Source organism: Alnus glutinosa, chromosome 9 (assembly GCF_958979055.1).
Source record: "Alnus glutinosa chromosome 9, dhAlnGlut1.1, whole genome shotgun sequence".
NCBI classification, from domain to species: domain Eukaryota; kingdom Viridiplantae; phylum Streptophyta; class Magnoliopsida; order Fagales; family Betulaceae; genus Alnus; species Alnus glutinosa.
In genome coordinates this window covers 11,479,440-11,551,528 of record NC_084894.1, presented here as the reverse complement: position 1 = coordinate 11,551,528, position 72,089 = coordinate 11,479,440, and the positions used below count along the sequence as shown (strand labels likewise).

The 72,089-nt window shown below is 36.0% G+C and overlaps 5 protein-coding genes, 1 long non-coding RNA gene and 1 pseudogene across 7 annotated transcripts in view; 5 read left to right on the top strand and 2 right to left on the bottom strand.

Moving 5' to 3' along the window:
- The window catches only part of LOC133876666 (uncharacterized), an 18,188-nt gene extending 2,172 nt beyond the window's left edge, over positions 1-16,016 (top strand). For both annotated transcript variants that reach the window (XM_062314923.1, XM_062314922.1), the window contains exons 7-12: positions 86-178; positions 2,959-2,999; positions 7,712-7,765; positions 7,900-8,063; positions 14,251-14,320; positions 15,343-16,016. In XM_062314923.1, coding sequence (XP_062170907.1) covers positions 86-178; positions 2,959-2,999; positions 7,712-7,765; positions 7,900-8,063; positions 14,251-14,320; positions 15,343-15,516 — 596 coding nt within the window. In that variant the 3' untranslated portion in view covers positions 15,517-16,016. The remainder of the gene's footprint in view (positions 1-85; positions 179-2,958; positions 3,000-7,711; positions 7,766-7,899; positions 8,064-14,250; positions 14,321-15,342) is intronic.
- Positions 16,017-19,792: 3,776 nt separating this feature from the next.
- Positions 19,793-26,717, bottom strand: LOC133878393 ((+)-neomenthol dehydrogenase-like). The gene is made up of 5 exons (XM_062316944.1): positions 26,557-26,717; positions 26,222-26,465; positions 21,614-21,691; positions 21,345-21,530; positions 19,793-20,366 (listed from the first exon to the last, which is right to left on the bottom strand). Exons 1-5 carry the CDS (start codon positions 26,586-26,588, stop codon positions 19,989-19,991), a joined length of 918 nt encoding a protein of 305 aa, XP_062172928.1. The 5' UTR covers positions 26,589-26,717; the 3' UTR covers positions 19,793-19,988.
- Positions 22,655-24,407, top strand: LOC133878392 (uncharacterized). The gene is made up of 2 exons (XM_062316943.1): positions 22,655-24,019; positions 24,116-24,407. Exons 1-2 carry the CDS (start codon positions 22,894-22,896, stop codon positions 24,379-24,381), a joined length of 1,392 nt encoding a protein of 463 aa, XP_062172927.1. The 5' UTR covers positions 22,655-22,893; the 3' UTR covers positions 24,382-24,407.
- Positions 26,718-31,525: 4,808 nt separating the features above from the next.
- Positions 31,526-33,423, top strand: LOC133877073 (uncharacterized). The gene is made up of 3 exons (XR_009901649.1): positions 31,526-31,892; positions 32,316-32,346; positions 33,042-33,423. It is a non-coding gene; the product is annotated as an uncharacterized LOC133877073 (long non-coding RNA).
- Positions 33,424-40,119: 6,696 nt separating this feature from the next.
- On the top strand, positions 40,120-41,402 carry LOC133876763 (mitogen-activated protein kinase kinase 9-like; annotated as a pseudogene).
- Positions 41,403-56,915: 15,513 nt separating this feature from the next.
- LOC133878083 (non-specific lipid transfer protein GPI-anchored 2-like) lies at positions 56,916-61,416 on the top strand. Its single transcript, XM_062316575.1, has 3 exons — positions 56,916-57,505; positions 60,762-60,815; positions 61,149-61,416. The coding sequence occupies exons 1-3, from the start codon at positions 57,019-57,021 to the stop codon at positions 61,271-61,273; spliced, it is 666 nt and encodes a 221-aa protein (XP_062172559.1). The 5' UTR covers positions 56,916-57,018; the 3' UTR covers positions 61,274-61,416.
- A 1,518-nt stretch (positions 61,417-62,934) lies between these two features.
- Positions 62,935-64,080, bottom strand: LOC133877008 (uncharacterized). The gene has a single exon (XM_062315240.1). The coding sequence runs from the start codon at positions 64,055-64,057 to the stop codon at positions 63,008-63,010; it is 1,050 nt and encodes a 349-aa protein (XP_062171224.1). The 5' UTR covers positions 64,058-64,080; the 3' UTR covers positions 62,935-63,007.
- Between the last annotated feature and the right edge of the window lie 8,009 nt (positions 64,081-72,089).

Below are 72,089 nucleotides of genomic sequence, written 5' to 3'. Positions count from 1 at the left end.
AATGTCTGTTGGAGGATTCCTTGCAGTTGTATGAAGCAGATCATACGAAAGCAAATAATGTTTCTTATCTCTCATATTGTTGTAGGTACATTGGGGTATGTAATGAGTGAGTTAGAAGATGGAAAGCCATTGAGCCAAGTTGTTAAAGCTGCTAAAAGCCTGGGGTTCACTGAACCAGGTTCATATGATATTTTTTTGCTTTGCTGTAAATCACATTCATGGTCTATGAATTTTATGGCATATTTGGAGTTTGCAATCTATGAATAAATACGTTCACTGATAGTTTCTACTAATATAATGTTTTAATTTTCATTTGGGATGTGCTTGGTTTTTCTTTGTTGTTTTGTTTGTCTTAATACCCACATTCAATGTATATATTATCAGTTTCTTTTCAAAATATTTGCACTTTGTATTATCATTTAAAATTCATTCTCTACACCAAGGCCACGTTAGAAAACTGTATAAAGAGCAGATTGAATTGGATCTAAAGATATTCCATTCTGTGTTTGGAACATACTTGGATTGGATTGAATTATTAAAAGAGATGGTGGTTAGGCATAAGCTTGAGACCTGACCTCAATGTGACTGGGCGGCTGACAAGGAACCCATGTAATCCCCACTGCCCATATATAATAATATTACTTCCCCCATGGTATTGCTATATACGCAATATGGAGGATTAAAAGATCAGAACAAATTATTTGTATCCAAACCAATGGTCGTGCCAAACATTGGATATTGTTGATTTTATCCAATCCAGTCCTAAATATAGAAAATGCGGCCCAAGTGTTTAAGTTAATGAAGGTTATGCACATTATCTTTAATGAATATTTTGTAATAATTTTATCCAATGTGATGACCTCAGTGTGACCAATTATAGTCTTTAGGCAGCTGAAAGGAACCCAATGTAATCCCCACTGATTGTATATAATAATAGCTCCCCCAAGGTATTGGCTATATCTGTCGTAACCCAACCTCTACATCTTTCATTGTCTATTTATTTCCAATCCAATACTCGTGTCAAATGTTAGAGATGGATAATTTTATCCAATCCAACCTCTATATACAGCGCGCCAAATGCGGTCCAAGGGTTTATGTCAATGAAAGTTACACACATTATCTTTAATGGACATTTGTATAGAGGTAATCCCATCATCCCACTAATTTGTGAGATTTGAAGTTGTAGTTTAATTACCTTTTCTTGCTCCATGAGTTCTTCATTTCTTCTCTCTATATCTTCTCTCTCTATTTCTTTTTTTCTTTTTTCTTTTATTTATTTATTTATTTATTTTTTATGGTTGTATATTTCTTCATTACCCATCGATTCAGGAGAAATAGAATAGAATTTTGGCCACTGATATTTTGTCACTCTTGGCCAAATCTGCAAGCTGAAATGGATTATAATTGCATAAATCTGCATCCCAAAAGATTACTATTTTTTCTTTTCATGAGCTCAAAATAAAGTTTCTTTGAAAGTGGCTTTCTTTGCTTGGACGGCAGCGCATGGGAAGATCCTTACTTTGGACAATCTCAGGAAGAAGCGGGTCATAGTGATTGATAGATGTTGCATGTGCAAAATGAATGGGGAGTCAGTGGGTCATCTTCTTCTCCATTGTGAGGTTGCTCGCGCTTTGTGGAACGCCATCTTTAGTCACTTCAGTTTGTCTTGTTTGTCTTGGGTTATGCCTCTTCGGGTGGTAGATTTATTCGCTTGTTGGTGGACGGGTGGCCGCTCCCGGAGTGCAGTCGTGTGGAAGATGGTCCCTTGTTGCCTTATGTGGTGCTTATGGAGGGAACGCAATGATAGGCAGTTTGAGGACAAAGAAAAAACTACTGAGGATCTCATTTCCTTTTTCTTTCATTCTTTGTACTCTTGGTTGGCTGCGTTCCTCGCACCCTTATCGTTTAGCTTTAATGATTTCCTTGTATTGTTTTCTACTTCCACTTAGATGCCTTTCTTGTATACTTCCTGTGTACTTGATCGCGCATTGCGCTTTTTAATGATATTTCTCTTACTTATAAAAAAAAAAAAAAAAAAAATGTGGAAAATATATTTTCTGCTTTAGGTATATACCTAAAACTTTTGAATTTCAAATGAATAGTTAATTTCTAGTTCCATTAACATTTTTAATCCATTTCAATTGGCATTCCTTTTTCCATTGCCTATTTAGGACTTGGTCTGTTCTTGGGCTTTCCTGAATATGTGGGTGTCTAAATTTTGTCCATATTTTGCGTGTGTTATCTTTCTCTTGAAATATCATTTTAATGATAATGAAGTACTGCAAAAGTAATTTAATTCTTGTTATAATAAATCCTCAAAGGGTTCCAACTAGAATGTAAAAAGTGGTTTCAGTTATGAGGCCTTAGCCTTAAGTATTGGCTTCTGACTGTTTCTTGCCTTAATTCTATTTATGAAATGTTTTGGGGCCCTAGTATTGAACTGTCCATGTGTATGTGAGTACTTGATGCATGAGATTTCCATAATAAGAATTGAGATTGTGTTCCTCATTTAGACGTTAGAGTTTGCTACTTTATGGAGGAAGTGAGGGTTTAAATTGTGTTATGTACTTCTTGAGTTTTATTTGGTTATTTGGAGTAATTGAAATTTAAAAAAACCCTTTCTTTGTATATTAGTGCTGTTTTTCTCTATACTCGGATGATAACACATTTGTCCCCATGATGTTTTCAGTTGTGTTAGTAGGTTGTTTATTAATCCAAGTGTGCTTGCCTATATTCTCCATGATGTTTCTTTGATTAGTAAAATTCTCGAATTATTTATAAGAAAACACATGGATGTAGGTACCTTTAGGAAATCCACTTAATTGAATTACTATGTTTCATCTTGTTATATTTCATGAGACTTGTAAAAGTTCTGTCTCCTGAAGTTGATGTGTTGCAATAAAATGGTAGGTCTTGGAAATTAAATATGATGTCTCTGACTTGATATCCTTGTTGCAGATCCACGTGATGACCTCAGTGGGATGGATGTTGCAAGAAAGGTTTGAACATGGTTTATTACACTTGTGCCCTATATTATTGTTTTATTTTTCTACTTATTCTAAAATCTCTAGGCTTCTTTCTTTGATGTGATTAACATTAGAAGCGTACTGCCTCCTAGATAGACCTTGAACATGGTTGAGAGTGCATAATGGATTCATTTTAATTTTGAGACTCCTACTATTTTTTTTTTTTTGATAAATAATGTATATTAAAAAAAGCGTAGAAGGGCGCAACCCAAGTACACAGGATGTATACAGGAAATCCCCTAATCCATAGAGAAAGAAGAACATAACTCTAAAAAATCAAAAAACGTAGAAACAGACAAAGTGTTCCTCGTCACTCTCCACGTATACAATGTTTGTAACACCAACTTCTTCAAATTTTGAGCAAGTCATTCTCACAGTTGTCAAAGCTGTGTGCATTCCGTTCCCTCCATAGACACCATATCAAACACAGTGGAACCATCCTCCATAACTGCAACGTCATGTGGTTGCCCATTTTTCCCCTCCAACTTCCTGACAACTCACTCACCCTTCGAGGCATAACCTATACAACACCAAAAAGATGCAAAAGCGCACTCCACAACTCTGTAGCAACCTCACAATGAAGGAATAAGTGATCGATTGGACTCTCCACAAGTCTTACACATACAACACCACTCCATCACTATAATATTCCTCTTACGTAAGTTATCCAAAGTTAAGATTTTTCCAAGAGATGTCGTCCACACAAAGAATGCCACTCTCGAGAAGTCGAGGGAACCTTAACTTTCCTAATACTCTTCCAAGGAAAAGTGGATTGTACAGGAATAGACAAAACTTGAAGAATGCCGTTGCCTAGAGGAGGACGAAAAGGTTCGAAAGATTGATATGTCGAAAGAATTGGAGAAGACTCTTTTTTTTGAGGAAATGAGTTGGAGACAGAAATCTAGAGCTTTGTGGTTGAGGGAGGGGGACAAGAACACAGTTTTTTCAAAGAGTGGCCAACTCGCATTGTAAATTCAATCAAATAGACTCTTTGACTATAAATGGTGCAATTTCTAGGAACTCTGTGGAGATAAAGGAGCATATAGTCCAATATTACAACAATCTGTATTTTGAGAATTGTTCTTGGTGGCCTAGGGTGGAGGGCTTATCTTTTTTATCCATTGATGCGGAGGAGAGCATTTGGCTAGAAAGAGCGTTTGAGGAGAAGGAGGTGTGGGATGTGATCAGGGATTTGAATGGAGATAAGGCGCCGGGTCCTGATGGCTTTACTATGGCTTTCTTTCAGAAGTGTTGGGATATTTTAAAAACTGATGTTATGGATGTTTTTGCAGAATTCACACTCGAGGCAAGTTTGAGAAGAGCTTTAATGCTACTTTCGTCTCTCTGATTCCAAAGAAGGCTGGTGCCATGGATGTGAGAGATTTTCGCCCTATTAGTTTGGTAGGGAGGATTTACAAGATTATTTCCAAGGTCCTCGTGAACAGGTTTAAATCAGTTTTGGGCAAGATTATCTCCAACACTTAGAATGCGTTTATAGGTGGTCCACAAATCTTGTATTCAGTGCTTATTGCCAATGAATGTGTGGATAGTCAAATTCGATCAGGGGAACCTGGGCTGCTATGTAAGTTGGATCTGGAGAAGGCTTATAATCATGTGAATTGGGATTTCTTGCTATATTTGTTGCATCGTTGTGGTTTTGGGGGAAAAATAGAGGGCTTGGATTCAGTTTTGTATTTCTACGGTGAGATTTTCTATTCTTGTGAGTGGAACCCCGTCGGGTTTCTTTAACAGTTCTCAGGGTTTGTGGCAAGGAGATCATTTTTCTCCTTTTTTGTTTGTGGTGGTTATGGAGGCTTTGAGCCGGATGCTGAGTGCTGCATTGGATCAAGGCAACTTGACTGGGTTTTCAGTGGGATCTAGGGAGCCTGAGGCCTTAGTTGTGAATCATTTAATGTTTGTTGATGACACATTGATTTTTAGTGGGGCGCAAGAGGAACAAATTCGCCATCTGAGGTGTATCTTCCTTTGCTTTGAGGCAGCTTCGGGTTTAAGGATTAACTTAGGAAAATCAGAAATTGTTCCTATTGGTGCGGTAGAGGATGTCGAAAGATTGGCTCACTTACTTGGATGTCGGGTCGCTTCTTTGCCTATGACATACTTGGGTTTGCCATTGGGTGCTTCTTACAAGTCCGTGTCTATTTGGAATGGTGTTATTGAGAAAATGGAAAGGAGGTTGGCTGGATGGAAGTTTATGTATTTGTCAAAGGGTGGGCAGCTGACTCTTCTTAAAAGTACGCTTTCCAACCTTCCTACTTATCTCTTGTCGTTGTTTCCTATTCTAGTGAGGGTGGCTAATCGTCTTGATAATATTCGAAAGGCTTTTCTTTGGGGTGGCATTGGGGATGAGGCCAAATTTCATTTAGTGAAATGGAATAGGATTTGTACTCCATTGCACTTAGATGGGTTGGGAGTTCACAATTTCATCCAATTTAATCGAGCACTTCTGGGAAAATGATTGTGGAGATATGGTAGGAAGAGAGAGGCTTTATGGCGATTGGTGATTGACGCAAAATTTGAGAGCCTCAAGGGTGGTTAGTGTTCGAAAGAGGTGTCAGGTTCCTTTGGAGTGGGTGTGTGGAAACATATTAGGAAGGGGTGGGAGAAGTTTCACAATTTTGTTCGTTTTGAGGTGGGGAATGGGACACATTAGTTTTTGGCATGATTGGTGGTGTGGGGATAGATCCTTGAAGCAATGCTTTCCAGCTCTTTTTAGTATAGTGAGGAACAAAGATGCGATGGTGGAGGATAATTTGGCTATTCATAATAGTGTTATTCAGTGGAATGTTTTTTTTTACACGACAAATCCAAGATTGGGAGATGGATATGGTCCTTTCTTTCTTCGATCGACTGTACTCCATTTCGGCTCGACATGGAGAGGGTGACAGGTTAGTGTGGAATCCCTCTAAAAAAGGTTTATTTGATGTGAGATCCTTCTATGAAGAGCTTATTAGGAAAGATGTTCTATCTTTTCCATCTTTTCCCTGGAAGAATATATGGCGTGTTAAGGCTCCAACAAGGGTGGCTTTCTTCGTATGGTCAGCAGCTTTGGGCAAAATATTGACGCATGATAACTTGTGTAAGAGGAATGTTATAGTGATTGAGTGGTGTTGTTTGTGTAAGAAGAGTGGGGAGTCTATTGATCATTTATTGCTTCACTGCGAAATCGCCCGGGATCTTTGGAGCTACATTCTTATTTTATTTGGGGTAGAGTGGGTTATGCCACAAACGGTGTTGGAGTTGTTGAATAGTTGGGGGGCGGCGATTGGGTATGGTCGTGCTAAAGAAGCTTGGCGGTTAGCTCCTCTGTGCTTATTGTGGTGCATTTGGAGAGAGCGGAATGCGCGACTATTTAAAGATATAGAGACATCTATGGTGGAGCTACGGAAGCGGTTGTTAATACGTTATATATTTGGATAGTGTCCCATCATAGCTTGAATGTTTTTATTTATGTAGACTTTTTAAAATTATTCTATATTCGTCCCTTTTAGGGGTTCTCTTGTATACTTTCCGTGTATAAGGGTTGCGTCCCGCTGCGCTTATTTTTATAAATTGCAATTACTTATCAAAAAAAAAAAAGACTTCACTTCAAACGAATTCCTTTTCGATGGGATCCAACAAATTTTATGCTCTCCTTCATACCTCTCCCAATCATGCATAGGTCGAGTAAATAGAATATTCCAAAGAATGTTGCCATTATGGGTCTGCATATTCTCCTCCACCCATACATCCTTAGCACATGCAATAGCGAACAATTTTGGAAAAATGATCTTCAAAGGTAGTTCTCCACACCATACATCATGCCAAACAACACTTTAGAACCATCATCTACCTCATATCGCACATAATGTACAAAACCATCCCACCCCTTCCTTATACATTTCCACACTCCCACTTCATAGGGTCCCCTTACCTCCTTAGAACACCAACCACCCCTCATACTACTATATTTGATGTCATCTACCTTCCTCCACAATGCATCCCTTTCCATAGCAAACCTCCATAACCACTTAGCAATTCTCGATTAAATTGAAGCATGTTTCTCACCCCCAACCCCCCTGAGTCCTTAGGAGTACATACCTTTGACCAATTCACCGGATGAAACTTAACTTCATCTCCAATACCTCACCAAAGAAAATCCCTCTGAAGTTTTTCCAAACGATTAGTCATTCCCACTGGAATAGGGAAAAGAGACAAATAGTATGTGGGCAAGTTAGAAAGATTACTTTTGATCAATTTTGAGACTTCTACTATATTAGATAATCTTTCAATTGAAACAATCATGGCTAGAAGAAGCTCTCTGACAATTAGAAAGAATAAACAAAAACAAGATTAAGTTATAATTATGCTTTGTGGTCGTTCTTTAGCATATGAAACCTCCCAAGTTGTCCTGTTTCGTGTGTGCAGTATGTGAATCAATATGTCCACAATTGTTTGACATTATCAGGGATTTATAACTTATTTTGTATCTATGCTTAATTAGTGTTTTTATGTACAACCTTCCAAAATATGACTGATTTAAAGCAATGGCAAGTAATATAACAATCTTATAGATATCATCCGCAAATCTTATTTTTTCGGTGAAGAGAATGTACTTGATGTGGTTTCTGAATTATCGAAGCATAATTCATACCATATACTGTTAACTGTTTCTTTCTATAATGCAGGCTTTGATCCTTGCTCGGCTTCTTGGTTGGCGGATTAACTTGGACAGCATTAAGGTAATAGGGTTAATGCTATATTAGTTTTGTCTTCACATTCTTTTAAATTAAAAAAATCTTTGTATTATAAATATGATTGATGCCCAGTAATATATAACATTTGTTTTTTCAAATATGGTTGTATATGCTTTTAGATTGAGAGCTTGTTTCCTGAAGAAATGGGAACCAATGTAATGTCTGTTGAGGACTTCCTGGATTGTGGGGTATTATTGCTTGATGAAGATATCCAAGAGAGAGTGAATAAGGCTTCTCTAAATGGGCATGTGCTACGTTATGTCTGTGTGATTGAGGGGTCAAGGTAATTTTTCTATTTATCTTTACTTATGTCCAGAAGTTTAGTAGGTAGAATATATTCTCTGAGTATTTACTTTACAAAGGATATGGACAATCTTAGCTAAATTCTTTCCTAATAAAAGTTTGAAAGTTCATTGAGTAACTACCATAAAGTAACAAAATGGTTCAAATTTTTCATACAAGGAACAAAGAAAAGGCAGTTGGACTTTAGAAATTTAGGAACATTAGATAAGGAAGATAGTAGGAAACTTCTGTAGTTCATTTTCCTTGGTTAAAATGCAATGAGACCCCTTCAACTTTTGTTCAATGGCACTTAAACCTTTGTAGTTTGAAATCAGCAATGTTAGTTCTTAAATTTTGCATAAGCGTGCAAAGGTCCTTCCACCATGCATCATTCAAATTGACAATGGGAAAATTCTACGTGAAATTCATGTGGTCTTTTAACGTATGATTGGACAAAAACAAAAAAGAAAAAAAGGAGGAGGTAAACACACAAAATAAACAATGGAAAAGGAAAGCTTTCACACATACGCCTCTTTTACTGTTGTCCATGACAGCCAAGTTTGGCTTCTTCCCTGCCAATTCCACTATCGTACAAGCTGGCCACAACAACCAGCCTAGCCTGTAGATAGGTAAGCCAAAAATGTGAAGAACACAATAAATCAGCCACAAAGAAAATCAACTGAAAATCCTTTTGACTTCAAAAAATCAATTTTCGTAACAAAAAATCCCTTAAAAAATAAAATAAAGAAATCATATGACTTGCTCAAACATTTTCAATCAATTTCTCAAATGAACTTGTTAGAAGAGTTTGCTAGGGTTAAAAGAATATATTAGTGATAGAGATTTGTTACAGGTGTATTTTGGTCATTGTATAGAATTTTACAATATATCTTTATATATGTGCGTCTGTGTGTGTATTTATATTAATTATGAGCTGAGAGAGGCTATGTATGAGTGTAGGCCTCCTCTTTCTCTATTTCCTTCCCATGCAAATCTTACAGCATGGTATCAAAACCTTGGGATTGACTATATCACACACCTTTCTCTATTTTTTTTTCCCTCCGTACTACTGATAGTAAACTTATGAAAATTGGGCTTCATGCTTGTGATTGGGGGTAGATGGCCGTCGATATCAGCATCATCAGTGGTGTGATATCGTAGTCATTGCTGCCGTCAGCTTTGTCGTCCTTGGTGGTTTTGGTGTAAACAGCAGAACCGGTATTATAGCTGTTGTGGAATGAGTTCTACCCTGTATAGAAACAATCATTCAGAGTGTATGGTTGTGTCAGTTAGAGTTTTTCATGGTGTTCAGTGATGTCAATGGTGGCTGGAGAGTGTTGCAGTGGTCAAGTGTTTTGGTGGCAGGTTGTGTTGTCGTTGAAAAGATTGCATTGTGGTTGTCAGTTTATTTTGTAGCTATTGTTGTCGTTGTCACCAACAAGGTTTGATTGTTGCCGACAAGTTTTTGGCGAGTTGTTGGAGACAAGGATTCCTATTTGGTTGTGGGTGCTCTCTGTTCCTTATTGGGGATAAGGGTAGCTCCAGTTCGATTAGGCCGAGCCCAACCTAGTTCCGAAAAAGGGGGAGTTTGGTTTGGGCAGAGTCCAGCCCAAATAGAAACTGGGTGTCTGGGTCAACCTGTTTCAACTCGGGCCCAAAGTTTCTTTAGGCCCGACACCTATCTTGGTCAAAACAACTGGTCAACCTGGTTTTCATCTGGATCAATCAGTGATGGGCGGTTCAGTTCAGTTTTCAGTGTTTTCTAGCTGGTTCAGGCCGGCTAGCGTTGTTTCTTGGCCGGTTCAGGTTATTTCTCAGTGTTTTTTTCGGTTGGTTCATGTTAGTTCTCAATGTTTTTCGGCCTGTTTGCATTGTTTCTTGGGCAGTTCAGGTCAGTTCTTGATGTTTCTTGGCTGATTCAGGCCTGTTTGCATTGGCTTTGGGCCGGTTCATTAGTATTTCAACTGGTTCCCCCCTGTCCACAAGATTTGCTTCGGTTTGAGCTGTTTTGGGCCTATTGCAGCACTGTTTGTGGGGTTTTCCGTTTATTTTGATTGATTATTGTGATTGGTTGTTAGTTGCATTATTGTGGTGGATTATTTGGCATATTTGTTGTTGTTGTTGTTGCATTGATTGGTGAGTTCGTTCAACATTATGGCCACTAAATTAGATATTGTTCCTTCGGCTCCCTTAGTTAATGCTCCAATGACTTTTGTGAAGTTGAATGGAAAGAATTACGTTTATTGGCTGTGATCTGTTGAAGTATTTCTCAAAGGAAAATGGTTGTATGATCACTTAACCTTGGATAAAGAAAACTAGTTCCACTTGCCTTTGGGAACAAGAAGATAATCAAATTATCTCCCTTATGTTGAACAATATTGAGCCTCACATTGGATCCTTGTTTATCTATCTTCCTACTGCCAAGGATATTTGGGATCATCTCGGACGTATGTACTCTGGTACCAAGAATATCACTCGGATTTATGAGGCATGTAAACAATATTTTGGGCTCAAGTGTTTGAATTGCAAATGAGTACTACAAGTAGGTTGTGGCCATCTGTAAGGAGAGGAACATGTATCAGCTGTTCTCCATAGACCTGAAGACTATGGAAATGCGACATTAAAAGCAATGTCAAGATGTGGTTGTGGTTCGGTTTCTTCTCGGCTTGAAACCTGAGTTTGAGTCTTTCCGTGCATAGATTTTGGGTGGTTCGGAGCTCCCATCTCTTCCTGAGGTTTTTTCTCGGATTCAGCACACCACTTTTTCTAGTAATGGTTCTCAATTGAGTTCTAAGCGTAATGGAGATCACGCTGTGTTTATTGCTGCTTGTGGCGGTTTTGGTAGTTCCCGTGGGGGACGTGGAGGAAGAGGTGGTCATGGTTTTTGTGGTGGACATGATTCTCGAGTAGGTGGTCGGACTAGGAGTTGTGAGCCTCACAAATGCATTCATTGTGGCCGTAGTAATCATCCCACGGATTATTGTTGGGATCTACACAGTTAATGGTCTGGGTCTGCCAATCCAACCACATTTGGACCACCTACTAGTTTGGGTCCAGATTTGGATTCTAATTTGATTTTCGTATTGAGAGATGAGCATGCTCAATTCCTAGCCTATAAGCAGGTCTCTCCTTTTCCACTGCTACTCTTGCCTAGTTAGATACTGCATCTCACTGTCTTTTATTTACCATTAGCGACCCGTGGGTCATCAATTCTGGAGTAACTGAACATATGATTGGTTCGTCTACTTCTCTCTTTGATTAGCATCTTATTGATACACCTTAAAGTGTCATCCTTGCCAATGGTTCCCTCTCCTAATTGCCAGTTTCGACACTACACATCTATGTCCTGATATTTAGTTGTTGTATGTTTTGCGTGTTCCTGGTTCTTCTTTTAATTTGTTATACATTAGTAAAATTACCAAAGCTCTTAATTGTTATGTTAGTTTTTACCCTTTGTGCATTTTTTCAGGATATTGAGACGAGGAGGATGATTGGTATGGGGCATGAAGTTGGTGGATTATATTATCTGGATCTTGCACCTATCTCTCCCTCTTGTGCTTTGTAGTTGTTAGTCTTTGCTCTTCAGTGGCATTGTCGTCTTGGTCATCCTTCATTTTTCTACATTTTAGTGTCAAATCCCTAGGCTTCAACATGAGTTGTTTGTGCATTGCCAAGCTTGCCAGCTTTAGTAAGCATCACTGTGTCTATTTTCCATCAAGAGTTGTTTGTAATTGTAGGGTTTCGAGTCCTTTTGTGTTAGTTCATTCTAATGTATGGGGCCCAGTGCCCAATTAATGTAGATGGTATCACGATTCCCGGAGAAGATTCAGGAGGCATTGCTCAATTGAAACTTGCAGCTGAGGTTTCATACAAAGGATTTGGGAAAACTCTGATATTTTTTGGGGATTGAAGTTGTTAGATCTCAGACAGGTATTAATTTATCTCATAGAAAGTATGTACTTGATTTGTTAAAAGAGATGGGTCTTTTGGGTGCTCGTCTTGTTGAGATTCAAATGGATCCTAAGAAGAAATTACTAAAGGATGAATGAGAATTATTTGAAGATCCTCGTAGGAATCATAGTCTAGTTGGAAAGTTGAATTATCTTACTATTACAGGCTAGATATCTTGTATGCAGTTAGTGTTGTTAGTCAGTTCTTGGAAGCTCCTAGGGTTTCATATTGGGAAGTCGTTACTCATATTATTCAGTATTTGAAGAGAACTCCTGGTCTTGGGATATTGTATAGACCCAATGGACATCTCAGGGTAGAAAGTTTTACTGATGTAGATTGAGAAGGTTCTCCCTTAGATAGACGACTTACTATAGGATATTTTACTTTCTTAGGTGGAATCTGGTTACTTAGAAAAGTAAGAAACAAATAGTAATGGCACATTCCAATGCTGAAGCAGAATACAGGGCAATGGCTCATTATCGGTGAGTTGACGTGGTTACAACAATTTCTCTTGGAAATCATTCTCAGCTCCTATTCTTATCCCATTGTTTTGTGATAGCCACGGTACTCTATGTATTGCGTCTAACCTAGTTTTTTATGAAAGGACTAAACATATTGAGGTTGATTGTCATTTTATTTGAGATAAGATACTCTGTGGAGACACACACACATATATATATACCATTCAAAATCCTTGTATAGAAGAAAGCGGTTAGAGTTTATTTGTTCAAAGCTGGGGTATGATATATATGCTCCAGCTTAAGGGGGAGTGTTGGAAAACTTTGCTAGGGTTAAAAGAAAATGTTGGTGACAAGGATTTGTTCTAGGGTATTTGATCATTGTATTGAATTTTACAATATATATATATATATATATATATATATATATATATATATATATATATATATGATGTGTGTTTGTGTGTATGTGTATTAAGAGGTGAGAGAGGCTACGTATGAGTGTAAGCCCCCTCTTTCTCTATTTTCTTCCCATTCAAACCTTATAACAACACTCAATCAATTCCAAGTCAAAAATTGTTTCAAATGGCTGTTTCAATGTCATAAAAAGACCTCAAATCCCCTGCATCTTTGTGTTCCACGGCTGCCAAACCCTCAAATCCCTGTCATGTCCATTCCCCCAGACCTGGTCCATACTTTGACGATCTTCGCATCCAAACTCTGCCTTAGCACCTCCTTCAAGTGCTGACCAGAGAAATCAGACATCAAGTGTGGGTTTCAGATCTCAGGTCCAAGTGTTTTGGGTGTGAGGGTTTTCACTGCAAGCCTTAATGGGATCCATGGAGTTATAGTTCTGCATAGCAATGAGGGAGGAAGGTGTGGCTGAGGTTGGGAGAGTGGTGGCCCTGGTCTTGTTTTGGTAATTTGTCAGATTTGATGGTATTGGTGGGATTTCGGTGGTCTGGTTATAGAATTAGCAACATAAAAGAACCATTTTTCGGGTCTGTTGGTAAGCAAGATACAGAAGCAATTTCCTTGACCCTTTCTTTCTTCTTTTTTTTTTTTCTTTTTTGTTTTTTTTTTTTTTAATAATAGCATGTACTTGAAAATTTGATAAAGAGCACGGGTTCATTGCAATTGACCTAAATTTTGAGGGTTATTAGTTATTTTAGGTTCTCTCTCTCTCTCTCTCTAAAAGTAGAAGAATTGATGAATATGCTCTTAAGCTTTTGTTGTAAAAGGTGTCTTTCTTCTTGATTTGTAAATCAGGAATGCTTGTTTGATTAACTTACATGTTGACAGTATAACGATGTAACAAAGAGTGATATAGCCTTTGTTGTAGTCCCATGAGGTCTAAGGTTCGAATCCCCTTGGATGCAAACAATTCATTGGGGCCAGTCCATCAGCGAAGCCGAAGTATTAACCGATCTATGTAGAGGGGGGGCTTTACATGGGTCCGAGGTTTACTTAACAGGGGTGAGTACACGAAGTGGCCCTGTCTTGGACGGGTTCCTTGTCATCGAATATATATATATATATATAACCACATATGTGCATTATGAACCATGACTAAAAATAGTTGCCAATGACCCTTTTTCAAATACTGAGCCTTATCAACTAAGATCAGCTCCCTTTTATGTTTATGCAAGTGGTTTGTAAGTGCATGCATGTCTTCTTGCCTGTGCATGGCATTGCAATCAAATTTATGGGAATCTATTTGCATTGGCTCAAATTTTGTGATGACTCCCTTTTTATATTTAGTAACTTTTGTTTTGGTAGGTGTGAAGTTGGCATTCAAGAGCTTCCTAAGGATTCTCCGTTGGGAAGGCTTAGAGGAAGTGACAATGTGGTAAGTCTTCTTATTTTTCCTCCCGTAGTTTTATCTTTTACTGGTGAGCTTATGCAGGTAAATTTCATTATGCAATAGGAGGCAAAAACTTTAAAGAACTTATGGCCTAGGAACTCGCTAACCGAAACTTGGACAATGTAACCCATTTACGAAGAACTTGTTTGGCAGAGTTTTAAATGAGATACTGGGGTGGATGACGGGTTCATGAATGAAGTTTTTCTCTTTTTTCGTGTATGTGAATGCCTTGATGGATCTTCTGATCTTCCTCTGATGTAGTGAAAGACCCAACGGGTCAATTATTTAGCATGTCTAAATCCTTAGGAGAGAGGATGGCTCTAGGTAACAACTTGATGGAAGTCCTTTCAATATGATGGAGAAAGTAAAACCGTGTGCTACTAGTGTAGAATTACTTAAGCAGCTTAAAGCCTTGAAGAAAGAGACTGAAGGACATCTTAGGTATTTTTTAGAGAGCTGTTTTCGAAAAGAATATTTTTCTAGATGCTAAAGGTAGATGGAAAGGAAGAATTAGGGGCTATCTTGCTAGGATAATGTAGTGGGACTTCTGTAAATTGTTTTTAGGTGATGGAACATTCTAGGATATGGTTGTAGGGCATGTTTTAATGTATGACTCTGTAGAAAAACACCAATTATTCCTTTGATAAAAAATAAAAATTCCTTTGAGAACAATAAAGCATAATGGAGACTTTCCTTTTATTTATTTTTCTGTATCCTTCTTTCAGTGTTTCTATTTATTTTTTTTCTTCTTCTACAACCATAAGTTTCCTGGGGAAGTTGTTTTTCATATTTCATTTAGAATGCAACTGTAATAATAATTCTGAAAATACATTATCACATATCAGAAGATATTTACATCTACATCCAGGATTTTCTCGTTGAAAGAGCTCATTTTATTCACTACATTCTGAAGTTCTTTTTTAGCTTTTTATGGTCCCTGTTAGCGGTTATTCGTGTTAAACAATAAAATATGAAAGTGAACTATTTTTCATTTGATGCAAATGCAGTTGGAGATATACAGCCGATGTTATAAGGAGCAGCCACTGGTTATTCAAGGTGCTGGTGCTGGCAACGATACTACAGCAGCTGGAGTCCTTGCTGATATTGTTGATATCCAGGATTTATTTCCTGAAAGTAAATTTTCTGTAACTAACCTTGAAGAAAATCAAGAACAAAGATGATGAGTGTGTTACAAGCTGTTGCAAGAAAGAGAGGCCAATTTTCAGGGAAAATGGTCTTGAGATAGTTTTGCCCTGGAAAGATGCTACTTGCTGTTTGGTCAATACGACTGAAATGTGTGCATGCAGAAGAGTTTTTGTGTATCAACTAAAATTTGGTGTAGACAAATTTTACTTAGGTTATGTTTGTTATACGGAATGGTTACTCCATTTGAAAAAGGAAATGGCTTTTATTATAAATGGAAGAATATGGAATAAATTAGCCTTGGTGTTAAGAGTATTATATAATAAACATCTAACACGTGGAATAGCTATTTCCATTGCTCATGGAAAAATGACTATTTCAAGACTTGGTCATTTTACTTTCTTTCATTTTCAATAAAAAAAATTATTCATTTTTTTAATAGAATAGTCATTTCGCGTACCAAACGTAACCTTAGTATAGTCAGTATAATAGCTTGTAATGGCACTTTGGTATCTACGAAGAGAACCCACTTGAAGCACAGATCATCCCCATCAAAACTAAACATAATACATATCATGCTGATTAGGGTTGTATAAGTGGTTGCGGTTAGCGGTTATTGGCTAAAACAACTAATTGAAACCAGTTAGCAGTTAGTGGTTATTAAACCTATAACCGGCAGTTTGAAAACCGTTTTTTGTGTGGGTTTTGGGTCAGTTTTGGATCGGTTTTTGGGTTGGTTTTAATTCTTTCCAAAAATATATATATATATATATATATATATTTTAACTTTTTGGGCCGGTTTTTCAGATAAAAATCCAAATCTTTTTTTTTTTTTTTTTTTGGTCTGAAGTTTGCTATCAGTAACCCATTTTTAAACTTCAAGCTATGAAAGTTCTTCATATCATGCGTCCATATGAAACAGCATGAAAAACTACGAACCACAAATCCACAATCAACCAAAAATAAACCATTCGGCCCAACACCATAAAATCAATCCAAAACACCCAACTCAGCACCATCATTCAAGACCCAAACACAATCGCCCATCAAAATTCAAACCCTTAAAACCACGATACAATTGAAATCATTATCTACCAAAACGTTTTTCACTTTGCTTGGAAATAGAGGAAGCTCAGAGAACCAACCGGTACAGAGCTCGCGGGAGTTGGGCTGAGGTCCACATCACCACGATGGTGGCCCAACCACCCTGCTCCTAGTCGCACCACTCACGGACAGAAAAGCCCTCCCAAAAGGTCCAACAAACTAGAGATTGCTAAAGGTTGTGAAAGAAAACATAAAAAATAAAACTAAAAGAAAATAAAGCAGAATAATAAGAAATAGAGACAAATGGATTTTACGTGGTTCGGTCTACGACCTACATCCACTGAGTAAAGCCCAAAGGGCTACATTGTTGCTCTTATTGCTTGATTATTTACAATACAAATGATCCCTATTTATAGGGATATGGAGAGAATACAAAATGGTATGTAGAGAGAATATAATCAAATCAGAATTGAATGCATTCAAATCTGATTTGATTATAATCAATTACAATTAATGATGATTAAATCAAATCCTCCAATATATGTGGAGTACCGTAATATACGGTATCAATATATTCTCTAATATCCCCCTGCAAACTTAAGGTGGAAGATTCTGAAATCTTGAGGGTTTTTTATTTATTTATTATTTATTATTTTTTATTTTATGTTGGGTCGTATATAACCCAGTTTAGAGAATATATTTCTTCTTCTTCTTCTTCGTCTTCCTTCTTCTGCTTCTTCGTCTTCCTCCTTCTTCTTCGAGCCAATTGGGGGCTAAATGCGCATGGGCTTAAAATAAGACCACAAATGCCAAAATATAAATAATGGGCTAACTATGAGCCAAATATAAAAGCCAACAATGAGCTGATATGGGCTTGGGTTTGAAACAATACCACAGGAGCCAAAAATATATGTGGTCAACTATGGGCTAAAATAGATATGGATTTGAAACAATACCACATGCCAAAATATGGGTCAATGACCAAAATAAGGAGCCAACAAAGGGCCAAAATAATATGGGTAACTTGGCCTCTTTTTAATGATTTTTTTTTTTTTCTTCCTTCGTTGCATCTGCACGACGCTACACTCATTTGATTCAAGTCATGCACATAAATAACCAAGCCTTTCTCATTTTATCTACACGTTTCCCTTTTTTTTTTTTTTTTTCTTTTTTTTTTCTTTTTTCTTTTTTTTTTTTTTTTTGACCAAGAAAACACTGAACTGAACGGTTTGAAAAACCAAACGATATACCTGTAACCAAACGGAGACCTCCGTCTCCAACAACTCGCCTGAGACCTGCCAAAAACTTGTCGGCAGGACTTAATCTCGCTGGAGAACACCACATATCACCTGGAACATCGCCGGACAACTCAAAAGTTGGCGGAAAATATCAAAATAACACAAAAGCCGCTAACAACCATGAAAACACCATTAATGGCCAAACGTTGCCAGTGAACACAACTGAACCACCTAAAACAACCAGACCCTGCCTCAAACGATCTGAAATTGCCGAAGCAGATGAGAACTTGCCGGTGACACCAACTAGGATCGACAAAGAGTCAATCTACAAACATCCACCGTGAAAACACACGGAAAGATTTTTTTTTCTTATTCTTTTTCTTTTCTCAAGAACAGTAATCTCCCTTAAACCAAAATGCATTTTTTTTTTTTTTTCCTTTTCTCAGGAACAGTACGAAATCTCCTCATAATGAAATTTCCTCTTTTTTTTTTTTTTTTTTTTTTTTTTTTTTTTTTTTTTTTTTTTTTTTTTCTCAAGAACAATAAGAAATCTGCCCATAACGAAATACAATTTTTTTTTTCTTTTCTTTTCTTTTCTCAGGAACAGTACGGAATTTCTTCTTTTTTTTTTTTTTTTTTTTTTTCTCAGGAACAATAAGAAATCTCCCCATAACGGAATACAATTTTTTTTTTTTTTTCTTTTCGTCAAATGCACTGCAATATCTATCGGGATAACATTTGCAAAGCATTGACTATAAGAAAACTAAAATACAAGAAAATGAAAAACAAGAGAAATAAATCACAGGACCATTGGATCGAACATTGGCGTTAGCCTATAGCTCTGATACCATGAAAGAAAACATAAAACTAAAAGAAAATAAAACGGAATAATAAGAAATAGAGACAAATAGATTTTACGTGGTTCGGTCTATGACCTACGTCCATAGAGTAAAGCCCAAAGGGCTACATTGTTGCTCTTATTGCTTGATTATTTACAATACAAATGATCCCTATTTATAAGGATATGGAGAGAATACAAAATGGTATGTAGAGAGAATATAATCAAATTAGAATTGAATGTATTCAAATCTGATTTGATTATAATCAATTACAATTAATGAGGATTAAATCAAATTCTCCAATATATGGAGAGTACCGTAATATACGGTATCAATATATTCTCTAATAGGTTGTAGGTTAAAGTTGGAAGTCTGAGACAATAAATAGACGAGAGACTGAGAGAGGGATAAGAGAAAGAGAGACTGATACACTAAACAGAGACAAGAGAGACGAGATACTTACACGGCTAGTCGCTACAGAGGTGTATTAGTCTCCACTCAAAGGCTGTGCGTTGAGACTTGAGAGATTGAGAGAGAAACAAGGTCACGAGAGGAGAAGCTGAGAGACAAAGAAAACGGCGTAGGCAACATATTTCAAAAGAGAGGATGAGAGATCAATTTTTTTTTTTTTTTTTTTAAAGTTTATCCATTTTCATGTAATAAAACAGTGTCGTTTTGGTATTAAAAATACCAAATACTCGTCGTGCACTGCAGATAGTTATATATATATATAAAAGAGTTGAGCAGTTAGTGGTTACTAACCGCCTCCGCCTCCGCCTCCGCCTCCACCTAGACAGTTAGCGATTATTAATAATCGTATTAAAAAATGGTTAGCGGTTAGCGTTTATTGGACGGTTATAACTGCCCATTTGTACAACCTTAGTTATTAAGAATATTTATTTTAGTTTTAAATCAAACACCAAAAAAATTGATAAATTAGCGTATTTACTATATAAGTGATGGTAATTTAACAACCTTTTACATTAACAACGAGAAATAGTTCTAAACTAATGCTGTTACCATAGAAACAACCTAAATGATGATTTTAGGGCCGTTTTTCTAAAACGACGCTAAAACAAAAGCAATGCAAAATAGAGGCTCTTTTTTTTTTTTTTTTTTTTGCTTTTTTGTAGTGCACGACATATCAGCCCATGTGATAAATAGGTATGAAGAGTAGCATTGCTCATATTACAAATGCAAACGGAATGACCATTTTTATATAGAAACAAATTAAGCACAAGAATCCATTCTATAAAATTCAAATAACAGGGATAGATTCTATAAACATGCAAACCACAAGGCGCCTCTAAATTTATTTTTGTCTTCCAGAGTTTGTTGACAGAAACAGAAGTAAATAGCAGTAGCTTTCTGTAGGATGAACTGGCGAAATCAAAACTCGGCCACTTGAGTACGATCAAAGTAGTGTCCTGTAGGGCCTCCATCAGGTAAAAGAGAGAGCATGACTGAGCCTCTAGCCCCCTCTTCTAAAGTCATTGTTCCTGTGTTCCAGTTCAGATCCGTCTTGACATAGCCAGGATGAACGCAGTTGATGCACATGTTAGGGTACTTTTTGGCAAGAATTCTAGTGTAGGCATTGAGGGTCTGCTTGGAGATGCTATAAGCAGGCAGCATCAACGTCCATCCATTGATTTCAAGAGCATTTTCTTTCAAGTCATGCAAAAATCTTCTTAGAACCGCATCCACTTTCTCTTCTGTTAGAGTCTCTATGTCACCTAGTTCTTTTCTTATTTGCTCACTTGGAATCCTCTGCATAAAGAGATGCTTCTGTTAGACAATCTTATATATGTGACATATTCCCATTTAGTAACCACAAACAACTTGTATAAATTCACTGTAAATCAATGAAATCTGTGTTCAAGCAATCATTTCTAAAATACTTGCTTCTATAGAGCCAAGGATTACATGCCACATGCCTTGTTGCTATCAAATTCTTTAATCCTCTAACTTGAATGAATTAAAACGACTTCCTCCTATATGTATGCCTGAGGTAAATTGAAGTATAGGCCGGCATTTTGGGGCTCATTCATATAATAGTATGCTCATGCTAGAACAGTATAACCGATGAACTTCCTGAAGAAACTCGTAATGAAATGGAAAAAAAAAAAAGACAATAACATAATAAGAGAAAATAGAGATAAAGAATTTTCGAGTGGTCTGGTGTTAGACACCTATATCCACTACTAGGGAAGAGTCCAAAAGGAGTATATATTACTCTTATTGATGTCTGTTGGGCGTGGGTGGGTGAGTCAGTTCTTTTTATTATGAATTTATTCTCTTTTTTGATGGTCGCAAAGCCATAGATGGCCAGATGGGTATATGCAAGGAAGCATCTGACAATTTGTCGAGGGATAAATAATGTTACGTGTAGTCATTGTTAGGTAGTGGGTCTGTTAGGAAGATAATTATGTTAGGTTAATCATTTTATTAGTGTTTTATTGTTTTACTATTGTTGTGTGGGTATGACTCTCAGTGTCAAGAGTGTCAGTAGGAATAGATTTAATTACATCACTAGTTGAGTTATCACTCATCCAGAAACCTGCACAACAAAATGAAGCTATCTAGGAGATGCTTGAAGAATTTCACTTAAGTTTTCAATTTTACCCTTAGGACAAGGGCAATTTCAAGAGGTGGAGAATAATACGTGGGTTGAGTTATGAGTTTTTCATCCCACGTTACGTATGCAAGTAACAAATAATAAGTGGGTAGAGGAAGAGTGGCTTTTACCTTGAGCTCACTTCTGAGAGAGGACACATTCACTATCCTTGCTCCTGCAGGGGAAAGCTGCAATAGTGGGAGGAGAGCCTCTGTGACTTTTTTCACACCATAGTAATTAGTATTCAAGCATTCTTCTGCCTTCTCATAAGTTTGTTTAATCACTCCTTGAACCAAACTGAAAGCCTCGCCTGAGAGCTGCGTCAAGCAGATAGTTATTGGGTGCCTGTCTGAATTACAAAGGCATCAACAATTTACTGCATTAATTTCTATGAACTTACCCAGGATGTGGGATCTATGTTTAAGGCCCTTAGGCCTTCCTCATCAACTATGAGCCCACTAGCTCCAGCATTATTAACCTGCACAACTCAAATCATCAATGCACTCCAATTGAACCCCTGAATCTGAACAAGAGAAAAGTTTGCTCAATTTGGAGCCCCAGCTGAGCACTACTCGACTGTGCCCTGCCACTAATGGACAGTCGACACTTTACATCTTGACCTATTTTGCCTGTCACAATGATTCCTGATACCCAACGGCAATGTAGAGGGCTAAAGGCCGGGAGCATAGGGCTGACGATTTTTTATAAGACTTTGCAAACTCACACCAACCTAACACAAAATTAATGAGTTAGGGTTGATAGATCTAACCTATTTAATTAAATAAGTCGGGTTAGGGTTAACCTATATAGTCTTATACCTATGCCTTGGCACAACCCAAACTCGACATACGATATAAGGGTCGACAATTTTTGATATAATCCGGGAACCCAACACGAAATTAGCTGGTTAGGTTGAGAGATCTGACTTGTTTGATTAAATGAGTTAGGTTACAGTTTGACCTATATATATTTTTATACTCATGCCTCAATACGACTCAAAACCTACACGCAAATACAAATAGCACAAAAGACAACGTACTGAACGATCTCTGAAGATGGACATTGGACGGTTTTGATTCAAACGCTCCCCTATCACCATCATCGTGAAAATTCATCACCCATCTTTTTGGTGAATGAACTTGTTGGGGATAAATCCCACTCAACCCGATCCAAAGAGAAGATTCAAAAGTCAAATAGGTCCAAACAGATAAGAATAATGATAAGATAAGAATAATGATCATATCAGAGGTCTAAGAAGATATCAGATCAGAAGTCTAAGAAGATGTCAGATCAGAAGTCTAAGAAGATATCCAACTAGAAGTCTAGTAAAGGATTGAAGTCCAATTAGAACTCGGACATCAGTTCTAGATCAACAAGGAGCAGGAGTCCTAATCCAGGTTTGACTCCACCTCTATGCCTATAAATAGGCCCATACCCCAGGTATAAACTAAGACTCAATTTTATGCACAAAGTATTATTTCCCCACAGAAGCTAACTTAGGCATCGGAGCGGGACCCCCGGAAGGGTCCCTAGGTTTTGTTGTTTTGCAGAGTTATTGAGAAGCGTGAAGAACATCAAAAGAACGTGCAGATTCACATCATACCGGAAACTGTACCAACAGTTTGGCGCCGTCTGTGGGAAATGATTATTCGTTCCTCATAAAAAAAAAAAAGATCCAGCATGGTGATGAACACACGTTCCGGAAGCCAGACCAATCGACAGCCCGTGGCCCCACAGGAACCGGCTATTCAGAATAATTTGCAGCCTCCACCGAACCCTCCCCCGGGGGGTGGAGATCAAGATCGCATAGCAGCGTTGGAAGCCCAGATTGAAGACTTAAATGCAGAATTGTTACGCATGAGGACGAGACAGCCCAATCCCGAGATGAACAGGGATGAGCGTGAGGAAGAAGATCACAATAGCAACATTAATCCTCGGAGGGAGGATGACCGTCAAGGAAATCTGAGCAGAATTATTGCCGAGCTGGAGAGAAGGTGCACGGACATGGAGATGGAAAGAAAGGACAAAGGCAGATCCGTAATGGTGGACAAGCTCCTAATGGGTACAGACTCACCCTTCACCAGACGGGTGGCAGACTATCAGCTTCCCGATAAGTTTAAGGTACCCCAAATTCTAAGTTATGCAGGAGACAGAGATCCCTTGGATCACCTAGAGAATTTCAAAGCTCATCTAGACCTTCACGGGACACCCGATGAAGTAGCATGTCGGGCCTTCCCTCTTACTCTTTCGGGGAATGCCCGAGACTGGTTCAGGAAGCTGCCCCCGAATTCCGTTGATCAGTTCAAGGAATTGTCCAAGATATTCCTAACGGAGTTCTTGGCTTTCCGGACAAGGAAGAAGCCTTCGGGATATTTGCTATCATTGCACCAGCAAGGCAATGAGAGTCTTAAGGAGTTTATGGCTCGGTTCAACCGAGAGAAGGCTACGGTCGAAGATCCGACCGAGGATATGATTTTTGCTGCCATTTATCAGGGAATTTCACCCGAGGAGCCTTTGATGAAGAAGTTGATCCGGAAGCAACCGAGTACCTTGCAGGGCCTCATGGATAAGGTAGAAGAATTCATCAATCAGGAAGAGACGCTGAAGTCTATGGCCAGTTCTAGACTACCCCGAGAGACAGCCCCAGAAAAGAAAAGGAAAGAACTCAAGAAAGCTGATTGGGAAGAGCAGAGGCAGGTAAAGAAGTTCAAAGATTACAACTTTACACCTCTCAATGCCGAGATATCAGAAGTCCTCATGGAGATCAAGAGAGATCCGGCGTTTCGGGAACCACAAAAGATACCAGGTGATCCTCCTTATAAGAATGCAGGGAAGTATTGTGATTTCCATAAACAAGCAGGTCATTACACCGAGGGGTGCGTAACCCTAAGGTTGTTAATAGAAGAATTCATAAAGAATGGCAAGCTAGTTCGGTTCTTGGGAGAGCGACGGAACCATCCAGGAAATAACAGGCCTCGGAATCATCAGGACTATCAGCCCCGAGATCAACAGCCACGAGATTATTATCCCCGAGACCGTCCTCAGCTAGACGAAAGGCCTCAAGAGAATGCTCCCCGAGATGACATAGAAAGAAGAGAGGACCGAAGAAGCAGAAGCCCACAGCATAGAGAGCCGAGGCAACAACAGTATCTGCCCGTGATCCCATAAAAAGGACTCTCGGGAATTTCAGGCTTGCTTTTATTTTTTAGTATTTATATTTGCAAAGACCTAGAATTTTATTTTTAATTCAGACTAGACAGAAAATTCCCCAGATTTTGGGAATAAGTATTTTCAGAATAAATGAATAAAGCTGACTTAAGCATCGGAGTGTTCCCGGTCTAAGGACCAGGAACCCGTTGATGTTGTTTCTTTTGCAGGCAAAAACTTCTCGGATCAGTCCTTGCCGAGAAGGAGCCTCTCGGATCAGTCCTAGCCGAGAGCAAGAACAACTTCTCGGATCAGTCCTTGCCGAGAAGGAGCCTCTCGGATCAGTCATAGCCGAGAGCAAGAACAACTTCTCGGATCAGTCCTTGCCGAGAAGGAGCCTCTCGGATCAGTCCTAGCCGAGAGCAAGAAAAACTTCTCGGATCAGTCCTTGCCGAGAAGGAGCCTCTCGGATCAGTCCTAGCCGAGAGCAAGAACAACTTCTCGGATCAGTCCTTGCCGAGAAGGAGCCTCTCGGATCAGTCCTAGCCGAGAGCAAGAACAACTTCTCGGATCAGTCCTTGCCGAGAAGGAGCCTCTCGGATCAGTCCTAGCCGAGAGCAAGAAAAACTTCTCGGATCAGTCCTTGCCGAGAAGGAGCCTCTCGGATCAGTCCTAGCCGAGAGCAAGAACAACTTCTCGGATCAGTCCTAGCCGAGAAGGAGCCTCTCGGATCAGTCCTAGCCGAGAGCAAGAAAAACTTCTCGGATCAGTCCTAGCCGAGAAGGAGCCTCTCGGATCAGTCCTAGCCGAGAGCAAGAAAAAACTTCTCGGATCAGTCCTAGCCGAGAAGGAGAGTCTCGAATCAGTCCTAGCCGAGACCAAGAAGAAAACTCTTGGATCAGTCCTAGCCGAGAGTCTCGGATCAGTCCTAGCCGAGAGAAAGGAGCATCTCGGATTAGTCCTAGCCGAGAGCAAGAAGAAACTTCTCGGGGGGTTGGATTTAACCCTCGGGTTTTGCAGGTTTTTCAAGATACAGGGAGAGAACCCTAAGGAAAAACAAGAAGGTAATTGGGGGGTAAGATTTAACCCTCGGGTTTTGCAGGTTAGCAGGTTTTCAGAAGGAGACAAAGATCGGGTTTCCTTAGACATGGAATTCCCATTATTCAAGCAAAGCTTCGGATAAGGGAATTGGGGGGTAACTGTTGGGGATAAATCCCACTCAACCCGATCCAAAGAGAAGATTCAAAAGTCAAATAGGTCCAAACAGATAAGAATAATGATAAGATAAGAATAATGATCATATCAGAGGTCTAAGAAGATATCAGATCAGAAGTCTAAGAAGATGTCAGATCAGAAGTCTAAGAAGATATCCAACTAGAAGTCTAGTAAAGGATTGAAGTCCAATTAGAACTCGGACATCAGTTCTAGATCAACAAGGAGCAGGAGTCCTAATCCAGGTTTGACTCCACCTCTATGCCTATAAATAGGCCCATACCCCAGGTATAAACTAAGACTCAATTTTATGCACAAAGCATTATTTCCCCACAGAAGCTAACTTAGGCATCGGAGCGGGACCCCCGGAAGGGTCCCTAGGTTTTGTTGTTTTGCAGAGTTATTGAGAAGCGTGAAGAACATCAAAAGAACGTGCAGATTCACATCATACCGGAAACTGTACCAACAGAATTGATTGTGAGGTCATCGCATCTGATTTACATACATCTTTCCCAAAAAAGTAATACTCTAAGAAGAGATTTCAGCAAAACCCCAGTTGCCCTTGAGAATATATATATATATATATATATATATATATATATATGCTTGTCCTTGTATGTAGAATATATAAAAATTCCAAATAGATTACCAAGATATCGAGCCTGCCAAAGTTGTCCCGGATGAACTTGGCCAAGTTGTCGATGCTGACGGCGTCCAAAACATCAAGCTGATGGAAAACTACATTCGGCAAACCCGACTGGTGGAGCTTCGATGCGGCCTCCATCCCCCTCTTGGCATTTCTAGCTGTCAACACAACCGTGACGCCTTCAGACGCCAGTTGCCGCACTGTTTCAAGCCCAATCCCCCTGTTTGCTCCCGTAACCACTGCATACCTGTAAACAAAAAAGAAACCCACAAATCAAAATGGGCATAAAAACAGAAAGCAGTTGAAGAACAAATATATATATATATATATATACACACCTTTCTGCTGCATGCTTTCCATTGCTTTCCATTTTTGCAATGCTTTGATGCTTTGATGAACAGGGAAGTTTGACCCTCTTCAGCTCTTGAGCTCTCACCAATCTCTCACTACTCTTCCCACTGGATTCCTCAGCTCAGGCTCTCTCTTCTTTTTTTATTCCCACTGACCTGCCATTTCATATTTATATTTATAAGATATGTAACGTTGTCATTGGGTGCACAACAGTGGTTAATTTTATAAACATTTATAGGATAAGTAACGTTGTCATTGGGTACACAACAGAGGGGGTTATATATATATATATATATATGAGAAAAATATTAAAAAGCCTCATGCTGTACAACGGATTAAGATTTTTTATAATTTTTTTTTTAAAAAAAAAAAAAAATTTCAAATTACTTAATTTAGCCATTTCTAGGTATCGAAACGCTTACAAAATGTATCATATTAAAATGTGGCATATTACAGTTGTGAATTAAGTATATTTTCATCAGGTTCTTGCTTTTTATGTTGTAAAAAAGTTTTGAACTAAAAACTGTATTTTAATCTTATGAAAAAGAAACATCTTTGTAAAAGTGAAAATGAAGAATTTTGGGAGGGAAATTATTTATGCCTACCTCGATAACATGCCACATTTTTTTAGATCAACATTAATTCTGTTATGATGATCATAATTGGTGTTCTCTACCAGATTTAAGTGTAATTTTAACCATATACATGTATGTAAGTTATTGACATATTTAATTTCTTTGCAAATCGGTTTACAAGGTGAATTTTACTTAAAATTTGTTCATTTGATATCAGAACCAAGTACTACGTAATGAGATTGAGTCACGAAGAATGTGACCTATATATATATAGAATATAGTGGGATGTGATCATGAACATCGGCTACAGAGTGCATGTGGTGATGTAAACCGATTACAAAATGTATCATATTAAAAATGTGGCATATTACAGTTGTGAATTAAGTATATTTTCATCAGGTTCTTGCTTTTTATGTTGTAAAAAAGTTTTGAACTAAAAACTGTATTTTGATCTTATGAAAAAGAAACGTCTCTGTAAAAGTGAAAATGAAGAATTTTGGGAGGGAAATTATTTATGCCTACCTCGATAACATGCCACATTTTTTTAGATCAACATTAATTCTGTTATGATGATCATAATTGGTGTTCTCTACCAGATTTAAGTGTAATTTGAACCATATACATGTATGTAAGTTATTGACATATTTAATTTCTTTGCAAATCGGTTTACAAGGTGAATTTTACTTAAAATTTGTTCATTTGATATCAGAACCAAGTACTACGTAATGAGATTGAGTCACGAAGAATGTGACCTATATATATATAGAATATAGTGGGATGTGATCATGAACATCGGCTACAGAGTGCATGTGGTGATGTAAACCGATTACAAAATGTATCATATTAAAAATGTGGCATATTACAGTTGTGAATTAAGTATATTTTCATCAGGTTCTTGCTCTTTATGTTGTAAAAAAGTTTTGAACTAAAAATTGTATTTTGATCTTATGAAAAAGAAACATCTCTGTAAAAGTGAAAATGAAGAATTTTGGGAGGGAAATTATTTCTGCCTACCTCGATAACATGCCACATTTTTTTAGATCAACATTAATTCTGTTATGATGATCATAATTGGTGTTCTCTACCAGATTTAAGTGTAATTTTAACCATATACATGTATGTAAGTTATTGACGTATTTAATTTATTTGCAAATCGGTTTACAAGGTGAATTTTACTTAAAATTTGTTCATTTGATATTAGAACCAAGTACTACGTAATGAGATTGAGTCACGAAGAATGTGACCTATATATATATAGAATATAGTGGGATGTGATCATGAACATCGGCTACAGAGTGCATGTGGTGATGTGTTACGATTTTAAGTATTCTATATATATGACTTAAATGCAATCTTAATAATGTGTATATAAGTTCTTAAGTACTCTCTTCAAAAAAAATAAAAATAAAAATTTGAGCTTAAATTAAGTAGAGCCATAGAATAATATTATTGGCATTAGAGTTAATTAGGAAAGGTTTATGGTTCATCGAATTACTATACCTTAAAATTATTCATTACGTGTTTGCATTGAGAAATTATGCTCGATGCGTTAACTTCACGTACACTCATAAATACATTAACTTTAAATCCCGACTACAAAATAAAGAATATTCATTTTATGTAGAACGGAGAAAATCGTATTAAAAATAGAAATTAAAAAAATGGGTAATTACTAAATAGGCATTCATACTTACATGTAGACAATTAGGAGGATGGAGCAATGTTGGTGATCCCAGAGCAGCAAGGAGATCGAGCACTATGAAAAGATTTGTATGCAGAAATATTAAAGGTAAAAGAGATCGAGCATTTAAATCTCCACTTGGGGTTGCATGATTGGTGATCAGGTCGATCTTTTCTTCTCTTGGTATTGCCGGAAAGCACGTGGAAGATGCGTGCATGGTATAATACCAGTTTGATGCCGCATCCATCACACCCGGCCCCAACCTCATCTTTCATATCTCCACACCTCGCCGGCCACCATCCACATTTTTCTTTTGGGTAACATATATAATATTAATATTAATATTAATACGGAAAAGATATACATATCTACTCCGACTACCACCATGTAGAACCTGTCGACTTACGACATATTTATTTATTTATTTTAGTATCAAGCTGCACGTGCACGTGCTACGCTGACATGTACATGCAACTAATGTCTCGTAACATCATAATAACATTTCATATTAGAGATATGATTACATTCTACATAAAAAAACATCATACATATATCATGATGCCATGAATATTCTCATTCATACATTTCTTTCCAATATCATATTGTTAAGCCATATACGTAACTTAATAACATATATCATAAAAACATTAATCAAATCATCAAAGTACTATAAACCATCTAATATCTCAACATATCATCGGCTCAAAATTTAAACAATCATATCAACCAAAGAAATTCATTTAATTAAGATTCATTTCCTTTTACTTGGCAAAAGAAAACTCAATAATTTTTATTTTTTTAAAAATAGAAAATATAGTGTTTTAGGGTGATTGCCCCTTGAAGAGGGGGGTGGCCTGCGAGCCACCCTCAGGCCATTGGGGGTAGCTGCGCAGCCACCCCCGGCCACCAACGTTTCCTCCGCCCTCTCGTCTCTCTCCCGTTTCAGGTATATAAATTTATTTATTTTAATTTGTGTTTTTTTCTTTCCCCCCGTTTGCTAGCTCCATGCATTTTAGCTGTTAAGGCATGTAGTTGATTTTTGTCAAGTTTGGTGATTTAATTTAATTGTGTGATAAATGGATTTCAAGTTTTTAAACCTTGGGCCTAGGCTTAGGTTTCAGGTTCAAATTTTACCAATTTAATACATATGTATTTAGGCTTTTCGATATATATATATTGGCTTATTTATTTATTTATTTTAATTATGTTATTAATAGTTTAAATTTTGGAATGTTTGTTTAAACTATACCATGAAGAAAATGTGAAATCTTGCCACTGGTTGGCTGAAAATTCAAAACTCTTGCTTTAATAGGGACCCCCATTGTCCTAGAGTTGAAAATTCTGAGAGGATCTGATGAAGGGTGGATATGCATTTTCCAGTGAAAGCAATAGAGGATGTTTGTAGGTTTAATTGGTGGTAAAGTTTGGGGAAAAGATATTATATTCAAACTTGAACTCGAAAAAGAAGAATAGTAAAAGAAAACAGAAATTACAGTCATCACTAAATACAGGAACCATAAAGAAGTTTCAAGGATGTTTGTAGGTTTAATTGGTCGTATTTTGTTAATATGCACAGTTATTCATCCTAGAGTGTGTAGCGCCCCAGATTTTAAAACACATTTTTATAGAATAATAAAGTTAAAGGATAAAGATGAATATTTATGTGAGTAAATAATCATTCGTCTTATAAATTGTTTTATCAATATTTTCAATTGATTTAATGAAACTTTGTTTGAATAAAACGGATAATTATTTTTATATCCGAAAATTACTGAGTTAATAAATAGACAAAATAATTAATCATTAGATTAATTAACTTTATTTTATAATTGTACAAAATATTATTTGACACTTTACTATCTAGTGTAATAATAATATGTGTAATAATGTTTGTAATAAAATATCTTTATTTATGAAACCAACTATACTCAAAACGGGTTTTAAATTATACTATAGTAAGTTATTAAAATGATAAGGCCTAATGTAAGAATACCCACAGATTAACTTAATCTATATCATGATCATAACGTGCATATAGAAAGATTCATGAACCAGCTGTCCTAAACTCTGCGCCGTCCCCTTGCGTCACTAGTGATTCACCCGCTACATGCAGCTCACTCCTACAACTTGCTACCGACACTTTCTTATGCCTTCATAACTGACTCTCTTCTATATCTAAAAACACGCACCTCTCTTTCTTCTTATTCTTTTTCTCCTTCTTTTCTGTTCTTCTTTCTTCTTCTCTTTTCTGAGACCAAGAGACCCACCGACACTCTCTCCCACCGACAGACGCATGTTGATTTTTTTTATATAATAATAATATATTAATATAATATATAATAATAACACTTGCTCTTCAATCAATATTCTATCTATCCTTTCTTCCTCCGCATCTTCTTCCTTCCTCTTCCTTTCTTCTTCTTTCCAACTCTTCATTGATTATATAATAATATATATATATATATATATATATATATATAATAACACTTACAGGAAGGCCATTTCATGTTTTATTATAATAATATATATATTTGTAATGGGCTGCTGCAATATGCCTTTATTTTAATAATTTTAATAATAATATATATATTGGCCAGCATGCAACCGTTTAACATTATGGGGTTTCTTTTATTATTTTATCCCTTCCTTTTATTATTTTATTATCTTCTTTTTCCTCCTTTTATTCTTTCTTCTTCTATTATATTTTTCTGCACCGAGTATCTTCCTTCTTCTATTTATTCTTCTTTCTTCTTCTAAGACCGACAGAGAGAGAGTTGAGAAGCAGAAGTTAAGGGAGAAAGAGGAGTTAAGAACCGGAGGTGACCCGGTGGAACCAAGAGAGAGAGAGAGACCGGCGAGAGACCGAACGGAGAGGGAGTGTGATGAGAGAATCCGAGAGAGAGAGAGAGAGAGAGAGAGAGAGGGTTGACCCGTAGCGGACCCGTGACCCGCGGGATCCGTGAAGGGAGAAACCCGACGAACCCGGAAATCCAACCCGGCAGTGACCCGTTTCCGGCAGTGTCTTTCCGGCGACTTTTCTGTCAGCTTTCTCTGTGAAAATCCCTAGGTAATTTCCTGTGATTAAATTGGTTTAACCTTATTGATTTTGAGTGGATGTGATGAGTGATTATTTTATGTTGGATGGAGTGATGGCTGAATGGTGGAGAGAATGGAGAGAATGAGTGCACGTTGGTTAGAAATGAGGAGAGATGAGATGGGTGAAATAATATGAATTAAATAATGTGAGTGGAATAATATGTGTGAATTAAATATTGGTGAGTGGTGTATGAATTAAATATTGGTAAGTGGAATAATATGGAAAATTGATATTTTGGTTTTATTAGAAATATTAGAATTTTTTGTCAGAAAATGGGTTTATGTGTTAATTCTATAATAATAATAATATTAGGTAAAGAGGTTTTATAAATAGAATTAGGATTTGTGGTAAATGATGTTAACACTTTATATGTGTATATTTATAATTATGCAGGTGATAAACTGAGAGACTGTACAAAAAGATTGTGAGTATTCCTTACTCACTCAGAATGATCAAGTGGAGCTTTCTTTAATGTTTTGATATCTGCTTTATTTAATAGTATGCAACTTGTTTGGAGCATATTGTTTGTAATATGACATGTTTTAGTATTAAGGCATAGAGACAGATAGGAAGCTCTGAGAGGGATAGACAACCCAGTTGGTGGGTTTGAAGCTCTAAGGGATAGACATTCTTAGATTTAAGAAAGATAGACATCCTCGGTTTTGAAGCTCTGAGAGAGATAGACAACCCAGTTGGTGGGTTTGAGGCTCTGAGAGAGATAGACATCCATGGATTTAGGAAAGATACACATCCTCGGTTTTGAAGCTCTGAGAGAGATAGACAACCCAGTTGGTGGGTTTGAGGCTCTGAGAGAGATAGACATCCATGGATTTTTGTGGGATTTGAGGCCCTGTGAGAGATAGACAACCCTAGTATGTGGGTTTGGTACTCTGAGAGGGATAGACAACCCAGGACTGAGGCCTTAAGAAAGGACCCTCAGTGAAAAGCCCGTAGAAAGGATAGTGATTCTGGAGTTTGAGTCCTTGGTTTAAGTGTTTATAATGGTCATCATATTGATGCACTACATGTTGTTGCATCGCATATATTTAATTAAATCAGTAATCTTATCATTATTGAAAGCAGTTGATTGACCCATATATTTATGTATGGGCGGTATAGCCCATGTTGCAGGTACGAAAGTGTATGAAGCTCAAGGATAGGAGTTGGTTAGCATTACAAGAATTAGAACTGTTCGTTAATGTAGTTGATGATTGTAGTGATTTCTTGTATCAATTTGGAATGTAATACTTTAATTACATTTGTCACTCAATAAATTCTGATGTATCTTTTTAAAGAGAATAAATTTATATTCCGCTGCGTCAGTTATCTCTGATGTAGTAACGTCACGTGGAAACCGGAGGTTTCTGCTTACGAATTTGCTGGTTCAAATTTGGGGCGTTACAGAGTGCATGTGCTCTAAGCATATTCTAGAGCTGCTATTCTGGATATAAAGTAATTGCATATTGTATAAAGACCATAAGGATAACAAGTTATAATCAAATCTCTCTCTCTCTCTCTCTCTCTCTGTGAATTGCCTAGACAAGCAGACAACAGCAAATGCTCTCATCACTAGTTTTGGTCTGGTGCTACATCACAGATTCAGAATACCTATAAAGTTTTTGATCAACTAATGAACCAAGAAAAAAATGAAAATGTGGACGACAATTGGGTGTGAAGCACGTGGATAATCATCCAAGCCAGAGGACAGTGACTGGATACCACTTCTCTTCAATTTGGAAAACTCTTCACAGGAATCCAACATTACATTAAATTAAGACTCCAAAATAAAATTCAAATTTTGGAATTATGTATGCCACATATTAGTCATAGGACCACAAAAAATCAAGAGTCAAGATATCCGGAAATAAATTACATTGAGGTGGTGAGTGGTAAGGTGGGTTGACAAAATTGCACTACACTCAGATGGCCACTAAAAAATACTTTCACTGAGACCCAAGGGTCAAACATAGTCGAGAATTATGAATAAAGCACAATAGTTGTACTGGGTCTCTCTAATTTATTGTACCAGAAATGCATTTAAAAAAGAGAGGAAAAGAGGTTGCAGCATGATGTGAAGGAACCCCCTCAACCTTACAAGATAAAAGTCATTTATTGCCTAAATGTTTCAAATGCACCAAATCCCAATGGTTCAAGGCCATGATGTCTGCCCTGGTGCACTGCTGTGGTTTTCCTGCCTAAATCATGCTACTGTCTCTCCCGTGCCAATAATAGCTGCTTGTATCCTTCCCTGTGTTAACAAAGAGAATACTCCAAGTAAATCAGAAAATTGAAAATTAAATCCAATGCAGACAAGCATTTATCTGTAGGGAGAGTTGCATTAGGTAGATGAACAAGGTAAAAATTTTACATATGTACAAGCATATACATATATACACCACGCCAACAAATGCTACACAGTCTATATCCTAAAATAATAAATATTACACAAAATCATTAAATGTATCATGATAATATTTTAGATGACATCAGGGTCAGAGAAAGGAGGTTGGAAAAGGTAGAAAACGTATGGAAAACTTAAAAACATAATAAACACTGATGCCACCAAGATCTTTAACAAAGTTCCCGCCCTCAATAAAATTGCATACAATCATCACATGTATTATTTACCCCATCCATCCCTGCCCCCATCCTCAGAGAAACAACCAAGAAAAGAAAGAGGACAGAGGACTACTCTAGTTATCTCTGTCCTCGGTTCACACTACTCACATATTGTTGGTACTGTCAGGGATTAATGTCAAACCTATAAGATCAAAATGCCTTGTTGGTAATGCATGCTATGGCACTTGCAATGTGTAGAAGCAGTTTCAATCAGACGATTGTTAATTGGGTGATAGCGTGCTGAATTTTAATTTGTTTGTTTATCTAGTAGTAATGATGATGGGAAACGTGCTATTTATTCGTATGGGGGTTGTAATCTGAGTCAGTTAACTTAGCTAATCATTGGGTTTGCGATGAAAGAGACTTGTAATGGGTTCTGCTTGTTCTAATGGATATTATTTCGAGGAAAGTTGGAGACTTTTTTAAGTTAATTGAGAAAAATGGAAAATTGGATGTTTTTGGGAATAAAATTTTTCCGAGAATCATAACATTTGGTGCCCTCATACAGAGCACCTAGTATGAATATGTTGTATGTATTAATTTGGGATGATCATGGTTATTCTAATACTGTTCAAATTTGTAATTATTTTCTTGGCGGTACCTCCCTGAAACTAACAACCACTGATGCCTTCAACTATCTCCAGCCTATATTTTCTAACAAACAGATTATGCCATTGTTTTTGGCTCTTGCAGAATATGTACTCATCATGTCACGGCAGCAGTGAAGGAATTATTTAAAGGGCATAACAAATTGAATTCTGGGTTTAACTTGTGGCTTTGCCTACTTTCTTTGCAGATGAAGAAAAAAATGGCCATGAGTTGCTATTTCTGAAGTTTTTGAATTTTTTTGTGTCCTTGCTGCTCATTGTGTAGAAATATAAAAGATATGAAGTTTAATTTGTTAATTCTGTCCAGAATACCTTTTGATAGATGATAAATGCTCATTGTGTAGAAATATAAAAGTTTAAGTTTAATTTTTTATTTTTTGCCTTGTTCTACATAGGTAATCTAATGGGGTTGCATTAGTTAAAAACATGAATAGATTAGCTCTTAACACTCTGTTTTCTTGATTTAATTTATTGCAGCATTTGTTTTGCTACACACAATGGACTCATTTGCTGAGAAGGCACATGGTGAGATCAAGAAGCAGTACATAGTTTTTGATGCAAAGGTTCTGAGCAAGATTCCTAGGGGGCCATTAAAGGATAGGAAGAAGGATTAGAGTGGCAGACTTCATCACCATTTTCAATTAGTTGACAGTGTGTCGTCAAATGTTGTGCTCATTTTTATCCATTGTTGTCTAGGACCCTGTTTTCTTTTATTAGTATTTGTTTTTGCTATATATATATATGGCTCATTTTTAAATGGGTCTATTTGCTGTCGGTTACTTGGTTATTGTGGATGCACTCATGCACTAATCCCCCCACCCCGGCATTTTGAACAAAAAAAAAAAAAAAATTAAATAAATAAATAAATAAATAAAAATTGATGCTTCTTTCTGTTGGAGTTGGAACTTAGAAAAGAGTGAAATTCTGGAAGTTTGCTGTACTTTAATGCTTTCTCTTCCATCATGTCTCCTTCTCCCTTGATTTTTTTCATTTGTTTTTTATTCTTGATCCATTTTGATATATGTAATCTGTTATTATTATTTAAAGGATTTTGGTGTTGGTCATTGTTGGTATCTCTGGAATGCTTTTTGTGGAATGTGAAATTCATGATAAAACTGCACCTAGCAAATTTCACTCTCCAAATCGCATCCAGAAAGCCTTTTTTTTTTATTTATTTTTTTAAAAAAAACACTCACTAATTTAGTGGCGTGTTATATTAGATACGCCACTGAAGTTAGAAATAAAGGCCACTGAAATCAGTGGTGTGTCTAATATAACATGCCACTAATTAGTGGCGTGGCAAAAAGACACGCCACTAAATTCTAATTAGTTGACAATCGGATTAGTGGCATGTTAAAAGCGTCACAAATTACATGCCACTAACAGTTAGTGCGTGTCAAATCACCAGACACCTCACTAAATGTAAGTCACTAAAAACTAGTTTTTTTTTTTTTTTTTTTTTTTTTTTTTTTTTTTTTTTTTTTTTTTGTAGTGATACTTGAACATTACAAGTATCAACCTCACATAGCAACCCATTGAAATCTAAAGTTCTAGTTTGTAACACCCCCAAAATTAGGTAATTATTTTTATTTAACTTGGAGAGTTATTGACAGTTCGTCGAGATCAATTAACTAGTAAATGTCTGGTGGAATTTCTCATAACAACTTATCATAGCGAAAATAATGCGAAAAGTGGAAAAATATGATTCTCAAATTCTGAATATAATTTAACTTTAACATAAGTATCATCAATTACAAACCCAGAGTTTTCCGATATCATTTTTATCTCGAACACCCAAACCTACTACTATGAGCCATTTGCCCCGTCTTCATTGTAGCGAATTTCTCAACTAGATACCGGTAACCTGCTAAACCGCAGACACCGAGGTCTTTAACAGGGAAAGGAAAATACTTAGTACATCTAAAACTTAGTAAATAAATCATTACGAAACTGGTTAAGTAAAAAGTCTTTAAGTGATATAAATAATTTTTGAAATTGTAGACATGAGTTTTCACAAACTAAGTTATATTACCTCCGTTATTATGCCAAGAAAAAATGGTTTAATTTGAAGTAATGTTGGACATAATTCCGTCGACAAATAGTAATATTTTAATGCAAAGAAAAATGTTATACATATATATTTAGCTACCATAGTTATCTTCCGTATGGTCTACCCAGGATACTAACCCCTTCCTGACAAGGTTGACGCTGTTTCGAGGGACTTATAATACAACACCAGTACCCCGCATATGTATGCATGCCGTCATATACTAGCAACCTGACCAAGTCCGACCTTGGGTGGCCCATGCTACTAGTAAAGCTATAATTGTGACCCTCATTCGTAAATGGTTCGCTGATCACCATAACAACCATTTGATCTAAAGCCCATCATAAGATCAAAGTAACCTCTATGATCATAAGGTTAAGCTTGTATAGTAAGCCCATAGCCATTCTAATGCAAGTATCGGTGCACCATATCATACGATGTAAATAATATAGTTTGTTTATTCCAAAATAAGAAGTACTTATCTCGAATCAATTGCAAGAATATTATAGAGAATTAACATGCTCATATCATAAGGTATTATAGGAAAAATGGCATTTATTGACCAAATGTTTAGCGACGACGCACAAGTCGTCACTAATATTCACTTATCAATGAAGACATTGTGGGGTAGTCACTAATGTCACTAAAAATTCTAACATCGGCAACGACTAAAGGTCTTCACTAAAATGTTGTCCCTAGTATTGAAGCGGGACTTTTGTTTTTGTTTTTTCTTTTGTTTTTTTTACGCGCGAGAAGCATTAGTAGCTAGAATTGGGATTATTAGCGACGACTCAGTCGTCACAAATAACATACGCTATTATCGACCACAATAGTCGTCGCTAATACTGAGATATTAGCGACGACTAGTCTACTGTGTGTCATCACTAAAATCATCCATAAATAATATTAATTGAATCTCTCACTCACGAATATTCACCGGCGCACGCGGGGGTCTTTCCCGCATAAACCAAAATTTTCCAAAGAGGAGGGGCGGCATCATCACTGTTTCTCTCGGGTCTTTCTTTCTCTCTCACCTGAAAGTTTCTTATTTTATTGATGCTTCGTTTTACTCTGTTGTACTCCCAAGATAATTGGGAAATTTTCCTATGCATGCATCCTTTTCTCTGGACTGATATCAGAGCTCGGTCAGCATCACCACCGCATAGGACGTTTGCAATCCTATGCCTTTGAATTGGGATTCGGATCTTTTATTGTTTTGAGGTTTTTTGTTTATTTTATTTTATTTTAGTGCTTTGGAATTGCACACGGTTACACGGAATATCAATATTAAAGAATTATTTTACTCTAATATTTTATGTTTATATCCAATATCCATCCTTTTGTTTTTGCTCCTTGCGTTGTCTGTTTTGCCCAGAGGGGATAGTTTATGGGTTATTTTGTTTAGCTGTAGAGTTGGATGGGATTTTGAGGCTCTCAATGGCTTAATTTCAGCTGCACAATGTGATGAATTCTGAAAGTTTCACACTAGACTATGTTATATATATATGTAGTCACATGATTTGGATGATTAAAATAACACTGCATAACTCATCAACAATGGTCAGAAATTGGGTTATTAGAAAGGGGCATATGTAGGTTGATCCTGCAGAGAGAGTTCAGTAGAGTTCACTTGTTTGTACGTGTCCATAAGAACTTAAATTTTAATGTCTAATACGTTTTGGACCCTCTTCAGACATGGGCTAGACACAACCAACACCCACAAGAATCTTTTATCTGTCTTTTCGATTTTTAAAATAAGATAAGAAAAGAAGTAGAATAGGTTTTAAACTTGATTCATATTATAGTTTTGAACTCAAAACATTGTTGTATATATGTTTTATGTAATATACAACAACTTTTTTCCTTTTAGAAAAATTACAATTAAACCTCTTGGCCAAACTGTCAGCAGTTTTGCAACTAGTTCCACGAACTGTCAGTGCTTGGACTCTGTCCCACAAACTACCAAAAATTTTTAAAGTCGAAATATGTCTATAATACCCTTGTCACGTGTCATTTTTTAATTAAAAAAAAATTAAAAAACTAAAAAAGCTACTTTTTTTTTTTTTTTTTTTTTAAAAAAAAAAAGGAAAGAAAAAGAAAAAGAAAATGGGAGCCACCCCATTGGGGAGGGGAGTGGCCACGAGCCATCCCCAAACACCCTTTTTTTTTTTCTTTTTCTTTTTTTCCTTTGATAAAAAAATAAAATATTTTTTTTATTATTTTTTTAATTGAAAAATGACATGTGTAAGGGATATTATAGACATATTTTGATAAAATGAGCATTTTTAAAACTTTTTGATAGTTTGGAGGACCAGAGTTCAAGTGTTAGCAGTTCGTGAAGCTACTTGTAAAACGACCGACAGTTTAGAGGGCTAAATTATAATTTTTTTTATTGGTCAATTTAGGAATTAAACATGTGCTAATTCAAATTACACATATATGTACTTCCACCGAATTGATTGTTGTGTTCCTGTATTTATTTCTGCTTTCTAGCTACCTTGGTTAGTTGGTTCTCCTCTTTGTGCATTTATGTGTCTAGTCATGGTCAACAAGTGAGATCTTTTAAGAAAGTATCTCTTTCCCAAAGTTGATTATTTTTTCAGCACCGCTTCTGCAGTTATATACAATTACCGAGAAGAAGGGGAAAGTACATTTTACCCCCGATGTATTTACTCATTGGTAATTTGACGCCCAATGTTTAAAAATTGGTAGATGACCTTCCTGACGTTTACCATGTGTGTCAATCTGGACCTTCCGTCCACTTAGTCCGGCAAAAGTGACGGAATGAGGGTCACGTGCAACGCACATGACCACTTAAAGGTCAAAGTTCCAAAATTACCTTCAAGTGTTCAAAACGGTGAGTTTGGCCGCATATAACTCCAAAATTTCAAAACACACCGTTTCATTTAACAGAAGCTCGTTCATGAACTCTCCATTGCCTGGCTTCGCAAGCTCTTCGCTTGAGTTCTGTTCCCTACTCCTCCACGTGGACCGTTGCCACGAGATCTTCAAGAAACCGTCCGGCGACATCGCAATTCTCATGGAGCACATGAACCTTGGCACCTTGGACTGCTGCTAGAGACCCACGGGACCTTCTCCGAGCCCAAGCTCGCCGATGTGGCGCTACAAGTTCTTAACGAGCTTAACTACCTCCGATCACAAGATCATTCACTGTGACATTAAACCATCGAATCTTTTGGTCAACAACAAAAGATGCAAGTGAAGATCGCAGACTTCGGAGTCATCAAAATCATGTGCCGAACGTTGGACGCGTGTAACTTCTACGTGGGCACTTGCATGTACATGAGTCCCGAGCGGTTCGACCAGGACACGTACGGCAGGAACTACGACGTACGGGTATACAGGGACGGAGCCAGACATTTTAATGGGAGGAGGCCAAATAATTTTTTTTCTTAAGTAAAAAGAGTTTTTAGAAAAAAAAAAAAAAAAAAAGAAAAAAAAAAAGTAAAGAAAACCGCTGTCCAAAGATTCAGAAAATAAAAATAAAAAATAAAAAAAATAAAATAAAAAATAAAAAAAAAAATAAAAAAGTTTCAGTTATTTTTTCTACACATTTTTAAGAAATTGAGCTTGGTCAAGCTTGTGACTCTTCAAATCCACACATGTCTTCTTCCAATGCACTACTTTACTAAACCCTTTTCGTTTACTTTGAACAAAGCCTCTACAACTTTGTAAAGATCATTCCATCATTACCTTCTTAGGCATATACATTGCTACCTGTGAACTATTAAAGGAAAAAGTTTTGACAATAGTTGAAAAGATGATAAAAGGAAAGGAGGAAAAAAAAAAAAAAAAAAATCTTGCTAGGGGCCAATAAGCAAAAAAAACCCTTAATTTGATTCATCTAAAAAATAAAATACCTTAATTTAATTTTTTTTGTTTTATCTTTAAATTTTTATTTTTTTTTCTTAAGAGTTGAGGGCCCCTGGCGATATATGGGCCTTGTGGCAGACCCTGTTAGAGCTGTACTTGGGTCATTTCCCGTTTCTGCCTCTTGGTCAGAGACCCGACTGGGAGACCCTGATGTTCACGATTTGCTTCGGCGACTCGCCTAGCCTGCCAGAGCACGCGTCAGAGGGGTATCGAAGCTTCATCCAGTGTTGCTTGCAGAAGGAGTTGAGTAAGAGGAGGTGGATGGTGGCTCAGCTCTTCACCCACCCGTTTGTGTGTAAAGATTCGAGATGAGTTCCGGGGTAAGGAAGTTGTGGTCAGAAACATGGTGCTCTGCAAGTGCAACCCGCCACATGCATCACTTTCATTGTTGTCATCCAGACTCTCAGATTGTACACACACGTACAGATTGTACACATAGCCACATGTCCACCCCATGCAAACATGTCCATGACCACCTCCTCAAAACCGCCATTGATAGGTATTAGATCACTGTCAATCCTTCTAGTGCGAACCAGATCAAAGAGTCGCTGACCCACCCCATGCAAACATGTCATGCAACATATATGATCTCCTCTTCTTCTTAACGGGTACACACGTGCAATGGAAGGAAGAAAGAGAAGTAACTTCTTGCTAGTCCCACTCACTACTCTCAACTATCTAGTCCCCAGCAACAACAAAAATGGGAATGAATTCTTGCTTTCACAAATACATCAAATCGTGATCACTATCACTACCTTAACTCCATAACTTCCATATATTCAATGGAATAGCCACGATCAAATTTATCCTGAAAAAAAAAAAATACATTTAGTGGTATATTTTACACAATTAACTAAGGAGTGATATAACTGTACGTATCATCAAAACATGAAGGAAACGTGTAGCAAGTGGCCTCTATTTTGCTTGGGTAAAACATGGGTGAAACAAAGGAGTGTTAATGGCAGGGAAGATGAGCAACGTGGGTAGAATTGAGCATGGGTGAGGTGCCAAGAACATGGGTAACATAATCTTGTTATGGGTACTGTTTTTGTTTTGTATGAGTAGCGTCGTGGTTTTTTTGGTGTCCATTGGTGGTGGTAAAATGGTGAAAACGAAGAGTGGGAGCTTATTTATGTATATGATGGGGTTAATCTGGAGGTGCTTCACTTCAACGAAGACCAGGGCTTCACCTTATGGCAACTCCTGGAGAATATTTCCAGGTTGACAAAGCTCAAATCTATGGTCTTGACAACATGCATGGTGTACGGTCGGATTCCTGTGGCAATAGGAAAATGATATCACGTGTTGATCTTGAATTGAGCGAAAAATATTGTTGACAGTGTTGGCCTCTGTTTTGGTTGGGTAAAACAGGGGTGAACAGAGGAATGTTAATGGCCTCTGGTTTCTCTGGGTTCTAAAATATTACCTTTTGGTTTCACTGTATAAGCATGCGTAATGAACATGTATTCGGTTTTCATTTGTAATAATTTGTTTGATCAAGTTATAACAAACATGTTCTTTCACCATATAAGCATGCGTAATGAACATAAGCATGCGTAATGAACATGTTTGATCAAGTTACCTGGGGGATGCCCATCCATGGCTGATGAACTGAATGTGGATGCATTCTTGGAGCAAGCTCAGTCTTATGACAAAGCTTCTTCTAGCCCAGTTGCTTCTGGTAACGTATGGTGCAAGTGGATTGCAATAGCTGCCACCTCAAAAATAGCTAGCTTTGGATCATCACAACTTTGGTTGAGGTATTAAGATCAGAAGGTCCCGTCACTATTGCTCCGATACAGAAGGTACCAGAGCTTCCATCTCTTGGACAAGCCGGTCGAGAGGCTCTTCTAGCGTCTATCGTGTGAAGAAGAAGCCTCTGCGGCTGATTCTGATGATGGCTTTGTTGGGGCCCACATGCAGTAGGTCAGTGGGTTGGAGCCCTTCTAGGTCGTCGGCTTCGTTAAGACCAAATCCAAGGTCTTGAAAATTTACAGTGATCTGAAGAAGCTGAAGCAGCCGATATCGCCGGGCGTCCAAGGTAGTCGGGGAGTTTCACCACATTCTCTAACTTGGGAGGTCACCACGTGCAAAAAAGGAAAAGAGAAAATGGAGTGTCTGTGAAACGCACCGTTTTGGACTGGGGCAATTTTGGAATGCTGTGGCTTAAAAGTGCACATGACCGTCTTTCTGTCACTTTTGCCGGACTAAGTGGACGGAAGGTCCAGATTGACACACATGGTAAACGTCAGGGGGGTCATCTACCAATTTTTAAACATTGGACGTCAAATTACCAATGGGTGAATACATTGGGGGGTAAAGCGTACTTTCCCCCGAGAAGAATGTACTAGGTTAGAGACGTTGTTTGATTGAAGAAGACCCATTGCAGTCAGTGGCTAGTAAACTAATATAGGAACCTGTCAGAAATTTTGAGGTCGTAAACAATGTTTACCTAAAGCTAAGCTGAAATGTGGAGGCTTTGAGGACTAAAGCTTCGATATAACACTTGTAATATTTCGGTCTCATATTGAGAAAAGATAAAAATAATTCACATAGAGTGAATGGTTTATAAGAGATAGATGAGTGTTAAGTCCCACATTACTTCGTTACTAGGTGAAACTAGGTTTTATAAGGAATTTTAGGAAAACTTTAAAAATTAATTAGTTCTTTTGGGGTGATAGTGCAGATGTGGCTAGCGCTTTTTTTTAGATCGTTACAAATGGTATCAGAGCCACCTAAATTACTAAGGCTTACACTCTAGGCCCCCTAAACTACCAAAATCTTTGAAAAAAAATGTCAATTTTAACGAAATATCCCCATAATATCCCTACCACGTGTCATTTTTTAATTAAAAATTAAAAAAAAAAAAAAAAAAAAAAAAAAAAAAAAAAAAATAAAATTTTATTTCTTATTTCTTATTTCTGTTTTTTTATTTTTATTTTTAAAAAAAATGGGTGTTTGGAGTAACGTTATTTCCCAACTGCGACTTGATCTTCCCGACACCCCTCCGGTCACCGTCCGTTTGCAACGCTATGATGACCGATTTTATAGCCTGGCTCGGTTAGTTTCGATTCGTAATCATCAGCTCGTTGATCTCGATCGAGCTCAAGTTCGCCCCACTCTGGAAAATATCCTCCACCTGAAAGAAAAGCTTGTGATCCTTGAGCCCCAGGTAGCTATTGGTCAACGTTCTGAATGTCAAAATATCAAAAAGAGGAAAATGGATATAAACATCAATGAACAAGCTCACAGTCGTTGATTTCTCCATCAGAAACCAATCGAGGTCTTCCACAACGGTGATAGACTTGCTCGTTGTTTGTAACAAAACAAAATTCAGATTTGAATCATTCATAACCTTTGAAAGATCAATATCATAAATATCGAAGGATAGGAAATTAGTCATGTTCGCGTTCGGATAGGTGGGGACGAGTTCGCCGAGCTGGAGGCTGCATCGTGCCTAGGGCTGGCAAAACGGGTCTACGGGTCAACCCGTGGAGACCCGCGACCCGTTTAAGCTAGATCCAAACACGACCCGTTTATGTTGACGGGTCGAAGCTCCAAACATGACATGACACAGCAATTTCATGGGTCACCCGATACAACCCGTGAAACTCTTTTAGCATAATGGGTCGTATCGGATCGACACGACCCGTTTAACTTAAAAGCGACTTTTTTTTGGGGGGGGTGGGGCCTTGTAATTATACATTTAACTTGAAATACAAGGTAGGAATTACACAAAGATGTCTCACCTAAAGAGATACAATTAAATGAAAAAAAAAAAAATATATATATATATATATATATATATATATATATATATTAAAAAAAAAGGCGATGCCAGTAGGAATAACCTTCAACAACAAATTGTAGAATTTGTAGGCACCATCATCCTGTTTTCATATTCATGTAGAGCCTCAAAGAACAACACATAACACTACTTCCACAGGTCATCGATTCCAAAGGGAAAGTAATACATAGATCTGTAAGCTTGTTGACTATGTGCTTACTTCAAATAAAATGATCTAACAATATTTTAACATAGCTTTGAGACACTCAACCCAGCACCAGATATGCACAGAGACAGAGAGAGAGGTTTCCACGCACAAGTGCACAACTTAGATTACTGAGAGATTTACATGTACAATTTAGATTTCAAAATAACCTCCTCCTCTCGTGTCCTCCGATTGATAACAATTTTTTTTTTTAGTTTAAAAATTTTTGAATTTTTTTGAATTTTTTTGAATTTTTTTTTATTTTTTAATTGAAAAATGACACATGGCAAGGGTATTATGGAGATATTTCGCCAAAATTGGTCTTTTTCAAAGGTTTTAGTAGTTTGGAGGGCCAAAATGCAAACCTTGATAGTTTAAAAGCCATTCAAAGAAAATGTGGTAAATTTTATTTTTCCCATTTTTTTCTTTCTACTTGTAATATGTGTCTAGTCATGGTCAACAAGTGAAATCTTTTGGGAAAGTATCTCTTCCACAAAGTTGATTATTTTTGGGTTAAATACCTTACACCGCTATGTGGTTTAAAACTTTATTTTTTGCTCCCCGAGTTTTCATTTTTATCATAAGAGGTACCTGTGCTATGGGAAAAGAAGGAAATAGTACATCCATTCATTTTTCCATCAAAAACTAACGTCTTGCCATGTCATCGTATACAAGTCGGCATACATGTGCGACACCTGTCCCCAAAGCCATGTCAACGCTGACATGGCTATTATATATATATATATATATAAGGACCTAAAAAAAAAAAAATATATATATATATATATATATATATATATATATATCTAGGAGTGGCTGACCTTTGGGCCACATGGGGTTGGCTGAGCCATCCCAATGCCAATTTTGAGGGTGACCAAAACCACCCCCATTTGGCCTGGGGGTGGTTTGGCTACCCTTAAGAGCCAAAATTATTATTATTATTTTTTTTTTCACTTTTGACCCTGGGGGTGGTTCGCTTTGGGGTATGGTTTGGCCATCCCCAAATTAGTCGATATGAGGGTGGCCAAGCCATTCCCATGGGCCAAAAAAAAAAAAAAAAGTTTTGGCCCATGGATTTTGGCCTTTAGGGGTGGCTGAACCACCCCCAAGCGCCATGGGGGTGGTTCGGCCACCCCCAAGGGCCAAAACCCTTTTTTTTTTTTGTTTTTTTTTTGCCATGGGGTGACTGAACCACCACCCTTGGGGTGGTTCGGCCACCCCAAACAAGCCAAGGAGCCACCCCTCTTCTTTCTCTCTTTTTTTATTTATTTATTTATTTATTCAATTTTATTTTTTTAATTATTTTTTAAAGATTTTTTATTTATTATTTTTTTTATATAGTGCCACATGTCAACCTCAGCGGTTGATACGTGGCGAGCCATTAAAATTTGGATGAAAAATCTAACAGAGGTACCAAATGAGTTTTTACCTTTAATTCAGGTACTACTTATGATATAAAACAAAACTGAAGTATTAAATTTAAAAAAACTTAAAACTCAAGTATCAATGAGGTATTTAACCCAAAAATATATAGTAGCCACGTCAGCGCTGACATGGCTCTAGGGACAGGTGTTACACAAGTACGCTAACACATATAGGATGACATGGCGGGACGTTAATTTAGGACGGAAAAATGAACGAAGGTACCATTTCCGTCTTTTCCCATAGCACAAGTACCTCCTATGATAAAATTGAAAACTCAAAGGGCAAAAAATAAAGTTTGTAAACCACATGAGGCAATTAAGTATTTAACCCTTATTTTTTTTCAATACCTTTTCTGCATTTATATGCAACTACCGACAAGAATGTACTAGGTTAGAGACATTGTTTGATTGAAGAAGACCCACTGCAGTCAATTGCTAGTTAACTAATAGGAACCTGTTAGAAATTTTGAGGTTGTAAACAATGTTTACCTAAAGCTAAGATGAAATGTGGAGGCTTTAAGGATTAAAGCTCGGATATAACACTAATCCCATCAAATCTAGTTTTCAACCTTAGAAGTCATAGAAATTGGTCTGAAACATGGAATTACAAAAAAAAAATGCCAAAGTGAATTTAAAAGATTGGGAAAATGGGTGCAATTCGCTTGGATTAAAGCTTGGATATTGTTTGCACAATTAGTTATGGATGGATAAGCCATCGAAATTGTCATTTTTGAATCATGGTTTTTGTTGCTCATAACTGCCATTTGTATAATTTGCGATATAGCTTTATTTAAAACTAATGCTAATTATACCTTTATTGCCCCGGTCCCTTTGTAGCTTGCTTTATAAACTAGTACCAATACTTTATTTAAACGGACATCAAGATGAATAAGAGTTAGATGCTGGAAACTCATAAATTTGGTGAGAGACATATGTTTAGAGCATATGTTAATCATGTGTCTATTATGTGCAGAAGAGACAGATTGGGGTGGAGCCTAAAGTAATTGACTTTTCTAAGACCTCTCACATAAAGAAAGATGGGTTATTTGTGACTCTGCAATGTGCAGAATGATACGTAAGTAATTTAAATATAATTTTTCCATTATATAATTGACTTGCATAAATTATTTAATTAAAGGTTATGTTGCTTGTGCAAAATTTGATGCTAGAAATGTTAGCTGATGAAGAAGTCTTAAATGAAGAGGAAATATTTACACAAGCTCTTGGCGGGAAACGTTTTGGCCATGGATGGGAAAATATGTCATACCTACCTCATTCTCTTCTTCACATTCGTCCAGGGGTTGTAGAAGGTTCGATGGTACCAGAATGCATGAAATACTTAAGACCTTCTATCCAAAGCATATAAAACTTAGGGTTAAACACTCTTTTGGTACATGTGCTTTCATTTGTATCATATATGGTACATGTACTATGCGAAAAGACAAATATGGTACCTCTAGGGATACAAACAAAGCAAAGCTACCCATGAGCTCGCTCGAGCTCGTGCTTGGCTCGATAAAGCTCGGCTCGTACGTAACTCGGTTATTAAATGAGCTATTCGTGGACACGAAAATATACTCGATTATTAAACGATACAAACCCGTATAAAACTCGGCTCGCTCATTTATATAATACTAAATCTTAGAATTTAGGTGATATACTGATAGGGCATAGTGTATCTTCATTATATAATGTAAATTATGTAATAAACATATGATTAATCATTTATATCAACAAGACAATAACACTTATTTTGTATGACTAGTGACTAATTATGATCTAATTATGTAAATTATAAAATATAATCTAACAATTCATATGAATATAATATAAAGATTCACACACACATACACACACACACACACATATATATATATATAGTCATATAAGGTCTCATAATTCCTAAATTATAACTCATAAGTATACAATTCATAGTAATGTAAACTATACAGATTAGAAACTAGTGGTAACTGGATCACTTTATGACAAATAATTGGTATTTATTTTTTCGAGCTCGACTTGAGCTCTTGATAAATGAGCTCAAGAGCGGCTCGAGCTCGTGATTAATTTAAATGAGCCAAGCTTGGACATGCACTACACGCTCAAGCTCGACTTGTTTACATCTCTAGGTACCTCCGTCCATTTTTTTCGTCCAAACTAATGTTTGGTCATGTCATCTGACAGGTGTCAGTATAATAATGCGACACTTGTCCCCCATATGCAACATCACCTCCACGTCAACACTGACGCGGCTACCAATTTTTTTATTATTATTTTAAGGATTTTTAGTTTAAATATATATATATATATATATATATATATATATATATATATTGAAGGGGTGGCTGGCCACCCCCATCCCCCAAGGCTAGTTTTGGGGGTGGCCAAACCACTCACATGGCCCTTGGGGGTGGTTCGGCAACCTCCAATGGCCAAAATGGGGGTGGCCAAAACCACCCCCATTTGGCTTGGGGGTTTAGGGTTTATGAGTGGTCGAGCCACCTCCATGACCCTTAGGGCTGGTTTGGCCACCCCCAACACTAGCCTTGGGGTGGCCAGCCACACCCAAGTGGCCCAAAAGCCACCCTTTCAATTTTTATTTTTTTATTTTTTTTTTTTTTTAAAAAAAATGTGGCCATGTCAACGCTAACGTTGCATTTGGGGGACATGTGTCGCATTATTACACTAACACCTGTCCGATGACATGGCCAAACGTTAGTTTTAGACGATAAAATGCATGAAGGTACCATATCCATCTTTTCGCATGGTACAAGTACCATCTGTAATACAAATGAAAGTAGAGCAGGCAAAAAATAAAGTTGTCAAACCACAGATACCAAAATTGAGTTTAACCCTAAAACTTAACTAATACTCTAAACACCTAATAACAACATGTTAACATATATCAATGCGATAAATCATGAAATCTAAGGGTGATTTTACCATTTCTTAAAAAAAAAAAAAAAAAAAACAATTTGTTTTAAAGAGATAATAATTTCTCTGGACGTTGGCATGCTAAGAACTTGTAAAAACATGATAAATCATTAGGACATAAAAATGGGCTTAGGACTAAGGCTTACCCCAACGAAGTGAAGAAAACCTCAAAATTCCTCCTTCTCCCTCTAGAAATTCCTTCTCTCAAGAAATGTGGTGAACATGTGCATAGAAGGGGAATTGAGAATGGAGGATGTAGGGAGAGGCTATTTTATAGGGGAAAGTGGATAAGATTGGATTAGTAGGATTTTATCCTCCATAATAGATCGAACGTTCGTGATGTACATCGAATGTTTGTAGAAACGACACAGCGAACGTTTGTCAAGAGCGTTTGAAAATTCCCTTAGAGGATGAGGATAAGGGCCAAGTCAGCCTAGGACAGATAACGAACATTCATGATAGGGTTTCCTCAAATGTTTCAAGGATCATGGCAAAATTTTGAAGTGGTTATAAATTCTGCATAATTGTAAGTAAATACATGTTGTGAATAATTTGTGTGAAGTAAATTTGGTTAAGTCTTGTTTCTTTTAATTTTGTAAAATTTTTGGTATTTAATTTATGTGGGGCAATATACATTTGACATCCTATTAGCTATTAACCTTAACCCATAGAGAAATTTTAGGATTAGGTACCAAAACCCCCCAATTTACAAGACTTAGAGAAAATTTTGGGTTTAGGGCCTCACCTTCATTTACGAAGAAATTCAAAGTTTCATGCCACAAAACTCCTACTTGTAGTTTGAATGTGGTTTGGAATTCTTCTGAACACGAAATCCCTAAAGAGAGAAAAATCGGAAGTGAGGGGGAAAATGTGGGAGAAATGGGTTAAAAATGTGTTTTAAAACTCATTTACGCGTCAAATACAATATTGCGCATTAGAAACAGTTTAAGCTACCGTTCCAACGGGCCTCTCAGTAAATGAATAGGAACCCACTCAAAGGATTTCGTTGGACGTATTAGTGAACGGATCACTCTGTACATTCCGTTCTTCACCGTTTGTTACGCCGTTCAAACACCCTAGCCTAATAAACGACACATTCTGCCTCACCATTGGAACGTACTGTTCGAACGGAGAAAACCTCCCGTTTGAACGCCCATGCAATATACTGCAATTTTCCTAATTTCTAAGGCTTTTTTCACTTTCCAAGTGTTTAAACTTAATTGCTAAATTACTAAGTTCTCCAATTTATTTCTTGGGTGTTACACACCCTATCGTCAATGTCCCCCCAAACTATCAATTATGTTAATGTACCCTTAAACTACCAAAAAAATGTCATGCTCTCCAATTAACAAAAATACCCTTCATTAATTTTAATTTTAATTTTTTTAAAAAAAAAAAAAACAGGGAAACATTCAAGGATCCACCCCCTTAGTTTTTCATTTCTTTTCGTTTGTTCATTATCTTTTTCTTTTCTTTTTTCTTTTTTTTATTTAGTAATTTTCAGTTAGGCCGAACCAACCCCATTTTTTTTCTTTTTTTTTTTAAAAATTTTTAAAACTTTTTGTGAAGTTTTGCTTTTTAATATTTTATAGTCTTTTTTTTTAATATGTTTTTAGTTTTAGACTCTGTTTCTTTTGTCAAATTTAAAAGGATGTTTTTGTCTTATTGAAAATTTTTAAGGGTCATTTATGTCTTTTTATTGGCCTCGGGAGACATTGATATTCTTTGGTAGTTTAGAGAGGACATTGACACAGTTGATAGTTTGAAGAGAATATACGTATTTTCCCTATTAATATTAATGATTGAGGGCATGTTTTTGGCTCCTTAAAGTCCCACATGAGAGTAACACTAAAAGGAAGACTCATGTTCTTATTGAATTCTTCTAAAATTTATGTGGCTTTTAACATCACCATTAGATGCGTGATAAATCACTATTAAATTTTGATCCAATAGTAATTTTAAAAGCCACATTAATTTTAGGAATACTCAATGAAGACATGGATCCTCCTTATAGCATTACTCTCCACATGATTTTGCTTAGGGTCTGTTTAAGCTTGCAATTTCAAAAAGTGCGATTTGAAAAAGTGATTTTTACGTAGTTAAGCATTTGAAAAAATCGCAGTTTGGCCTTTAAAATCGCAGATTAGCTTTTAAAATTCTGCGTTTTAAAAAATGCAGCCGTTTGCCTACGATTTGAAAACGCAGAAATGCAATTCCGAAACGGTTCATTTTCAGCGATTTGGTTTAAAATCTCACTTTTTGTCTACAAAATCGCAATCTCAAACGCAACCTTAGAGTTGGAAGAAAATTCTTCAACTTGGGGTTATAGTTAAGAGCAGGGATGGAACTAAGGAGACCGGTAGGAGCCATGGCCCCCCTCAATTCCAAAAAACAAATAAAAAAATTAGCCTACTGGTCCCTACCAACAAATTTTTTCTGCTTTTGGCCCTTACTTATAAAAGCTTCTAACTCCGTCCCTTGTTAAGTATGTCATCTTTGTATCGAAGAAAATTTCAATAGCCTTTAACTTTGGTTTTACCCATTGATTTACTCCCCTTATCATATTTTTTTTTAGCAACAGAATATTGTTGATGTTTTCTATTTTATTTCACATTTTTTAACAAATATATTGCAAAACAAAACATTGTTTTAAAATTTAGGATTTTTTTTTAAAAAAAAATTGTTTCCAAACAAGGCCTAAATCGTTCAATTAAATGAAACCTTAATCTTTTATATATAAAATATATTTCTTAATTATTTGAAATGCCTTTTATTTTGTTTTAAATAAATCTAATAAGAGAGATCCTACAGATCTAATAGTTGATTTAAAAAAAAAAAAATGATTTGAGATGGACATGAAATGTATTATAGAATATGAAATAACATTTCTCATCTAACAAAACTGAGGTGGCAATGGTAACATTAAAGAATAAGCATTTTTTTTTTCTTAACAAAAGATGGTAAAAGGGGGTGACCGACTGTGACTGTTTTACTTGTACGTGACCACAGTAGCATCTAACCAATGACAGAAGGGTTATAGACGATGAAAAACCGCAAACACTCCCTCAAATCCAATTGAATCATAGTATAACTCAACTTCATCGAGATTTCCATAGCGCGTGCTACACGGAATAATTGGAAAGTGTAAAAAGTGAAGTTATGCTCCGTTTGTTTCGGTGTAAAATAATTTCTGGAAAATGATTTCGGCATTTTCCGGTGTTTGGTAGGGGCGAAAATAATAGTCAACCAGAAAATGATTTCTGTTTGACCAAAAATACTTAGTAAATTTAGGAAAATGATTTACGCTTTTTAAAAGCGTAAATCATTTTCCGAAGACGCCAGACGCATTCGACCCCTATTTAACGATACAGTCGACCATCACAGAAATCTTGTCGGTACCGAAATTCGATAGCTTTCGGGCAATGTCGCTGGAATCCGACGACAGAATCCGGCCATCGTTGCCGGAATCCGGTCGGCCTAGATTTCGGCGACTGTATTCCGGCCATTTGGCCAGCTCTGGCCAAAACGGTCGGATTCCGGCCTTTATCTTAGATTCTGGCTATAGTAGCCGGAATGGTGGAATTCGGTAAAAGTGGCCGAAATCCTGTCGGTTAGTGACGAAATCTCGTCTTCAATAATTTTTATATTATTTTTCATTAATATTTATAAGTTTTGAATAAAAATTGATTTTTATAGGTTAATATGATTGAATAAAAATATTAAAAATATTTATGATTTTCCGTACGCGTCAAACATCGAAAAATGCTTTTGGGAAAAAATATTTTCCAGAAAAATGACTTCTCTAAAGTTATTTTACGACAAAAATCATTTGACGTCGAAACAAACGGAACATTAATATTGCATTTGTAAAAAAGAATCGGTGGCTTTGAAGAAAACTTGTAAATTGTTCACTCTTCATGAATGCTTTTAACGTTCTTGGCAAGCCAGTCAACTGCCAACCGTCAAGAAAAGAAACAGACACAACACGTGGGCACCGCCGCCCCTAAAAGTATGCTGTGGTGGAGCCGTGGAGGGCTCCTTCTCACATGCATGCGCATTCGTCACGCTCTGTTTCATTATTCTCACAACTTGTCGTAACTCGTAACCAACATGGCGGGGCTTACTTGTATGCTGACCTTTCTTCTTCGTGTGTGTGTCTTCTTCAAGGTATGTTAATTCAGAATATTACATTAATATCGGTGAGATAATTAATTGTAAAAGTAATAATAGGGTTAAATATTATCTAGCCTTTTAAATTAACAATCAATTTTTATGGAGCACCATAAACTGACAAGTGTCATGATTTAGTCATTCAAACTGTCAATTTATTATTATTTAACTTCATCCGTTAGTCTTGATCGTTATATTGAATGGAAAATTAAATTTGATCAAAATGTTTTGAAAATATCTTTATTTTGACCGTTAAAAAACTAAAATTACATTTTCTTTTTTATTTTATTTTTAGAAATATATATATATATATATATATAATAATTTGTTAAGAGTAAATTTTTTTTCTTCTACTAATAAACAAATACAAAAAGGTAATTGTGGTTTTATAAAAAATGACTGATAATTGAGAGGGCTAGATAATATTTAACCCATAAAAATTTTATTTGTAACATGAGTAATGTTATCTAGTAAATTTTTATGCGACTGTCATACAACTTAAAGACGTAACAATAAAAATCAATGACTATTAAAAAATAAAATTAAAAATTAATTTTTATTATCATCCCATTCTAATTGTATAACAATTATAGGGTTGTAGTGTCGAGGTGTTGCCAGGCTGTAAGTTGATACCCGGTGGTGGGTGTGGGGACCAAATAGGAATTGTCGTGTAAATAAAGTACCAAGTTTTGAGGGCCATATAGATAAACGAGGCTTACTGCCAAAAAATGAACATGTATTGTCTCCCAGCTGGCTGCTAGAAAAAACTATACTATATATATTTTAGGTTTTTTTATTTTTTTATTTTTTTATTTATTTTAAGGTATCAATTTCTGTATAATGCAATTATCACTTTTAAATATTCGCGTTTATATCACGTGATTACTATTCATATTTGCATAATTATTATGGTTATTATCTGTTAGTTTGAATGGTTAAATTGTTTTTCTAAAAAAAAAATAATAAAAGAATAAAAGAAAAAGAAAGAGAAAGGAATTGGAAAGTGTAAAAAGTGAAGTTAAAGTAGCACGTGTAAAAAGTTTAAAGAGAATGGTATTCTAGGTTTTTTATTTTATTTATTATTGTTTTATAATTTTTTAGTACGGCACTTAAGCCATATTAGTATAATTAGGGAATAGCCAACCCTCAAATGGCAAAATGACGGTGGCCGAAACCACTTTTAATTATTTTTTGATTTTTAAATTTAATTTTTTAATGAAATATATGACACATGACAATAGTATATTATAGGAATATTTCGATAAAAGTGACATTTTTTACACACTTTAGTAATTTAATGAATCACTTTAGCATACTTAAAAATTTAATAAGCTATTTTAGGTAATTTAATGGCAAGGGTTTTTTTTATTGTTTTTTTTAAAAAAAAAAATTGTGATGTTGTATGAGAATTGTTTTTGTATTTTTATGATTGTTTTATGTTTTAGGTTGTTTGTTAATATTTTTATTTTGAGAACATAGACAAAAAATTTAAGGAAAACTTCACTTATCATTTCCGATATTTCATAATTTTTGTAATCATACTCTTAAACTTTAAAAAGTGTCAATTTAGTGTACGTATTCATCTTTTAATTTTTTTCAATTTAACCAATCAATTAGGATTTTCCGTTAAATCCTGTCAAAAGTCCCAAAATACCTTTATTTTCCTTTTTCTTTTTTTAAAAAAAATTCAAAGATTCAGGCATGAGTATTTTTGTAAATTCTGTTAAATCACGACCAACGTCTAAATCCTTACAATTTTTTTTTCTTAAAAAAAAGGAGTATTTCAGAAATTTCACCACCCCTCGTTATGATTTAATAGAAAATTCTAATGGATGGTTAAAATTGAAAAAAAATAAAATAAAATAAAAGGCAAATACACTAAATTGACAATTTTTAAAATTTTAAGGTATAATTATAAAAATAAAAATAAAAAATCAAGAATAATAATTGAAGTTTTTTCAAAATTTAAACAAATAGAAAATATATAGATCGGATAATTTCGAAAAACTGAGCCAGAAACTGAGACATCAGATATAAGAGTAATGTTTCTTACACAATTTTTGTACAACTTTTACACAACTCTAACAACTTTCTTTTAAAATCAGCCATTGAATATTTAGGACCCACATGTTGGAAAACAAATCCAATGGTTGATCATAACAAAAAGTAGTTAGAGTTGTGCAAAAGTTGTGTGAGAGTTGTGTAAGAAACATTACTCCAGATATAAATGGTTCAAGGGTAGCGAAGGATTTTGATGCTCTATTAAATTGTCCATAAATAAATAAACTAAATTTATTTTTCCTTGAGTTGTTGTACTTGTACCCACATTAATTAACATCATATTTATATATAGAGAGAGATAGCGACCAGGCTTCCGTTACTACCCTTTAAGATTGCAATGAAGATACCCAAAATAGTGGAAGTGAGGTGAGAGATCTTTCCATGAGGTTTGAGTGCTGCACAACACCCATACAAAATGAATATAACACCCCCTCATATGAGGGTGAGATCCACATATTGGGGCTCATCCTCATGTGAGAGAGTGTTGTATCCATGTTGTGTGGGTGTTGTAAAACTATCATTTTTCTTGCTCCATACCATACCCACGAGCCACGAAGGCAAATTGTAACGACGAGAGAGAGAGAGAGCGATGGGTCCCACACGGAACCTAAATATGTGAAAGCAAACTCAAAAGTATGGGCTTCTTAAAAAATTATTCCAACCTAATTTTTAAGAGTTTTTGAAATTGGGGTTAAAAAAATTATTCCATGCCCAAGTTCAAATTTTCTCCGGTTACGTGAAATTATAAAAATGTCCCTGAGTATAAAAGACTGGCTCGTCCCCGAGCCCTTTCAACTGGATAGAATCTTAATGCAACCCAAAGGCTAGGGCGCGGTGGCTGATGCAATCCAAAAGCCACCCTTACAAACTTTTTTCTTTTCTTTTCTTTTAAAAAAAAAACCTTTAAAAGAATAAAAATTTTAAAAAATTGCATAGTTATGTATCGCAATTTTAATGGTATCACATACCGCTGACATAGAAATTCGTCAATTTTAGATGAAAAAAATGAACACAGGTATCATCTCGTCTTTTACAAAGCAAAAATAAAAATTGAAGGAAAAAAATAAAATAAAATTTTTAAAGACGGAGAAAGAAGCATTTAACCCTAAATAAAATTCCTGGAGACAGTTGGAAGGAAATTTATGTCCAACTAAAAATGTGAAAGCAAATATATTGCAATAGGTTAGGTGGCAGTTAACTTTATTAATTTCAGCCTCCAATTGTGGGCAGCCTTCTTTCCCACTCAACTATCTATATTAGTATATTGTTAACTCCCACAACCACTCGCTCTTCACACACTCTTGTAGACTTGCTTTTTGCCAAACACAGATCAAAGCGACCACAAAAATGACCATGGCCACCACCAGAGTTGCCGCCATGGTTGTTGCAGCCGCCGTATTCTTCTCTACATTTTACAGCGTGTCACCGCAGGCGGAGGCACCGACTCCGTCAGCTCTGGGGAAGGCACCGGCTCCGTCGTCAGGGCTGGGGGAGGGGGCACCGGCTCCGTCAGTTCTGGGGGAGGGGGCACCGGCTCCGTCTTCAGGGCTGGGGGAGGGGGCACCGGCTCCGTCAGCGTTGGCGGGGTGCATGGACAAGCTGCTGAACTTGTCGGACTGCCTGACGTATGTGTTGAATGGAAGCAATCTGACGAAGCCGGATAAGGGTTGCTGCCCAGAGCTGGCTGGGCTGGTGGAGAGCAACGCCATCTGCCTCTGCGTGCTGCTTGGGACCAACGTTTCTGAAAGCACTGGGATCGCCATTGATGTGAAAAGGGCTCTCAAGCTTCCTTCTGTTTGTGACGTTAAAACACCCCCCGCCAGCACCTGCTCAGGTTCCTACTTTTCCCTCCCACCTCGGTTATACATACATTTTCTACAAATTTTCATATAATTTAATCTTAGATTTAAAAATGAGATGCGTTAGCTAGACATGTATTTATATCATTTTTTGAGTTTTTTATTTTATTTTTATTTAAAGTAAATATAGTTATTCACTTGGCCTGTGTTAATTTTCCCTTTTAAGTGTTCATATTGTTTGATAAACTACGTACTCTATAAGAGAAATAATTTATTTTCTTTTAGTATCTTTTCACTTTTTTAAAATTAGCATTGACTCGATACAAATTCAATAATAATTAATATACAACCTAGGCCATTAATTACAATTTACAAAGAAAAATAAATAAATAAAAACTTACTTTGACCACTCCCTGTCATAGCATTTATGGCCAGTACCACCGGTGCCAGCTGTTATACCAAAGATGTAGTGGATTTGTCACTCCCGCAGTCAGCGCACGCATGATCTCATTACGTCATTTTTCATTTTTCTAGCTAAGCCAAAGATTTATTTCTGGTGTTTAAAATGTTTCATTTTTTCCTTTTTTTTTTCTCGTAACAAAAGCATTTTTATTTTTAAAAATGTACACATACATCTCTTAAACTATTATTTTATTATTAATGTGTTCTTCGAACTATTAATTATGTCAATATTCTCCTAAAGCTAATAAAAAGATAAAAATAATCCTAAAAAAATTTCAAGAAGACAAATATATCCTTATAAATTCAAAAAATAAAATAAAACTATTTTTTTTTTAATTTAAAAAAGTAGCGATTTTTATTTTGAAAGATTAAAAAAAAACAATTATTTTTTTTTTTAAAACAAAAAACGAGAAAAATGAAAATTCAGAGGTGGTCTAATTAACTGATATCATATAAAACAAAATCTAAAAAATAATTTTTTGGTTTTTTTTTTAATTTTATTTTTTTTAAAAAAAACACACACACACACACACACACACATATATATATATATATATTATTTTGTTTTTAAGAATTTTTATAATTTTATAAAGGGTATTTTTGTCATTATGAGCCTCATTGTTTGGTAATTTAAGAGGTACATTGACACGATTGATAGTTTCGAGGGCACATTGACAATTAGTGGTAGTTTAAGAGGCCAGGGGTACGTGTATTTTTTTTTTTAATTTTTTTTTTCTTTCTAGACAACTCATTTAAAGATTAAGTATTAATTACAGTCTAGCACTCTAATTGGATTGGATCTACAATAATTATATATGTCCGAATTAACAATTTAGACAAATAATATAATGTAAGAAACCTTTTGTAACTATTGTCCATTCATCACTAACCTTGTGTCTCCTACCGGTATCAATTTTTAACTCCATTTTTTTTTTTTTTTTTAATGAGCTTAAAAAATGAGCGTTTGAACTTTGATCCCCCATAAACAATGCCCTTAAAGGCATTCTTTGATAAGCTTGTCTTGTTTATTTATTTTCTTTTTTCTTTTTCTTTTCACTGTTATTATTATTATTATTATTCTTATTTAAAATATATATATCTATGAATGTTATCAATAAGCAAACTGCATTAAGAAGCATGTTAGTTCTTTCTTGAGTCAAAATGGGCTATTGAAGTCTAAGCCTTCTTTTATTTATTTGTTTTTTGTACTATATATAGTTCGACTCATAAATGGTTTTATTTAATTTCTATGTAATTTTTATTAGAGTTTAATGTTTTCCATTTTATTTATATATGCATTTTTATATTTTATGGCTAAATTTTTGTAACTTAGCCATGTCACTTTATTTCCTGCATTTCATTTGCATACAAATTGGGCAAGCTCCAATAAATTCCAACATGATCTAGGGTGGTGAATGCGGTTAGCAAAACTCACTAACGGCATATGCAGATGCGGATACCGGTTTAGAGTAAGCGGATGCGGTTAATAACCGTATCCATGTATCTTTATATATAAACAAATTCACTAAAATGACGTCGTTTTGGACCTTTGGTAATTGGTATAGTGTTTAGTTTATGTTTTTAAGCTGGAATGTGGAATCAAGATATGGATTTCATCTAAAATACTATGGTTAAAAAAAGACTAAAACAGGCCAAAAATACTAAAAGCTGGCAAAAATATTTTCAAAATCGCTTAAAATAGGTCATAATAGATGTTCAAAGAAGGCCCAACAAACTCAAATAGGCCTAAAAGGTTCATTATCTAATATGCAGATAACGGTTAATAAATGCAATAACCGCACGGATAACGGTTAGTAACTGCATAATACAAATGCAAATTAGGTTACCTAAATGTGATAAACGCATGATGCGGATGTGAATGTAGTTAGTACCAATAACCATATTTACATATGCATGTACAAGTTATGGGTGAAGATTCAGATGCGGATACGAGCAATATCCACATCCGCGTAATGCGATTTTCACTTTTAGGTATCCGCATCTGCATCACGCGATTACTATTCGCATTCGTGCAGTTATTGTGGTTATTACTCGCTATCCGCATATGAGGTAATTGATGTTTTAGATTACTATCTAAATATATATATGCATAATTAAATAATGCGGTTATTACTATATACAAGCTTAAATAAATTAAGATTTCATTTGTTACACAATTTATGATTATCAACCATAGAGGGTCATTGTCTCATAGAATAATCGGGATTTGAATTACCCAAAGTAAATGTAATGAGATATGACTTTGATGATAGTGAAAAAAAACCTAATATAACTTAAAGGTTCTAAACTTATCAAATTCAAAACGACGTCGTTTAGGTTAACTTATCTAATATATTATATATAAAAGGAATGAGGATGCAGTTAATAATCGTATCCGCATATATTAAAACTACTATCCGCATTCACATATGTGAATAATATTTTTTCTAAACGCATTTACATTTGCATATGCAGATAGTGATTAGTTACAGATTACGGATGCAGGTCGATAATATCCGCCGTACGTGTTTTCACCCCAATGTGAAACCTTTACATAAATGGCTTTAGAAAGATGGTAGGAACCACACGCTTGTACTAGCTAGCTAGAATGTATCAAAATTACGTCCACGTGGCCTCTTATTTTCATTTTTTTTTCTTTCTAGTTCTTATTTTCATTTTGTTGATATGATATATAGCACATGATTTCTTCTAACGTTTGAATTAGCAATCATGTTTCCTGTGGGCGATTCACCTTCAATATATGCAAACCTATATTTTGGGACTCCCCGTCAAAGGCATGATATATATATATATATTTGTGTTTTACAGAACTCGGAATCCCTATAGGAGCTCCAACAGCGAGTGAGGGGCCTCTCTCACCAGGTAATTAAATCCTTCCTCTTTAAACGTTTTTATTTTTTATTTTTTAATTTGTTGAGTTCCATTTCTATTGCTGGATGTTGCAACTGGGGTTTTCATGTTATAACAATAATATTAGACATGCAAGAAAATTATATATATTAACAAAAAAAAAAAAAAAAAACAATAACAACAACAACAACAATATTGTGATCGAAAGTCATTTAATCAAATTTATTGTGAAATTTATTAAAAAAATAAAAATTAGTGTAAGGTAATACTAGTAGCAGGGTCTTCCTCTTCACCCATTACATAGTACTCGTAGCCCTAATAAGGTTAATTACATGCCTACACCAGAAGGAGCAGTTGGCGCCCCGTCACTGTCACCTGGAAACAACAACAGTGAAGCTTCAAGCATTGCAGGGTCTGCTCTCCCAATAACTTTTGGCATAGCCATTGCATTTCTTCCAACATTCTTCTGATTATATCGATCAATCTTTTCTGATTCAATTTCATATTCAGATGTTGTAACCAGATTTATTTAAGAAACACAAAATGTTGTAACAGTGAGTCCTTTAATTTGCTTATTAATTAGCCAATAATATATGTCGGATCAGTTCCTTTATTGATTTCGTGAAAAGTAGATATATATATTTAGTTTTTAAATTTATCGATCGTAAAAACTTAGCATTTCGGATTAATGTAAAAATGAAAAAAAAAAAAAAAACCAAAAAGAGATGATTGATAGATCGAATAAGCCAATGACGTAACACATCAATACTTACGTGGTTCGGCTTGACAGACCTACATCCAAAATTTCAATACACTTAAAGCTTCAAAGTATGATAATCTATATTATTTCCTTTATGAAAGCAGCCCTAGCTACTTGGGAATTATTGAATCTTTAGAACCAACAATAATTGATACGGTTCAAACTCCCGTTTCTTGCTGGACAAAGAATGTTGTATTGCTTATGTATCTAATTATTATTTGAATTAATTTAGATATTGAATATTAATTACTTATATATATATGAGAAGGAAAATACTTTCCTTTTACAATGACTCTAAATAAGTATTCTACTAAAAAATAAAAAAGAATTTGAGACAACTTTATGTGGAACAAATTATTCTTTGGTGATTTTTAGGATCCATGTTCAAATTTGTCTTAGATCTACATTTAATCTTAACAATAAGTTTTTTTTTTTTTTTTTTTTTTTGACATGTCCACACAAGAGGGGGAAAGAAGAGATCCGAACTACTGACATCCGCTTCATGAGGCATGATCCCCAACCAATTGAGCTACCCCTTGAGGACAATCTTAACAATGAGTTAATTAATCGTATTTGAACCACATATCGATAGAGCCTACAAAAAGGACAGAGAGTTAAGCACAAGGGCGGGGTGATTCTTCTACAACCCATTTTGCACAACTTTAATTTTACACAATCAAAACCCATTAGTGGGACCTATGCATATGGATCCCACCATGCATGGGTCACACCAATGTGTCTTGATTGTGTACAAATTGTGCAAAAAGTTCGTAAAATAATCATTTTTCTAAATACAAAGGGTCCTTCCAAAGGGTCCTTCCAGGTGTGTCAATGGAGGTTAGACTCAAAGAGAGGAATGCACTTAAAGAAGGCTCCATTGAAAGTATTGCGTACCTCTCAAATTAATGATCTACATAAAAGATCGATAATCAAGCCATTAAAGCAGGAAAAAAAAAAAAATCAAATCACTCTTAAAACCGTACACTCTCATAGCTATTGATCCACATGATAACTCACACCAATCCAAAAAAATTACCTCATTGGTATAATGCTATCATATACATTGAGCAAAAAGCCCATCCCTCCTCTGTCACTTTCTCTTTTCAATTTTCTTAAAAAACTGTTACTGATTTAAGTATCAAAGTATCTCTAGAAATCCACTTCAACCCCATATATATATATATATATATATATATATATATATATATATATATATATATATATAGTAAAGAGGCACTCAAATCCCCACCAAAAAAAAATTTGATCACATAATAATAATAATATCAATTAGTAAAATAATTTATTTTTTTTTTTTTGAAATAATTCTAAATACTCGATTCTCATCTCAATTAGATTGATGTTATAGTTTCATTGGTCCTTCAATTTTTTTCTTTTTATAATAGAACCGATAAACACATAATTATAAAGCATGCATGTATGAATACTACTCTTCTACATGTGTTGTACTGTTTGTTCCGGAGGTAGAGACCACCGTAAGGACATCAGAGTTATGAATATTATCGGTCGGATCAAAACACTCGACGGGCTCCATATCCATCTTCCCAAGGCTAAGCAGACTTCCGGTGGCCAACATAGCCCTAGGATTGATATCATGCACAGACCTCGCATGCAGGCTCCTACACGCCGCCCATGCCGCATCAAACACTTGCTTCTTCTCCCTTTTCCCCACAATGCAGTGACCCAGGATTCTCAAGACCGGTGTCAACAGCTCCCATGGCAAAGGAATCCTCCCCTCCTTCTCCATCCTCTCGCTGATTTCACAGTCGCTCTCGTCGTACGCGTGGCCAGACCAAACCATACAAAACTCACAGAAATCAATCTTTGACCCATCTGGCATCTGGGATATCTTACTGTAATACAACTCCAACGCCACCCCAACAATCCGAGCCCGTTTCGTAGATCTCACGATTCCATGAGGCTCCAAAGTCGGGGAAAGAACCGCAAGATTAAGCTCTGCGGCGTTGTTGTTAATGGGTGCTTTAGATTCGTGGTAAACGCTCGGGTGCGACAAGTCGGGAACGCTCACGGTTACGGGCTGGCCGGCGCGTGAAGTCGTCTCGTGCGCGTAGAGGGCCAGGAGGACCGCCTCAAAGCCGGCGAGGGGTTTGCGGAGAGTGACGCGGGAGAGGTATACGCCTGCAATGGTGGGTACAAACCGGAGGGCGACGAGTTGGAGGTCCGGGTCGCCAGATTGGAAGGTGTCATAGAGCCAGCGGCAGAGATTGTTGTCGCCGGCTCCGGAGTTTGGGTGGCGGAGGAGGGAGGATATTTGGGCGGCGACTTCGGGGTCATGGAGAAGAGAGAAAGCGGAAGAGAGAGGAGGAGGAAGGGTTGAGGGGAGGATGGAGGAGAGTGATTGGATGGCAGATTGGGTTTTGGAGAGGGAATCGGACGGTGGAGATGTGAAGGGTGTGGGTTCCGATGTGCAGGCGGGGCTGGTGGTGGTTTCTGAGGTGGGGGTGTCGTCGGACATTGAGAGAGAGGACCAGCTTAAAAGGAAACGCGTTGGATTGATAAATAGGGAAGCAGGTCAAATGAATGTGAATTCTGGAGGGAGATAATTGAGGAAGAAAGGTAGATTCATTCTTAACTTCTTCTTCTTCTTCTTTTTCTTTTATTTTATTTATTTTATTTTTTATTTTTTAAAAAATTAAATTAAATTTATTTTTATTTTAGATCATTCTTAACTTGGCAACGGCATTTAGTTCGTCTTTCGTGCCATTGCCTTCTTATTTTCAAAGGAAAATAAATTAATAAATAATTTTTTTTTTAAAAAAAAATTGTTTACAATTTATTCACAAGTTAATATGTAATCTAAGAGTATTAAAATTTTGAAAAAAGTACATTTAGTCTTTGTAACTATCAAAAAAATTTGTAATGTTTTCTTAACTTTTAATTGGTGCAATGTTCTTAAAAACTACTATCGTGTTGTAATGTACCTTTTTGAAGAAAAATGACAAAATTATCATTAATTAAAAAAAAAAAAAGGAAAAAAAATTGAAATAGACAAAAAAAAAAAAAAAGAAGAAAAAAGTTAAAGAAAATTATTTTTTATTTCGATCATTTTTTATTTTTTTAAACACAAAAGGGGAACACATTGTAACCCCAATAGTAGTTTGGGGGACATTGCATATTACTTGGTAGTTAATATAAGGGTAAATATATTTTTCCCTTAAAAAAAACTTAATAGTTGCCGTGCGTACCAGCATGTTGTAAAAAAGTTGTAAGTATAGTATTATTCATAAGGAAATACTAGGATGTCCGATGTATAGTTTCACATGTAATATTTTGGTTTTTGTTTATAAGAATTTAAATTATTCAATAGATTGACTAAGTACTATTTAAGAGATAAAAATACCATATATATGTATCTTCATGCTTCTCTTCACAAAATAAAAGTGTGCACTTTTAATTTTAACAACACAATTATTGTTAAAAAATAGGGAAAAGTATACATATCCCCTTCAAACTACCAATTAATTGTTAATATCCCCAAAATTATCAATTGTGTCAATATCTCTAGACTCTCCACTCAAATTACCAAAACATGACAATGTCTCTCTTAGGACCAACAAGCGGACAAATATTATCCAATTTTTTTTTATTTTTTTTTCAATAAGACAATTAAAGATGTTCTTATAAATTTGAAAAATAAAAAAATAAACTTAAAAAATAAAAACAAAAAACTTAAAACTTAAAAACTTACCTTTTTAAAAACAAATTCTTTTTTTTTTGTTTGGTATAACTTTTTGTTATTTTAATTTTTTTAAAAAAATAATTTTCTTAGTTTTTTTTTTTTAAATTTAATAAGTTTATGAAGGGTATTTTTGTCATTAATTAGAGTGGACATTGACTTTTTTGGTAATTTAGAGAAAGAGATTGACACAATTAGTTGTTTGGAAGAATGACATTAATAATTATGTGTTTTTTTTTCCTTAAAAATATGAAGACAGAAATCTGTAATAGTTACAGCTCAAAAAGAAAACGCGTTTGGTTGATAAATAGGGAACCAGGTCAAAGGAATGCGAATTCCAGAGGGAGATAATTGAGGAGGAAAGGTAGGATTATTCTTGACTTGGCACCACATTAGGTTGTCTTTTTAACCATTGCCTTATCATTTTAAAATGAAAAATAAAATAAAAGAAAAAGAAGTTAGAGATAAACCTTTTTTATTTTATTTATTTTTTTACAATATTTTCACACGTTAATATGTAATTGAAAAATGAATAGTAATAAAATTTTGGAGAAAGTACATTTATTCTTTCTTACTACCAAATAGTTTGCAAATTTTCCTAACTTTTAATTTCGTCGATGGTTTGTGCAAAAATGACATAATTATCCTTTAGAAACAAATTTTTTTTTTTTTAGAAAAAAAAAAACCCAAAAAATTCAAGAAAATGATTTATTTTTTATTTTTTATTTTCATTTCTCGAAATTTTCATGAAGAGTATATATAGTTATAGTGGTTGACTACAAACAATTTTTTTTTTCTTTCCTAAAATATAATTAATATAGTGGTCGACGTGCGTAGCAACGTGTTGTAAAAAAGTTGTAGTTAGAGTGTTATTCAAAATGAAATAATAGGATGTCAATATATATATTTCCACGTGTACTATTTTGGTTTTTGTTTATAAGAATTTAAATTATTCCAATAGCTTAAATAAGTCGTATATAAGAGATAAAAAAAAAATACCAAAAAAAAAAGTCTTGCTTCTCTGCACAAAATAAAAGGTGCACTTTTGAACAGTACATACAATATCATTTACAGCTCAAATATAACCAAATATATCAATTATTTTGCTTAATTCACTAATTTATACAAAATGTCAAAGATCTTTATCTTTACTAATCTGTAATGAATGTTGAAGTGACATAATCCCCACCATTTTATTTGAAAATAATGGTTAGGATTTAAAGAATCGTATATATATAATATAGAGTACCTAAGAATTTCACAATATATTGATCGATTTAATCATATAGTAAAAAAAAAAAAAAATTAAGGAAAAACAACTTTTGTCTGTAATTTAATTTTTATTTATATATTAGAGATCGGTAACAATTTTATAAAAATGACGTCTAATGGAGATAGGAAAACTGAAATTCATAAAATAAAAGGGTAAATGTCTAATAAATCCCTAAGTCAGAGTGCCATTTGAATTCGATCCCTTACTTTTTGAAAGTAAGTATTTGGTGCTTAACTTTTTCGTGAATTTGAAAATGATCCTTCAGTCATTTTTCCATCCATTTTTCTAACTTCCATCTGGGTGAGTCAGCACTTGTCCACGTAGGCGCTTACACGTCATAGTAAAAACGATGCCATTTTGATTTTGACCTTAAACGTCATCCCCAACACGTGCGGCAAGAGTATGGACGGCATTTTGAAAATTTTCATGAATACCGAGGGAGGAAAGAGTGAAGACAGTGGAAAACATAAGGACTTGTCACTTCTATTCATCCAAAAACAAAGTCCGTGCTCGTCGTCTCCGTCCGTGGTCCTTGGCGTTGCTGTGGAAAATCTCTTCGTATCCGTTCCGTTCGTGGTCATTGTCATTGTCTTCAGCATCCTTGTGTTAAAGGTAACATCTCGACTTTTACGTACTTTTAGATTTTAGGGTTTCCCCAATTTAGGGTTTTGGGTAATTTTGTCCAGATTTTAAGAAATGATGTTGTTATCACCGATGTGGATATAATTTTATATAACTTTTACTTTGGAATTTGTTATTGTTGAGTTGTCAACTTCAATGTAGATATTTGTCTGGATGTTGCAAACTTTTCAACATGTGGGTCGGATGTTGATGTTGTGATGGCTTGTAAAACGGGTGGTGGGAAACATAAATTAGTGCTATGTGTTTGTCAGTAAGGATAGTTGTGAATAAATTAAGCAGTTTACATGTGGGGCAGTGGGGTCATTTTCGTCTTCCCGAGTTTGTGTTTCAGAATAAAGTAAGTAGTGACTATGTGTAATGTGTTTGACATTTTGGTCCCTGAGCTTCTTGTTTTCAAACCATTTCTTTAAATTCTTACCATTAGACATGCAGTTAACATGTGGTCCCTTGTGGTCCCTGGGTTTGTCAACATGTGGTCCTTTTCTTACATAGTTTGTCCACTTTATTATTGCTGCATGTTAGTAACAGTTGGACAAACTTTATTCTGAAACATTGGCAACGTACTCCAAACCTTTCATGCAAACTTTTCATCTAAACCATGCATATTTTTTCAACATCATATTTTATATTCAGCAATTAGAATTCCAACAACAAAAAATTCTTTGACTCTCATTCATTCACAACTCCATCTGCAGATATGTTATTGGATATCACCATTCACCATGGTGGAGTAGTGCAACACAATCTTGGCCTTCAATATGTTGGGGGGCTGAAGGATGAAATCAAAAACTACGATATTGATTTCCTTTCGGCATGGGAAATTGAGGATGTTGTTAGGGATCTTGGGTATGTGAATGACGTAAGATACTGGTTCAAGATGGTTGACAATGATGTGGAGGAATTGGGGAAGCCATTGACAAATGATGAACAGGTAGTGGATTTTCTCAACATTGAAGAAGTATATGGATTGACGAGTGTTCACATATATGTCGAACATAGGGTTGATGAACCAGATATTGTTGGGGAAGTACTGTTTTTGCCACCACCAGAGGGTGATGATGAGGGGAATGTTGGCTTGGGGAATGCCGAGGGGATGCTGGCTTAGGGAATGCCGAGGGGGATGCTGGTTTGGGGAATGCTGATGGGGATGTTGGCTTGGGGAATGCTGGACATGCGGTTGATGCAGAAAATATTGAGGGGAATGTGACGACCCGTTTTTTTTTTTATATACAAAGCGTAAAATGAGTCATCGCAGTGGCACGACTATATGTCGCTCAGCCAACATAGGCACATGCCCATAACATGCACCTAATATACAGAGTTACATCTACAGCGGAAGACTTTATGATAACATCAATAAAGCGGGAAAGCATAACTATAAACACACTAGTTGTCTAAACATATGCGAGCCATAATACAATCTATTTGTTTAAAGTTTAATACATGTAACTACAAAAGTATGGCTGATACAAAATATGGTGTGACCCACACATCAAGCCATACACAAAAATACCCAAAAATAAGGACATCATAGTCCTACCTCACTACGATCGTCGCTACGTGCATCAATCGTAGTAACCCAGGTAGTGTGCTACCGAATCGTCGTCCGCCTCAGGAGTGCCTGCAATCATAGGAACATCATCTACACGGTTGTGGTGGTTTCCACATCCGCATAGGTGAAATGATGAGTTCACCGCCTTAGCATAAAACATACTAAGACCTCAGTGGTATAAGACTGACTGAGTTTTCGTAAAGAACCCAACCTTTCTTTTATTTTTAGTCGTGCGAGCACTATATTAGCCACAATTTACCAATAGCTAATACAGCAAACACCGGCTAATCTGAAAACATTTAAAACTTACTAAATAGCTGGAAAAATATGTAGAAGTTTCAGTCATCTCTCCTTGGAAGTTTCCACATACTAACCCTTCTATTATAATACTTTTCATTGGTCGCTCAGACATATGCGCATTCGATCACTCTATCACAGATATCACGCATACACATAGGTCTTAAGCAAAGAACATGGCATCTTACTCTTCCGTACTAAGATAACATCCGTCAACAAAACACTCGTAACACCATCTCTAATTGTATTTCAGCTTCGTGCCTTGAACGTTAGTAGATCATGAGAGCACTAGAGTTAAACTCAATCATGCTAACACGTCTTTCTTGAAGAACAAGAACAGTCAACCTTCTTACTCATAGACATGCCATTACTCGCGCCTGGGCAATCATGTATCCATGTACTTTCAAGTTCAATGTATGCTATTAACACATGTGACCATCCGATAGAAATATACATAAGCGCTTTTCATTTAAGACACTTATGCATATCAACACGTTTAGTAAAAGCTACTCATAACATAAAAACATCTCCACAAAATAATGATATACATGACATGCATGACCATGACTCATTATAACTCATTGTGCTGCTGATCCTGTTACCCTTCTGATACTGTTACTGTTGTTGGCTCTGTCACTGGTGGGGTATGTATGCTCTATACTACATGCTCAATGTTTCGTGCTTGACCAGTATATATTTCACTACTGTATCATGCTGAAATCATGCAATTGCTAAATCACACCCCTTTAAAACTAAACAAATCCAACACTTTATCTAATACTTTGAAGACATTCAAAACAGAGTGTAAACAGTTTCAACATAACATATTCTCAATAATTTGCATAATTTAAATCTCAACCGCAGAATATAACACTTTAAAACAATTCAATACTTTTCACTCTATTACTATTTCATAAACATCATTAATATAATTTAAACATACTCGAAACTAATCAAATCATCTTAAAGCATATACATTTCATCATACGGTTGGTTCGGTTTCATAAACAATATATATATTTTTATCAATCCAATACATATAAAAATATATATTTTCTCAGTGAGTGGAATACCCACCTTGGATCGCTTGTACTCCCAACTATCCAGACAACTCTAAGCTCAACCGCAATGTGCTACTAGAACACAATACATTGCATTAATTAGTATTACAACTAGCAATTACACCTAGTGGCGTTTGAATCGCTCAAAAGCCATTTTTTTACTAATTTACCCATACAGCTCTAACGTCCCTAAGTATTTTATTAATCCCCACATTGTTAACCCATAAGCCTAACTTAGGGTTATCCACAATAATATATCACTTTAATAAAATACCTAAAACTATTGTCTATGAGAAACTTACCACAAACTCACCAAGCAGTGACCAAATGCTCGGGGTGCTCCTGGCAACTCCAAACCACACTAAACCTAAAGAAAATACCAAGTTAAACTCATTTCTATAAAATTTAACAAAAACATCTAAACGATACGTGTAATATCCCAGATTTTTATAATAATAATAATAATCATAAAAAAAAAAAAAAAAAAAAACCTTATTAAGTAAGTTAACTTAATAAGTAAGTTGTAAAAAAAAAAAAGAAAAAAAGAAAAAGGGAAACAACAACTTGCCGTGCAAGTTGTTTTCTCTTTTTATTATTTTCTTCTTCTCTTTCTTTTCTGTCATCTTCTTTCTTCTTCTTTCTTCTGCCCAAGACACGAACAGAGAGAGTGAGAGAATAGAGACAGAGAGATGAGACCGAGAGATTGGGAGAGAAGGAGAAACGAAGATAGAGAGAGATTTGTTGAGGGAGAGATGCAGATGGGAGAGAGAGAACCCGAGAGAGATTGAGTGGAAGAGAGACGAAGCGGGAAGAGGTTGTGACCCGTCGACCCAGGTGTGCGATTCCGGTGGCCAAAACCAAAATCCGGTGAGGCAATGCGATTCCGGTGGAGCCCAGGCCGATTTTCTGGCCGATCGTGGAGAACCCAAGTGACCGGAGGTCCAATTTCGGTGGCCGTTGTTCGTGAGACCCGAGAGACTCACAACTCCAAACCTGGTCTTCCGGTGGAACCCGTGAAGCCCGACCTTCAGTGACGAAATCCGGCAGTTCCAGTAGTGATTTCCGGCGAGCTCGTGACCTGTGTGTGCGCAAAACCCGAAAGACCCATCAAACCGGTGCAACCCATGACCGAGAGAGAGAGAACTCGTGAGACCCATTGACCCGAGACACGACCCTTGACCGTGCAACCCGTGACCCAGACCGAACCGCGAGAGAGATCCAGTGGCTTCTAGTGGCGATTTCCGGTTAGATTTTTCAGGTGGGTTCGACGGAAGGACGATTTTCGGTGAGATTTTCGATAAATCTTGTAATTTTTAGGAGGAAATTAGTATATTGATTTATTGTGATTTCTACTGATTTTGTTAGCTAAGTTGATGATGTATTCGGTTGAATGGTTCTCTGACTATGTATGTGGGTATATGGATTTTTGTGCCGTTGCCGGGGAGTAATTCTAGTTTATTTTTGTGCTTCTTGTGATCCTTATTATTTATTTTTATTTTTTTCTTGAAATTTTTTTGCTTTTATTGTTTTCAAAAAAAAAAAAAAAAAAAAAAATTGTTTGTTTTATTTATTTTCATTACTCTAGACTTTTTCTAATTTGTTTTAATTGTTTATGACTGTAACTCGATCTGCTAATCAAGGTGATTTTCAGTACGATCCAGAAATAGAGAGAACTTTGTGCAGGTTAAGGAGGGAAGCTCGGAGAAAATCTGAAGAGAACGATCTGGCTTTTGACTTCCTATTTGCTAGCAATTCTGATTTAAAAGAGGAAGAAATCATGGCTGGAAATCGAACTTTGAAAGAGCTTGCTGCTCCTGATTTAAATCAACAACCTTTATGCATAACGTTCCCTACTTTAGATGCTACTACTACTTTTGAATTAAAATCTGGACTAATACATCTCTTGCCCACTTTTTATGGCCTTACAGGTGAAGATCCTCACAAGCATTTAAAGGAGCTTCATGTGGTATGCACGAGTATGAAACC

Bases quoted from the DNA above. Each gene is read 5' to 3' on its own strand.
- LOC133878392 (XM_062316943.1), top strand. From the start codon at position 22,894: ATGGTGATGAACACACGTTCCGGAAGCCAGACCAATCGACAGCCCGTG. The intron at 24,020-24,115 runs GTGATCCTCCTT...GGTTGTTAATAG, and splicing joins GGAACCACAAAAGATACCAG to AAGAATTCATAAAGAATGGC.
- LOC133878393 (XM_062316944.1), bottom strand. From the start codon at position 26,588: ATGGAAAGCAATGGAAAGCATGCAGCAGAAAG. The intron at 26,466-26,556 runs GTGTGTATATAT...TTTTGTTTACAG, and splicing joins GGAAAGCATGCAGCAGAAAG to GTATGCAGTGGTTACGGGAG. The intron at 21,531-21,613 runs GTAAGTTCATAG...TGCTTGACGCAG, and splicing joins ACATAGATCCCACATCCTGG to CTCTCAGGCGAGGCTTTCAG.
- LOC133878083 (XM_062316575.1), top strand. From the start codon at position 57,019: ATGACCATGGCCACCACCAGAGTTGCCGCCATGGTTGTTGCAGCCGCC. The intron at 57,506-60,761 runs GTTCCTACTTTT...TGTGTTTTACAG, and splicing joins CCCCGCCAGCACCTGCTCAG to AACTCGGAATCCCTATAGGA. The intron at 60,816-61,148 runs GTAATTAAATCC...TGCCTACACCAG, and splicing joins TGAGGGGCCTCTCTCACCAG to AAGGAGCAGTTGGCGCCCCG.
- LOC133877008 (XM_062315240.1), bottom strand. From the start codon at position 64,057: ATGTCCGACGACACCCCCACCTCAGAAACCACCACCAGCCCCGCCTGC.